This window comes from Cynocephalus volans, chromosome 6 (genome assembly GCF_027409185.1).
Source record: "Cynocephalus volans isolate mCynVol1 chromosome 6, mCynVol1.pri, whole genome shotgun sequence".
Classification (NCBI taxonomy): Eukaryota; Metazoa; Chordata; class Mammalia; order Dermoptera; family Cynocephalidae; genus Cynocephalus; species Cynocephalus volans.
The window spans coordinates 117,536,886-117,608,974 of NC_084465.1; the positions used below are offsets into that span (position 1 = coordinate 117,536,886).

At 37.0% G+C, this 72,089-nt stretch overlaps 1 protein-coding gene, 1 non-coding gene and 1 pseudogene across 5 annotated transcripts; all 3 read right to left on the bottom strand.

Annotated features, from left to right (window-relative positions):
• Positions 1-14,179: 14,179 nt before the first annotated feature.
• RBBP6 (RB binding protein 6, ubiquitin ligase) lies at positions 14,180-45,370 on the bottom strand. 4 transcript variants are annotated; one of them, XM_063099142.1, is made up of 19 exons: positions 44,158-45,370; positions 39,484-39,583; positions 36,789-36,825; positions 32,287-32,331; positions 30,145-30,233; positions 29,934-30,030; positions 29,393-29,532; positions 27,414-27,527; positions 26,307-26,479; positions 24,534-24,637; positions 24,093-24,430; positions 23,047-23,143; positions 22,873-22,951; positions 22,703-22,757; positions 21,208-21,276; positions 19,468-19,830; positions 19,074-19,175; positions 16,469-18,223; positions 14,180-16,125 (listed from the first exon to the last, which is right to left on the bottom strand). In XM_063099142.1, exons 1-19 carry the CDS (start codon positions 44,321-44,323, stop codon positions 14,553-14,555), a joined length of 5,496 nt encoding a protein of 1,831 aa, XP_062955212.1. In that variant the 5' UTR covers positions 44,324-45,370; the 3' UTR covers positions 14,180-14,552. The 4 variants fall into 4 exon arrangements, with proteins under 4 accessions (XP_062955212.1, XP_062955214.1, XP_062955213.1 ...); XM_063099144.1 differs by lacking the exon at positions 27,414-27,527; XM_063099143.1 differs by lacking the exon at positions 19,074-19,175.
• TRNAT-AGU (transfer RNA threonine (anticodon AGU)) lies at positions 37,918-37,991 on the bottom strand. Its single transcript has one exon. It is a non-coding gene; the product is annotated as a tRNA-Thr (tRNA).
• A 7-nt stretch (positions 45,371-45,377) lies between the features above and the next one.
• On the bottom strand, positions 45,378-55,338 carry LOC134381029 (tubulin alpha-1C chain-like; annotated as a pseudogene).
• Positions 55,339-72,089: the final 16,751 nt, after the last annotated feature.

Below are 72,089 nucleotides of genomic sequence, written 5' to 3' on the forward strand. Positions count from 1 at the left end.
ATTTGTGAAAAAACTACAGCTAACATCACAGATAATGGTGAAAAACTGAAAGCTTTCTCCCTAAGATTAGGAAGAAGACGAAGATGTCCACTCTTACCACTACTCTTCAATGTTGTACTGTAGATTCTAGCTAGGGGAATTAAGCAAGGATAAAGAGAGAGAGAGAGAGAGAAAAAAGAAACAAAAGTCATCCATATCAGAGAGGAAGAAATAAAATTGTCTATTTGCAGGTGACATAATCATCTATGTAGAAAGTCCTATAAAAAAAAGGTACTAGAGTTAATGAGTTTAGTGAACTTTCAGGATAAAATATTAATTTCTAAAATCTACTCTATTTCCCCATACTAGCAGCAATCAGAAATAAAAAATGTTAAGAAATATCATTCATAAGCATATGGAAAACTTGGGGATAAATCAGACAAAACATGTGATAAACTATATTTATTTAGACCTTTTGGCTATTGTGAATAATGCTGCTATGAACATTGGTGTACTCAACTTCTCAATCTTTATATAAACCCATGCATCTTTCCATTTATGTAAATATTCTTTAACTTCTTTCAACAATGTTTTGTAGTTTTCAGGTTTATCACATCTTTTTTTTGTCAAATAAGAATATATGTGTGTGTGTACATATATATCAGTGGAACAGAATTAAGAATTTGGACATAAACCCTACATCTATAGGCAATTGATTTTGGAGAAGGTGCCAAGATTCAGTGCGGAAATAGTAGTCTTTCAATACATTGTCCTAGAACAAGTGAACACACACATTGCAATGGCATTTTATATGTGACAGCAAAAGCATAAATGACAAAAGAAAAAATAAATAAGTTGGATATCATCAAAATAAAAAAACTTTTGTGCTTCAAAGGACACCACAGAGGAAGTACAAAGACCAGCCACAGAATAGGAGAAAATATTTGCAAATCATATATCTCATAAGGGACTTGAATCCAGACTATAAGAAAGTAATTCAAAAAGTACATGGAAAAATGGAGTTAAAAGAGAATACAAATCTTTCCATGAACTTTAAAGAACACTTGCAACTCAACATTAAAAAAACAAATAATGGTACACTGAGCATACGTAAAAAGAAGAAGAAAAGAAAAAGACAAATAGCCCAATTATAAAACGGGCATTTGATTTGAATAGACATTTCTCCAAAAAAAAGATATGTAAATAGTCAATAAGCACATGAAAAGATGTTCCATGTCATCATTCATTAGGGAAATGTAAATCAAAACTACAATGACATGCCACTTTACATCCACTAGGATGACTGTAATAAAAAAGATGGACAGTAACAAATGATGGAGAGAGTGTGGAGAAATTGGAACTCTCATGTACTGCTGGCAAGAATATAAAATGGCAAGAATATATATGGCTGCTTTGTAAAACAGTTTGGCATCTGACCCAGCAATCCCACTTATAGGATTGTGAATTGAAAATATACGTCCATACAAAACTTGCACACAAAATGTTCATAGCAACATTGTTCATATAGCCAAAAAAGGAGAAAACAACCAAATGCCCATCTACTGATAAACCAACAAAATGTTGTATATCCATGCAATGGACTAATATTCAGTCATAGAAAAGAATTAAATATTGATACATGCTACAACACAAATGAACCCTGAAAATATTACGCTACATGAAAGAAACTGACATAAAAGGCCACACATTATATGATCCCATTAATATGAAATATCCGGAATAGGCAAATCCATAGAGACAGAAAGAAGGTTGCCAGGAGCTGAAGTAAGGAGGGAATGGGGATTGACTGCTAATGGATATGAAGTTTTTTGGGAAGGGAGTGATGAAAGTGTTCCAAAGTTAGGTGGTAGTGATGAGTGCACAACTCTGTGAACAAACTTAAAACCACTCTGTGGTATATTTTGAGAGTAAATTTTATGTTGAACTTGTTAAATTTATTTAACAAATAAATATTAAATATATTAATAAAGCTGTATTAAAAATAGAATCATAGATCTAAGTTAGAACCCAAAGTTATAAAATTTTTAGAAAACATAGGAGCAATCTTTGTGAACTTTTGTTAGGCAGATTTCTTAGAAACAATACCAAATACACAATCTTTCTTCTTTCTTTCTTTCTTTGGTGGCTGACTGGTCTGAGGATCTGAACCCCTTGATCCTGGTGTTATAACCACACTCTAACCAACTGAGCTGACAAGCCAGCCCCAAAATACAATCTTTAAAGGCTAGAACATATAAATTGGACTTCATCAAAATAAAAAATTTCTGTCTTTTGATGTTTAGTAAGTGTGAAAACAAGACAGACTAGGAGAAAACATTTGCAAATCACATGTTTGATAAAGTACTTGTATCAAGAATATATTAAGAGCTCTCAAAGTATATTAACAATGCAAGAATGGACAAAAGATTAGAGCAGACACTTCACTAAAGAAGATATATGAATGGCAAATAGCACATGAAAAAGTGTTCAATAGGAAATGAAAATTAAAACCACAGTGAGATACTACTTATTATTAGAATGGCTAAAATTAAAAAGACTGACCATACCACACGTTGGCGAGGACATGGAGCAACTTGAACTCTAAAAAATTACTGATGAAAATGTAAAATGGTCAGCCACTTTAGAAAAGTTTAGCAGTTTCTTTCTTTTTTAAAATTAACTTATTTGCCACAGCCTCCTCTGCCCAGAAGCAGGCAAGAGAGCACTCCTAGTGTCCTAGGCCAAGAGCTAAGGGCAGCACCTCCCACCCCAAAGCAGGCAAGAGAGTACACTGAAAATACCACTTCTGCACGGGTGGACTGCCACAGCCACAGCCACCATGCAGCCAGCCCACTGGACACTCGACACAGTGATGCAAGGAGAGCCACCAGCAGAGAGTGAAGAAACAAGAGGGCATCTCTCTCCTCCAAGCCCACTCCAGAGTAATACAAGAAGCAACTTCTCTACCAGATGATGAGACATCAACGTAGATACTAGAAATATGAAAACCCAAGAAAACCCATGACACCATGAAGTGAATACAGTCATTCTCAAATACCAGACCCTATAGAGCAGGAAACTCTTGAAATGACTGAAAAGGAATTGTGAGTAACAACATCAAGGAAACTCCCTGAGATATGAAAAGACTCAGTTAGACAACATAATAAAATGAGAAAAAAATCCAGGATATGAAGGAAGAAATCTACAAAGAGATTAATATCTTAAAAAAGAATGTAGAAGAACTCATGGAATAAAAACCACAACTGATAGCTTGAGCAGCAGACTAGAGCAAGCAGACAAAAGAATTTCTAATCTTGAAGACAGTCTTTTCAAAATAGCCCAGCAGACAAAAAAGAAAGAAAGGAAAAAAGAATTTAAAAAAATGAAGAACATCTAAGAGAGCTGGCAGACAACTTTAAGCACACAAACATCAAATCATGGGTGTCCCAGAAGGGGAGGAGAAAGAAGAAGGCATGGAAAATCTATTCAACAAAATAATAACAGAAAACTTCCCAGGTATAGGGAGAGACACAGGCCTTCAGATCCAGGAGTCTCAAAGATCCCCAAACAAATTCAACCCAAAAAGATCCTCTCCAAGACACATTATAGTCAAATTGGTAAAGCTCAAAAGAGAAAAGCCTCAAGTCATCTATAAGGGAGCCCCTATCAGACTAACAGCAGACTTCTCAACAGAAACTCTACAGGCCAGAGGAAAATGGGGTGAAATATTCAAAATCCTAAAATTAAAAAAACTGCCAGCCAAGAATACTATACCCCGCAAGGATATCCTTCAGAAATGAGGGGAAAATAATATATTTTCCTGACAAACAAAAGCTGCAGGAGTTCACCACCACACGACCAGCCCTACAAGAAATCCTCAAAGAAGTCCTGCATCTGGAATCCAAAAAATGATAATCATGACCATGAATACACAAGAAAGAACAAAACGCAATGGTAGAACAAAACTGCAAATGAGAAAGAGAAAGAAACTAAATCTTACCACCACAAAAAGCCATAGTGACAATATGACAAGGACCCTACTTTATTTCTGATTTTAGTAATTTCAGTCTTCTTTTTTCCTGGTCAGTCTATATAAAGGATTGCAAATTTTGTTGATTGTTTTAAAGAATCAACTTTTGATTTTGTTGATTTTCTCTATTTTTTAAAATTCCCTATTTCATATATTTCTGTTGTAATCTTTATTTCCTACTTACACTTGCTTTTGGTTTAGTTTGCTCAACTTTTTCTATTTTCTTAAGGTAGAAGTTTACATTACTGATTTGAGATTTTTCTTATTTTTAATATAGATGTTTCAGATATAAATTTTCTTCTAAGCACTGCATGAGCCCCGAATCCTACAAATTTTGATATGTTGCACTTTGATTTTTATCTCAAAGTACTCTCTAATTTTCCTGTGATTTTTTTCTTTTTACCCATTGTTTATTTAGGAGAGTGTGTTTAATTTCCACACATTGGTGAGTTTTCTAAATTTTCTTCTGTTATCGTCAGATAACTTATTTCCTATGACGCTAGTCTTTTTTTTTTTTTAAAGGAAAAATTCAAACAATAAAGTTTATGGAAAGATTTTAATTATCTTTCAGTTCTATTTTTCCACGAACTTTTTGAAGTGCCCTTGAGTTTATATTGTTTTATTGATTTTCTTACGCAATTTATGTTGCTAAACTTAGATATTTAATTTCTGTTCTTGATTTTCATTAAGTGGACTTGATTTGCTTAGAAATTAATTTACCTTTGAAAAGCTTATTCATCTTCCTCTGTTGAAATTAATTTGATATTTGCATGCTTTTGGAAGACTTTAGAGAGCTATTTCAAATAATTGTAGAGATTATAAAATGAAATATATAAGTTTTAATGTTTTACATCTCCAGTTTTTTTGAAAATTTAAAGCCTTACATTTTACAGAGTATTTTGTTATTCATCTGTTATTCAGTTTATGTATTTGTTGTTTGAACAAATAAATGTGCATATGCTTGTTATATTAAAAAATAAAAAAATAAATTAAAAAAATATAAAATAAATACACAAAATAAATTGATGAACATTTATTTTTTGGCAACTGGCCGGTACAGGGATCTGAGCCCTTGACCTTAACAACATGCTCCAATGAACTGAGCTAACTGGCCAGCCCTGGCAGTTTTGTAAAATGTCAAACATCCACCTAACATATGATTTAGTAATTCCATTTCTAGGTATTTATCTATGAGAAACGAAAGCATCTGTGCATAAAAAGACTTGTACATTAATGTTTACAGCAGCTTTATTTGTAATATACCCAAACTGGAAACTACCCAAATGTCCACCAACAGATAAATGGATAGACAAACAAGAACAAACAAGAAATTTTACCCAGCAACAAAATGAATGATATAAGCCATAACATGAAGGAATTTCAAAATAATAATGCTGAGTGAAAAAGCCAGACAAGAAAGAGTACATACTGTGTGAGTTTATGCATATTAATGTCCAGAAAACTCAAATTAATTTATAGTGTCAGAAAGCATATCCGTGGTTATTTGGGTGTTGGAGGATGGGGAGGCAAAGGAGGAAGGGCTTACAAAGGGGCACGAGAAAAGATTTAGGGGTGACAAATATGTTCATTATCTTGATTATGCTTATGGTTGATGGTTTCGAAGATATGTCAAAATTTAGCAAATTGTACAGTTTAAATATGTGCAGTTTATTGTATGATAATTATATTTTAATAAGTGTTAAAAATAAAATAAAAATAAAAAATAGCCAGTGATGTCTGTTTCAGTGTTTGAAATAATAATTAGACCAAGAGAAAAACACTATCGAATTTAGTGTTAGTATACTTAACATGACATATAATAGCAAATAACCTGTTATCAATAATAACCTAAATTAGTAACAGGTGACCAATCAAATAAATTGTTACATCTACACACAATGGACTACTATGCAGCTATAAAAAAAGAATAGGAAATTTTTCTATATATCGATAAAGATGTCCAGGCATGTTGTTAAGTAGAAAAGGCAAAGGGCAAATCAGTGTGCTTAGCACCACACTATATAAAAGGGAAGGGTAATAGGAGTGTGTGAGTGTTTGTGAATATGTGCACCTGTGTATAAAGAATCTCTGGAAGGATATATAATAACCTAATAACAGCCTTACCTGGGGCGGGTCTGGTTACTGATGGAAGCTGTGCAAACAGGTGTGAAAGGAGACTCCTTCGTATATACATACATACATAATTTTCGAACTACATGAATGTATTGCATGTTCATAAAATAAAAATATAGTTAACAATCAAATTTTTAAAAAGAATTAGCATGATTACATATAAACTTAGAAAAACTGAAAGAAGGTAAAATATCATTGGGTTGTGGGATTAAAGTCATTTTAACTTTCTTCTTTGTACTTTTCTGCAATTCTCAAATTGACCAAAGCAAACGTGGGTTACTTTTGAAATCAGAAGAGCAACAACAGATGTTATTTAAAGTAAATAAAGGAGAAAAAGAGAAAAGGATTAGAAACCGTGAAGAGACCAAAAATTTTTTAGTTAAAAGTTAAATAGCTTTCCCTCTATGGGTGAATAAATGGGTCTATGAAAAAAAATGTAATTCAAAAACTGAAGCACAAGTGCGTGGAGACTCAGAGTTGCTTTCTCCTTCAGAAATTTATTCCTCAGAAACAACAAAAAATTAGAACGTATGTCTATTTCCTGTTCCCAGCAAGATTGAAGTGAATTCTACATCTACCTCACTTGATCAAGTCATCACAGAAAGGGAGCAGCAAAGAGACGGATACGAGAAACGTGGCTGGACTTTAAAAATCACAAAGGAGGAAGTGAATGGAAGATTGCACATGAAGATTATTGAATTAGGGAAGATAAGCTATGATTTCTCTCAACAGAAAGAAAAAGATTTTTTTTTAAAGTTTGAGGAAAAAGGTATATGAAGACAAATCCCTTAGCGACACCTTACAATCAGAGCTGCCAAAACAAAGAAAAAAAGGTGATGGAGGAAGAGAAGAGAAAAATGAAATAATGGAAGAAAACTTCCTTTATCTAAATAAAAAACTTAGGTTTAGATATAGTTGGCCAAGGAGGCGGAAGTAACAAATCTAGAATGGGCTTGAAAACATGAGCAGAACAGAAACTTGGGGAAAACTGACATTCTACAGGTCCAATTTTTGCTAAATCTGACCTGGCAAGCCCCCAGCTGACATTTTAATAATACTATTGATGACAGACACTAGGACTGAGGAATTCCAGCTAAGCATAGTAGACTGAACATTAATATTTACCTCTGGTTCCCCCCCTCACCCCGCCCAAAGTATACTATAATGATAATAAAGGACCAAAAAAGGCACAAACAAGAACAAGAAGAGTAAGAGAGGAAATAATAGCAGCAAAGTTTTGGAAGATGAAATTCATATAAAGTGGTAACTGACCTAGCAAACCAGAAAATCAGAGGTCTGAATCAGAAGACCAGAATAAGTCAGATTTTTGTAGGCAAGAGATAAGTCTGAAAGCAGAAATGCAGATGAGGCCAGGGGGTGAATACAAAGCAGCTCATCCTGGCAGAACACTGGAGGCTAAGTCTCTGGAGAGGTTGACTACAAACAGTGGTCTCAACCTTGGTTGCACATTGGAATCACCTGGAGCGATTTAAAAAGCCTGATGTTCAGGCCACGCCCCAGATGTATTAAATCAGAAGCTCTGGAGGAGGCATCCACCCAGTCTTCAGTATTTTTTGAAGCTTCCCTGATAATCCCAATACATAGTCCTTTTGAGAACCACTGAACAGGACTCCTGACTTGAGGACATCAGGCAAAGCAGTGAGCTTGGGTGCTGTACTGAAAACAGGGAGATCAAGCACAAATCTATATACATTGAATGAAGCCTACTCGGCTCCAAAAAATTCCTGGTAGCTAGGTTTGTGATTATATTGCACCTTCTCCACCCCATTCTGAAGAGAGAATTCCTCTCTGACAACATTAAGCCCAAGAAAAATGCTTCGAAGATCCCTTAAAATGATCCAACCAGATCACCCTACAATAGAAACCACTTGACAAACCTCACACACAAATTTCTAATACAAGGAGCATAAGGAAACCTTAACAAAACGTATTACATCTTCACGTGTACTATTATATCCATGAAAAAAGAACAGAATGTTATGAAGAGGGAACATTTAGAAAACAAACAAAAAATAGACTGAGAAATTATAAATATGCCAGCAGAAATAAAAAGCTGAAAATTGATGAGGAAACGTCACAACAAAAAACAAACATAGATGGAAAATAGGAGTTAAACGGGCAAGAAAATTAGAGGTTCATTCTTGGAAATCTAACATTGTAGTAATTTGTCCCAGAAGGAAAAAAAAAAAAAAAAAGGAAACAAAGGATATTACCCCACGAGTAATAAAAAATGTTTTCTAGAACGGAAAGACATGATTTTCCAGATTGAAAAGGCTCATAAGAGCACTTGGCAAAATAAATTCAAAAAGACTCACATTGGCATATCACTGGATTTCAAAAAATGTATTCAGGATGAAAAAAGTTCTCAAAAGATTCCTGGGAGGGGGAAAAAAATGTGTGTGTGTGTGTGTGAGAATTAGGAGTCAGACTGGCTTTGAAATCCTTATCAGCAACACCGGAATCTGGATTATGACAGAGAAATGCCTCCAAGTACGAGTGAAAATAATTTCCAACGTTGAATTTTTTGTCCAGCCAAACCAAGTGTGGGGGTTGAGTAAGAATATTTGTGACATTATAGGCTTTAAAAAATTAACCTCCCATGTACCCTTCCTCAGGAATTTACTAGAGGATGTATCTTCCACCCCAAATGGGGAGGAAGCCAACCTAGAAAGACACAGGATGGAAGACACCAAGATCCAGTGCAGGAGAGATGATGAGGGGACTTCCCGGGGGCATGCAGGATCACAGCTCTGTGGCAGGCCTAGAGGGCAACCAATTTTTACTGGGTAAGTAGAAAGATGGATATCCCAAGACAAAAGAGAAGACTGATTCATTATATATGAACATTTGATTCATTATATATGCTGAGAGAAGGTTTATGTTTCTGGTGATCTATAGAAAATGAAACGCTTTTCAAAATGAGTTATTAATTCCAGGAAAAACAGACAATTTTATGAGAAAAGAATCCTACTATATACCAAATCACTCGATTCTGAACAATGTACATAGACATAATAACGTACAATCATGTTTTGATTGAACCCACATGCTAAGACTTATTTGGAGTATGGCAAAGGGTAGGTGTACATGTGTGCGGGTGGAGCTAAAGTCAATAATAGACAATGCTTGAAACTAGAAAATCAAATAATGGGTATATTATTCATAACAAATATTTTTCTTTCTTAAACAAGGAACTAGCAGAATTGAAATTGATTGCCTCTGAAGAACTAGAGTCAGGGTGTAATGGGTTAGGGCAGGAGACTGAAGTTTTTTTGCTTTAAGTCTTGAAAAACTGACTTTTTAAACAATGTACAACTTTCTATAGACTTATCCAGTGGAAATGTCAAGGTGGTGGGAGGACGGAGAATCAGGTTGGTTTTGGACTTAGAGGGTAACTCGAAATGCTTGAAGGCGATGGAACATTGTTTCATTGGCATTTTTGTTTTATTGCAATCAACATTTAACTCTTTCAAATGTTTACTGGCCATTTGTATTTCTCTGCAAGTGCTGAGATTGTAATTTTAAGCAAATTTTAGAGGGGGAACAGGTTGCTATTTTAAAGAACTAACAGAAGCTTCTTCTGCCCTCTAATGGCATAATTCAGCTCTGGGAAATTGTTACTTGGTTTAGAAAAATACCTTAATGACAAATTTCAGTTTAAACGATGAAAAGCTTACAGTGTAAGCAGAAAAGAAGAGCTGACGGTGTGCATAGGAAAGTGAGAGAATGTAAAGTGTTCTGTGAAAATCGGGGGGGAAATGTCATAAAATTTATGAGGATTGAGACTCTACCATAGTGAGAAGATCAGAAAAGAAAAATCAGCACTGGGAAGACATCAGGAAACTATTTTTTAAAAAAGCAAACCAAGATAAACCAGATCTCACACAACTATCATCAGAAATATTGGGGAAGATCCTAGCTAGGTCTCCAGTTGATTGGCCAGCTTGAAAAAATAAAGACCTGAACTATTGAAGAGAAGGTGATCCTAGAAGACTGGAGGAAAACTAATCAACCCTTGTGTCATGTAATAAAATAAAATTTTAAGTAAAAAGTTAATTCATCTAGAATTTAAAGATGTGAAAATTTTTTTTCTCTAAGTGGTTATCCAATTCTCTCAAAGCTACTTACTGAAAAATCTATCCTTTTCATACTCACTTATGCTGAAACTGTTATACTTTTATATTTGGGCCAACTTCTGGTGTTTTCTTCAATTCCACTGACGTGTCTGTATATTCTAGCACCAATACCATGTTTTGAAAATCATCTATTTCCTTCCCCCCTCCCCCACACCCCCAATCTGTAACAGTCAAAAGAATAAGGCCTGTGTGGTCAATCTAGCCTCCTTCCTGGCAATGAGACCAGCCCTAACAAATCTATTTTTAGAGAGAATCTTCCTCCATCCCCATCAACGTTGTAGCCTTTGCTTTAGGTTTCCTTTGTACAATTTTCATACTAAAAGTGACTTCCGAGGGAGCATTCATTTGCTCTATATCCCACCCTCATCCCTCCAGAGTGTCAGGTACGTGATGTTCATAAGCCCAAGGTCTTCTGTTCAAGCTTCCCAAGAGGCCATCTGCTTTCTCAAGAAAGAAAGTTGTCATACAATGGGTGTCTGTCTTTATTTCTTTTTCTATTTTTTTTTTTTTTGGGGGGCAGCTGGCAGGTATGTGGATCCAAACCTGTCACCTTTGTATTACCAGCACGTTTTTATTTCTTGTTCTTTAACTTTTAAGATGTGGTACAATGGCAGAAATTCCACATTTCTAGCTGTTTGCCTTGGTTCTAGCTCTGAAAGAGTCTTCCCTATCTTCATTTTTCATTATACTTGTTCTTACTAGTTTTAGTTTTTGGGGCACGAAAAAGCAGTCTACAAGTTTTACATATCATTAAGATAGGTTAAAACATATTTAAGCAATGATCAAAATTTTATTAAGGTGCCAACATTTCTTCAAAAGAAGAAAGTTTTATTTTGAATCTTAAATGTATGCTCATTCTCATATTAGAATCTTTTACCAATAAAGACTTTAAAAATGGAAACCTAAACTGAAAAAGATTCATACTGGCCAAGCCAACTCCATATAAATTACTAAACAGCCACATTTCAAACAGTAGAAAAGCAAGATTAATGCTGATGTTGGCTTTAATATGAGATTACTGCTCAACTTCTATTAAGACTAATAAAGATGCATAAAGAAATTATCAAAAAATTTTTAAATGTCCTTTTAACGAGACCAAAAATAATATCAAAGGCTTCTAACAAAGAGAAACCTTGATAAGCTATTTATACTTTAGATTACATTACGGGAAGAATTCACTTGAAATCTTTGACTATTCCTGTTAACCCTATTTCTTCCATATAGTACACTGGAATTGTTATTCACATACAGCAGCTCCACATTACCCTTTTGCCAAGGATTTAAGTGGGTTACTTTGATTCTGTTCTCTCATGACCATTCAAATTCTTAAAATTAAAAATGTTTATGAAAATTATGTCAGAGATATTTATGATATACAAAAAGGTAAACAATTTACATATATAAACATTTTTATGTACACACATACATACACACGAGGGTACTTCATAAAGTTCACGAATTCAGTCTTTCAATTCTATTTTTCCACAAACTTTTTGAAATACTCTCAAATATGAGGCTTTTTTGTTGATGAATGTACACAGACAACCACTGAAGCTAGCTTAAGAAAATGAGCAGAAGTATAAAAAGGATGTTCAGAAAGAGGATGCTCCAAATCAGTGGTTTAGTTCTATATAGTTTTGCACAATAAGCATTCATTAAGGGAGTTGAAGACAGAAAAAAGTAGATAACACACACGGGGACACTAGTGCAAACTGGGATGAATATACCATTAAGTTGCTCTCTACCTGTCTGAAATTCCTGGTTTAAATGTTTTGGAAGTGGTTTAGCTCCCTTCATCTGACATGCTGGCAAAGGAGTTATTTTTAATCTCCTGATTTTAACACTTTGCAATACCTTTGGCACACTAAAGCACTTAGTGGAAGGATACTACATTTTTCAAATCAATAGTAGCTCAAAAATCCATTTCCTCCCTTAAAGAAAGTTGACATATGGCTGGTTGTGAAGTTTCCCTCTTACTGGCCTCTATACATATTTCTTTGGCCACTGTAGATTATTAATTTGCTTGGTAAAACCACCTCAAAGTTAAAAAAAAAAAAAAAGTTGTTTTATCTTATTATTTCAAACATTTGCTGATTACTATGTGCAAGGCTTGTTTGGCTTTTGGAATATGAACCAGATATTTTCCTTTTGAGGAGCTTACGCATAGAGACAACTAAACAGCCCACAGACAATTTGTTATGTGTCACTACAGTATGTTCAGCAATGCCACTGTACCTCACGTGTGCAGTGTTGTCAAGTAGCGTTCAGTTTCGTTAAGCAGTGTTCAGTACCCTAATCCAGGTCCGGGGGTTAGCTGTTTAGGTGCAGCAAGAGGGATAAGGAAGAGGCTTTGGGCATGTCAGCAGGTGGTTGAAATGACAGGGTATGGGCAAGTAGAGAAGAAAAAGGCAGTAGAAAGAAGTGACCCAGGGATGAGTCAAAACCTCAGGCCTAAATAAAACCGAGAGGATGGAGACCAAGTTGTGGGTGAAATACTGGAGCTTAAATCTAAGAGGGGAACGACCACAGGTGATGAGTGACTCCAGAAGATTGCCGTAGGAGTGAAGCGCAGTTAAAGTGAAGGTCAGTTGAGCTTAAATTTCAAGAACAATGAGCCTACATAAACAACGAAACTGACCTCAGAGGACGGAATTTATGATAAACAGTTCTAGGTGCCAAAATCCTCAGTGAATGTGGGAGATATAATCCAGATAAACAAGAATTAAGAGTATAATACAGCTAGATTATCTGAAAAGTGGAAGTGGAAGTATGTGTTGTGTGGGGTGCGGTAGGACTGAAGTGGTTACAACCGACATCCCACCTCTTGCAACAGGGGTGTCTGGGAATAAACAGATATGATTTAAGCCTCACAACAAAGCAGGGCCCTGTGGAGGAAAGTTGGTTTGATTAAAGCACTTCCAAAACTTCACTCAGTCCTCAACGGCTTTCATGTTCACAGGACTTGTGTGCCACCTATATCATTTTTCTTTAAATCACTTAATATTTTTCTTTAAATATTAAATGTTGCACTAAAAACACACACATTAAAAAAAAGTATGTTTCAATACAACTTAAAATTGTACCAAAAATGTTATACAGTACTGTGTACATGGCACACTCTGGAAATACTAAATCAAGGCCAGACAGGTTAATAGAAACACATTGTTGCTAATATAATTCCTTTCCTTTCCTCTTCTAATCTCAAAATCCATGCCTCCTGACACAGTACTCTAGGATCACAAACCAGAACTGGTCTCTTTTCCTTTTTCTTAATAGGAACTAAGATTACTTTCTTAATTCCTATTTACACCACCACATTTGTAAAATACCATTCTTACCCTCATTTCCCAAATCCTCAGCAGCTTTCGTCATCCACAATACATTTCCTGAACCACAGCAATGAACTAAACCCACCAGTCTCATCTAGTATTTACTGCTTGCTCTTGTCAACTGGGCAGATTGGGTAGGCCACACACACTATTTAATTCAACTCCACTTTAATCAAAGAGTTTAATACTCACTTATCAGGGTTTTAAAATACATGGCCATAAACAAATCACAATTCCTCATCAAGATTCAAATCCAAATATTTTACAAGTCCAAACATCTACTACATTCAAGACCCTCCTAGATTTATTCAACCACATCTCCAATTAATCCTGATTTATTTCTGGCCACCTACCACACCAACCCACCTGCAAAGTGGATCTTGTGTTTAGTTTTAAAATTTTGTATATTCAACTCATACTAAAGGCTCAAAGAATTTTTAAAGTAGGGAAATGGGAGGGGGAAGACGTGACTCTACTTTCTTTAAATAATGCAAATATGCAACATTTGAAAAGTTTACTGAAAACTTTTATTGTAATCAAAAAGTGACATAACGGGGTTGTAATGAATTCAGCAAATCATTCTGCTGATATTTCAGAACTGATACCAGCTTTTGCCAGGCAATTAAAAAAATCCAAATGTGAAAATTTCACAGTACAGTAAACTCCACCCCAACTAATTAAATGGTGGTTAAAAATAATAGGCCCTAGCAAAACCTCTCATGTTACATGGTCACAACTCACAATTCTGTACAAAAGTTTGTGTTATAAAGCTCTGATGTAAAAATCAAATAATCAAGCAGCAATATTTTAAGTGCAGCACAGGGTCTTCCATGTCATTATTTACAAGGCTTGAATCTCTTTACATTATAACAAAATTTAATACAGATGACTTAGTAATTAAGTCAATTTTTTAAATCTGTCCTTTTACACAGTGACAGATTTCACTTTTTGGTCATCTTTCTCCTTCTCCTTTTCTTTATCTTTGTTCTTCTTTGACTTCTTTTTCTTGTGTTTGTGTTTTTGGCTTTTTTCCAATTCTACTTCAGTACCTGCATGCTTCTTATGCTTCTTATGCTTTTTATGTTTCTTGTGCTTTTTCTTTTCTTTCTTTTTCTTCTTCTTCTTGCTGTCCTGACTTTCCGCTGAGCTGGCACTGCTACTGTGGCTTCGGGTCTGGCTTCCAGAAGGGCTATGACTTCTGCTTGGACTAACACTAGGACTGCTCTGACTCTGGCTCCTGCTTACACCCACAACCTGGCTGACCGCTGCTGGCTCCAGGCTCTCTTTTGCTTTCTCCATCATTTTATCTTTTGGGTCCTTAGAAATGTTTCCTGAAGTTTCCTCTTCTTTTATAGATACATTACTTTCACTGTCACTTTCATTATAGTCTGGTTCAAAAGCAGCTTCATCAGTTTCTCTAGTTAAGTCAGAGGAAAGTCGAGAGGAATGACTTAACTGGGGTTTAGGCTTGATAGCATTCTTGTCAATTTGACCAGTAATTTGCTCCTTCTCAATCTGTGTGTCTGGTGGGTTAAGTATATAAAGTAATTTATTGCCACCTGACTCTTTATTGTTCCTTGCTTCTAACACATGCTTCTCACGGTCTTTACAAGGATTTTTATCTACAGATTTTGACTCTTCACTTGAGCGTTTAGTATCATAAGTGGCTTTGTGATCATGAGGCTTTTTATCTCTTGAGGGACTAGAATTACCTTTTTTGGAATCTCCTGTTCCTTTTTTAGGCAAATCTCTCTCCTCCCTCGGCTTATTTTTCTGTCCAGATGCAGAATCTTTATTCCGAGAAGGAGACTCCTTTCTTCTTGTTACTTCATTCCTTTCATCTCTACGTTTGGAAGTTGAATACTCTCTGTTGTCATAGTCAGTTTTTTTGTCTCTATTGGGAGTAAAGTCTTTATTTGAGGAACCACGGACAGAATCATGCTTATCTGAAGTTCTGGTCTCTTTGGAAGACTGAGACAGACTTTTATAATTTCCTTGTTCATTCAGACGGTCCAAATTACTATCTTTCTCTGGCTGAGTGCTGTTCTTCCTCTTTTCAGGGTTTTCCTTTTCTAACACTGAATGATCTCGATCTTTGGTTTTCCCTTTTTCATTAGATGCAGAGTTTTTCGAACTTTTGACTTCATGCTGTATTATTTCGTGGCTCACTTCTTTGGGGAATTTCTGAATTTTCTCTGATGGTTCACTTTCTTTGTCAGTATACTTGACTGTATTTGATGACTTAGTACCAACATTTTTTATAACACTAGCAGGTTTTCCTACATTTGATATAGGCTGTGTGGACTTAACATCTTCTTCTTCAGATTCAAAGTCATCTTTATCCCATTTGGATTGAGGAACCTGAATCATAATAATAACATCTTCAGCAGGAGCTGTATTGTCATTATTATATTCTTCCATAGTTTTAATAACAGTTCGCTTTGTATCTGTTTTTTCTTCAGATTTCCTCACAGGACTGCCTCCAGTTGAACTTGTACTAAAAAGAATGAAAATATTTTTAATTAATGAAGAATTTATTATTAACTATAGATCATTAATAAAGATAAACACAAATGTCTTTTTAACTTTAAAAGGCAAAATTATTCTGCTCTAACAAAGATACACGTGATTTAAGAATAATTGTATAAAAACAAACATGGTTCACCCCCAAAATCTACTTACAACTTTGCCTTTCAAAATTCCTTTCTTTAAAGACAACAAAACAGTAAACCAGCCTACCCGCCGCAAGGATCAGCACGTTCTTAATTAACACAAAAAGTACAAGCATGAACAAAAAAGGAAACCAAAACATTCACACCCACCCACCCATAATCAGATACCTGGTATAATCCACAAGAGTTGAGCTGGATCCTTCAGTTCCAGTCACTTTTCGTCTGACCTTTCCTTTGACTTTTTCTTGCTTAACTTTGCTAGATGCTGACTCCATTTTTTCAGAGGGCTCTTTTGTACCAGATACATTTTCTGTACTTCCAATTTTTTTCCCAGTTTCTCTGTTGAGCTTGATTTTTTTGGCTGGGGCAGTTGCTGATGAATTTTTGTCCTTCTCTGGGGTCCTATCCATCTTTTCAATATCAGGTTCCATTTTGCGCTTTGGGGATGGTTTTACTATTTCAGTTACTTCTAGCTTAGAGATTTTCATTGAGGACTCAAAATCCTTATCTACACCTTTCTCTTCAGTTTTTCTTTTTCTTTTTTCTCCCTTGCTATCAAGTGACTTATTTTTCTCATTAGGCTTCTTGGCCTTTTCTTCCTTATTAGTTAGCTTTTCTGATTTGACATCTTTAGAATAGTCCTTCTTCACTTTTTCCTCTTTGACTGGTTTTGTCTCTTGGTGTTCTTTTGCTAATTTAGAGTGAACTTTTCTTGGGGTTCCAATGATCTTTTCATCCTTCTGAGAGGAAGATGATTTAGCATTGTCAATCTTTGGAGTCTCCTCTTTGGCTTTTTTAAGCGGAGGTTCAGATCGAGGAGATTTTTCACGCTCTCCATCTAGTTTTTCTTGGGGTCCTTTAGCAGGTTTTGTAACATTTTCTTTTTTGGACAGGGCAGACCCATCATTTTTCCGTCTGGTCTTGTCACCTTTTGCTTTTGGTTTATCTTTTTCTCTCTTGTCTTTTTCAGACACTGATTTAAAAGTGATGGATTCTGCATCCATCGGCTCATCTCTAACAGGTGTAGCATCATCTCTACTTGGGAGAACGAATAATGAATCTGTTTTATTTTCTTCAACACCTGTAGGCTCTCTTGATTTCCTAGAAGTTTCCAATAACTCTGGGTTTGGGAAACCTTCACTTTCTTCCCCTTTTCTTCTTTTTCTATGTTTCTTATGCTTATTTCCTTTACTATCTCCTGGTGCATTTTCACTCTCCTTCTCTTTTGCCTTTGCATTATCCTTCTGATTATGACTGTCTCTTACTGAAAGCTTTTCCGGATAGTTGCCACCACCTATGTTTCGACTTCTATGACCTTGTCCACCAACATAATCTTCTCTACGGCCTCTTGTGAAGGGAGAATTCCTGATGTTAAGTGGTAAAAATCTCTCTGGAGAAAAGTTCTCTCTATTTGCTGAGGGTCTAGGCTGTGCTCCAGCAGCATAACCTTTATAATATTTTTCATACCATTCTCTATATTTTCTCTCCCATTCTCGGTAATGCTCTTTTTCAAATGGGTCTCTAAAGTCTACATTTCTCCCATAATAAGCTTTCATGTCATAAGGTGGTGGAACTTCTCTGTATCTATTAAAATATTCACGTTCTGTTTCCCCTTGAGGTACATTACGTTTATTGGGAGACTGTCCCCTGAATGCCTGAGGAGATCTTGATCGTGAATGATAGCGTCTATAAGGGGGTGACCTTGACCTAGATCGATGATATCCATGAGATCTAGACCTTGAGCGGTAATTGCGGCTCTTGCCTCTGCCTCTTCTAGGGTATGGAGGTGATCGTGAATAGGAACGAGAATGTGAACGGCTGAATGATCGAGAATAAGAGCGTGAGCGTGTTGAACCAGATCTTGATTTAGAATAAGTATATGAACTTCTTGAGTATGATGAGCCACTATAGGGAGATTTAGACCTAAAAGCAAAAACAAAACAATAGTTGATAGTTGAGAAATATATACAAAATAAAATATAGACTCTCAGATAACTAGCATTTTCTCCTCACGGTTTCATCTTTCTTTACACCAAGTTTCATCTTAGATGATTAAAGAGGCACAGTGACCTCTACTGGAATGAAATAAAATACACAAATCAGAGCAATCATTTGTTATAAAATAAAAGTGAAATCTTCACAATTAGAGTGGAGTGCATTAATGTACCGTGAGTTATATGAGCTAATTAACATTAAACAAAACGCCAATTACACTTAAATTTCACTTCCTATCTGATTATTTAGATAGAAGTCCATTTATTTGTCCTAAGCTGTCCAATAGTCTAGGTTTAAAAGAAACCACATTTCAAGCTTAAGGCTAAAAAATTAAGTCTTTTAAACAAACTTCCAGGGAATTTTTATAATTCAGTTTTTCTATCAATAAAGCAATTTATATTCTACCACTACTTCACAATTACACAGGTTAATGTTCCAGCAAAAAGCTGTAGCCTTATGGTAAGTTCTCAGAAATGTCTTTGGCTATTCCCCTACTTCTTTCCTTCCATAAACATTTCCCAATTATTTCACACTATAAATAACTTCAAGGGACAAGGGTAATTTAATCCCCATAACTGCTATTTCTACATAATAGAATTTACATTGAGACATTATTTCAATAAACAGATATTGGGAAATAAGCTACATCTCCATTTTTATAAACCTAGACCGAATCAGAAAAATTCCATAAGTGCAATGTTATTTATATCCATAGCTAATCCCTGGATATTCAAAGTCCCATTTGTAATTCTGTTGTGAAGGCTTACAAAACACTAACCTGGAAAATGAGCGCCTACGCTCCTTTTGAATCTTTTTGTATTCCATCAATTCCTTAGCAAAATCATTTGTAAACTCATCTAGCTTGGACTTTTTCTTTTCCCTAGTAAAATAAAGTTAAAGAGTGAAAGTTAACAAAAACCATTTAAGAAAACTAACAAGACAAATGTAATTAGATCATGAATGAAATGAATGAAATTGTCATTAGTTTTCCACTTTAAAACTATAAATAACTAGGAATCCCTGAGGAAGTTGCTTGTATGGCTTTGGTTTAAATTTTAGGTGAATTTTCTCATACTAAGTAAAAACACTGGAAATGTTTCCAAAGATACCTACTATTTAATGTTAATATTAGAAAATGAAAAAAGTGTATAACTTCAAAATAAAATACTTACTCTTCTTTTAGTCGTCGTTGCTCTCTATAGAATTCTTCCCTGGACAAAGGTGGTGCTTGTGTTGTCGGGATGGTATTTGAATGAGCAGTCTGCACTCCTGATGATACCCAAGGTGTTGATAAATTGGCAGGAGCTGGAGGAAACCCTGGAGGAGGGACACTATACCCAGCAGGTGGTGGTTGGCCAGGAGGAAACTGAGGAGAAAACTGTGGGGGAGGAACACCTGGAGGGAGAGGAAGTGTATGGGTAGGAGGTGGATACAAAGGAGGTGGTGGAACAGGCACAAAGACTGGAGTTGCTGGTAGTGATGGGCCTTGAGTCCTCTGTGATCTTTCGCTGTGGTGTCGCCCACGGTTTATACTTCTGGAGAAATAAATTCCAAGATATTATTTCTTCAAACTAAGGTCATCTGAGACAAGTAACCTTGTCTTTTCTACCCATAATTATTTTCAAACTTATAAACAATGGAATAGAACTCACTATTCAATTAGTATAGAAACACTGCTACCATTTATTTATAAAAGTAACTCTATCACAAAACCTTAATTTTTAAGGCCACTCAGGGACTGAGATGATATACGTTTATGAGACTTTCCCTAAATGGAGACTATATTTAAAAGTTCTCTTTTGTTAAGTTCAGATTATCACTCCACTAATTATCACCTGTTATATTCACTGCTAGGCTGTCTTTTGAAGAAACTGACAGATTAATGCTGCTGTGATCTACTTCTCCCCCCAAATGCTTTCAAAGACTAAAAAGTTTAAATGAAGAAAAATCACTTCATTCAAAAAGGAGGTAGGTCTTTTTTGAGGGAGAAAGTAGATAAAGACCACACAAAGTAGCATACTAGTTTTTACATCTGTAATTAACAACCGAAAATCTCAATGTTTTCTTTCAAAGGGCTAAACAAAAATAAAAGTGCTGGCTAGTTTCTGAACTGTGCCTCAAAGAAACAGAGTAGGTTTACTTCTGTTAAGCTAATGGTTCTTTAAATTATAGGCAACTGATACACGACAGCAGCAGTAGGGGGTTAGATTTTAAGTCTCTTTTCAGAGAGCCATGAATTAGTAAATATTACCTTCTTTTAACATGTGACCCAGTAACTAAGTAGTAACTTTTATAAGCTTACCAATTCTCAGTGGAGCACTGGAAGATACCCTTAATACTCTTGTTATAATGTTTTGGAGGCCCCTTTACCCTGGTGGTGACTATGACCTAGACAGTAAGACCTATAGCTTACTTCTTAGATTAACATTGCTTATGCCTGTCTAAGGCAAGAGCCCATGGCAATCTCTTTGTCTCTTCTTTTGGAAAAGAGAAGGTGGAAGAAGATTGGACAATTAAGTCTAGAAGAGAAATAAATGATATTCTTCTTCATACTTGAGAGTTGAGCTGGTTAACCTTCATCTTAAATTAAATTTATATCTTTTAAGTATTGTCTGGGCCTTAACTTCCTTCTACTTCCAAGAAAATAAATGCAAACCAAGATTCTGCTGTGTGCTGATCGGAAGAAAGTAATCACAGGGAAGGAATATAAAAGATGAAGCCTTAGAAACAATAATTTAAAATACTAAATGTAATACATTATTTTCTAGGCCTCTTAAGGATTACTACTGAGGACTTGTGAGAAATACAAACCAAATGATCCCCCTTCCTCCTGCCACTGCTGTGCTTTAATTTCTTTGTACTATACTTTTCAGTGTGTCAATATTGTTTTCCAACATTTTTAGCAGGCCTACCTGTAGCAGCTCCTCTCCCCCCTTCTAATTTGCTGTGGTGGAGAAACCAGATATCCAAGCTTGTTGGAACTACATGGGGGAAAAAAGATAAAATAGGCTTGAGTTTTTCTTCATGGGTATAATACATGATATCTTTCAGTGGGTGGACTTTAAGACATCTATTTTAACTATTCTGAAAACATTTTCCTTCTCCCTGATTCTTAAACTAACTCCAGATAGAGGAGATCTGAGCAAATATTATATTTATTTAAAATCAACTGTTTTTCTGATTAACTATAACAGTAATTAAACCTCAATAAATAATATTTTCTGTAAAATACTTTAATTAGCACTCTGTAAATTGCTCTGTGAACTAACTTATTGTCATAGAAAAGGAAAAGAGCCCTTTAATCTGCAAGGCACTATGCAGGCATTTACATGTTAAGGTAGGTAGTATCATTCCAATTCTACAAATAAGGAAAGGGAAGCTGAGGAATAAAACCACATGCCACGGTCGTGCAGCTAATAAATGGAAGAGCAGGGATTCAAACCCAGGTCCGCCTGTCTCCAAATCCCATATTCTTTCTACTGATACATTCTGTTAGTCTCTCATTTAATATACTTTCTCTACAAGTAATTTGCTTTATCTTTCAAACAAAAAGATCAAAATTTTAGAATGTCAGTCTTAAAATTATATAAACAGAAATGATTGTACAAATAGAAAGATGTTAAACAAATCTACTGATTTTTAGTGCCATAAAACATCCCACAAAGAAGATCAAAGTTCTTTGCATTTTAGGACAAAAAATTCATATCCTTTGGATTTCGATATGCAATAAGATTTGGTTATTATTATTATTTTTTGGTGGCTGGCTGGTGTGGTGATCTGAACTCTTGACCTTGGTGTTATAAGTCTATGCTCTAACCAGCTGAGCTATCCAGACAGCCCATGATTTTACTGACATAGACTCTATTCCAAATGAAAAATCTGTGTCGGGGGGGGAGAGGGGAGAAGTAGGGGTGCCTGGCCAGTACAGGGACTGAGCCTGGACCCTGATGATAGCTCTAACCAACTGAACTAATCGGTCAGCCCGTTTGGTACACTTTAATCTTAATATGTATTTTTTTACTCAAATCAAATTATCATCATCCAAATTAAGAATAGGAAAAAGTTTAACATATTAGGAAAATAACTGATTCCATATTTAAAATAAGTTTGAGTAATTCTTATCTAGTTATTAACTGAGGTCGTATAAAAATCTCCATTTGTTACACATAAAAGTAGAAAAGAACTTATAAGGTTTGTCTTTTACTATTTTAGACAAGAATCACTCATTCTAAGGAAATAATTCTTCATATAAGCTTGAATTTGTGATGTTTTACATAAAAACTGTTAATCTGACATATGAAAGAGTTTACAATAAAAGCATTCAGCATCACACTGCCTAGTTTGTAGTTTCCATTATCTAGTTCCAAAGCAATTAATCACTGAGGATTATTTTAAACATAAACTTACTGTTCCCAGCCTGGTCGACCACCACCTGGGCGAGCAGTATTTATTCTTACTGGACCTTAGAAACAAAAAATAAACAAAAACAATAAGTAAATATGAAATTGCACATTAAACAAAATGAAAAAAAATATTTTTTTTAAAAAAAGGTCTAAATTAAAATGATTTTTACTTACCAGTTGTGGGGATCAACTGTCCATGCAATAATGACTGTCCAAGTAAAGAAGGGGTTCCAAGTACAGGCACCTGGTAACCCTGTAGGAACAACCACAAATAAACAGGAATAGTTAAAAACTAACAAAAATACTCCACGGTAAAACAACCCCTAATATAAAGCCAATAAAATTTACCTTCTCTTCCATAAGAGCAGTAATTGCAATTGAGGAGGTTCCCTTTGAGTGCTCTGACGCAAGGGCTGCAGCTGGCAGTATTTTATTATCAGAGTCCCTAGAAAATAATATCATACATTAAAAAGTCACCAGAAATGGATAGAAGCAAAAATAACAGCTTGTTGCTAACTCTGTTTATCTAATACCTAAGTCAAAGACGATGAAAACGTTTGAGAAAGAGAAAGGACAACCTTTGGAGGGAAAAGTAAAAAGAAGCACTACACGATAAAAATTGGTTGTAAGGATAGTAAAACTTTAAAAAAATGAAGAGAATCAAAGTGTAGACTACACAAGGACAAAAAGAACACAGGATTAGGAGTAAGTTTTAGTTCTAGCTATACCACTAAAGGGGTAATCCTGGGTAAGCCACTGAACTCTTCTGAGCCTTATTCCTACTATCAACCAAATAAGTGGCTAAACTAGATAAGTGGGATTTCTTAAATATACATGTAAGGTCCCACTCTAAAGATTTTGCTTCAATACATCTGAAACAGGCCCCTAACATCTATTTTTTAAAAGTTCATGTTTTTTTTTTTAAAGAATTTATGAGCCATTAGACTACATGATCAAAGGTCCCTTTCATTTCTAAAGTGGTAAGAGTTAAGTGAGCTTTCACTATTCTCCTACATAATTATGCTCCAAAACAATTATTATTCCTGACCTTCTCTACCTCTACTGGTGTTTCATCCCCTATTCTTGACCTATCTGAATTGTTCTTAGCATGCTTGAATTTACTCTTTTCTAATAACATCATTATGACGAGTGAATTCTTCTGTCTCTGAACTGCAGAGCTGTTATGGTATGTGATTCAACTTTTAATAGGATTCAACTTTTAATAGGGGTTATTGGCAACTTGTGTAATATTTAACCTTGGGATGCTCAATCATCTATTGCCAAATGAATCACCTTCGTTTGACTCTTCTTCCACTGAGACTAAGTCATTTCTTAGAAGTCATCCCACATCGTTGACTTCATTTGTTCCCTAACAGAGAAATATATAGACTTACCGGAAAGGTCCATCTGATTTTTCTGAATGCACTGATATGGATACTGTTGCAGTTATATCAGGTACAGGAGCTGGGGATGAAGATGGATTTCCAGGCACAGGAGGGGCCAAGGAAGATTGATTAGAAGTTAATGAAGACAAAGAGGGAGTTGGGTGAGTAGAGGAAGATGTCAATGGAATCATCAGAGGATCTTGTTGTCTTGATATTGGAGATCTCATCAGAGGCTGTAGATTTCGCTGAATGAGTGGTCTCGGAGGTGGTATTGGGGGTGGTGGTGGAGGTAACTGTTTTCGTAGTCTTTTTGTATAACCAGTTTCATTTTTGAAATTATTAACAGCCTACAGATATCAACAAAAAATACAGAAAAATGTAGTGTAGTATTCGTAGTTAAATCAGTGAAAATACTAAAAAAATTTTTTCATAAATGGAACACAAAGATACCTGTCTTAAGAATTTATTGGCAATTAAAGCATCAGGAGAGACATCATTCTGATGACATGTTGGACAGGTATGGTCATCTGATTCCAGCAGAGCTGTTCTTATACCTATGCATGATAAGATTTTAAATATTAATAAAAGCATAGCAAAACTAAGTTAGGATGAATTAAGAAGATGGCCTACATCTGTTCAGTATATGGCACTAATTATTTCTTAGATTAAGAAATATAAGTAAAATCTCTTGGCACTTTTCTGCTCTAATTTTTTTCTATGACCGATGCTACATTAAAAAGAGAAGTCATAAGGGGCTGGCCCGTGGCTCACTTGGGAGAGTGTGGTGCTGATAACACCAAGGCCATGAGTTCAGATCCCTATATAGGGATGGCCGGTTCGTTCACTTGGGAGAGTGTGGTGCTGACAACACCAAGTTAAGGGTTAAGATCCCCTTACTGGTCATCTTTTTTTTTAAAAAAAGAGAAGTCATAAGCACATTTAAACACATGTTTGAGAGAAAAGCATTCTTTCCCAAATACTATTCTTAGCTAGTAATTGGAATATTACAGGGGGAAAAAAAATAAGAGGAAAAAACTGTACATAGCTAACTTATGATTTTTTAAAAAAATCATAAAAAAAGGACATTTTAAAAAAACAAGATTCTCGGGCCGAGCCCGTGGCGCACTTGGTAGAGTGCGGTGCTGGGAGCGCTGCGACGCTCCCGCCGCGGGTTCGGATCCTATATAGAACTGGCCGGTGCACTCACTGGCTGAGTGCCGGTCACGAAAAGGACAAAAAATAAATAAATAAATAAATAAATAAATAAATAAATAAATAAATAAATAAAAAATAAAAAAACAAGATTCTTCAGGCAAGAAAATGAGACACCTACAGCACAGCAGATATGAGGCAACACTAAATCACTGATTCACCAGTTATGCTTCAGTGTAGTAAAAATCCAGTAATAGTAAGTCGTTTGTTGAATCTAAGAGATACTCTGAAATAAGTCTTAAATGACCTCTTCTTGACCTTGGTTTCACTGAAGAGGACCAAAAATAAAGATTTATATTCCAAAACTATCTTTAAAAATGAAAAAGGCTAGAGCATAATTGAGCAGCGCAGTTTTCAGATAACACCAATTTCTTCTAAGAAGGGATGAACTTAGGATAAGTGTCAGGGAAAAACTAAGTGCTAATAAAAGTGATTTAAAAAAAAAAATCATGACCACATGGCAAATGTTGGGTAATATGTTTACAGGAAGCAGGTCTTACTTAAACTTAGGAATTTTAGAGTAAGCTATTATTCACGATCCAAGAAAGGAATTTAGTTATCACTTAAAAATATTTCCAGGGCTGGCCAGTTAGTGCAGTTGGTTACAGTGCAGTATTAATACCAAGGTCAAGGGTTCAGATCCCTATACCAGCCAGCCACTAAAAAAAAAAAATTAAAATTCCAGAATTATCTAAGGCCCAACGGGTTTTAAAAATTCTGTAAACCATTTAAAATATACAGGAAATAAAAATCCAGTGTTTTAAAAAACCTCAGTATAGTAATCCTGATGAAGGTAAAGGAAGTGGTCAATTCTAACACTTAAAAGGACAAAGAGGCTACAAATAAAAAAGTTGTAGCAACAAAAACAGACTTCTCATTACTGAATGCTCATTGATCAACACTATCAACACTTCATATTTTATTATTAAAACACACAACGTTGGTAATAGCCTTTCCAAGTAAATATAAATATTCTAAAATACACATCTTCCAATGTTCGGCATTTCTTACATTCATCACAATAACTATTTCCACAGCAGGGAATGACAACGGCATCAGTCATAATATCTTTGCAGATGAGACATAACAATTCATCTGGGATAGGATCATCTTCTTCTGAAGAAGAAGATGGTTCCTCTGGTAAGAAGGGAGGTTTTTCTTTCTTCCCAATTGCATATGCTTCCCTGTAAAAGAAGTTTTTAGCATTTTAACATCGTTAAGAAGGCAAAGTATACATGCTACATGTTCTACTAAAACATCATGGGAACATATAAGATGTTAAATTAATTTAGACAAGCATAATATCTTCCAAAATAAGTTATATACACCTTTCCCCTAAACAACAAAAAGAAATGAAACAAAATCCTCAACAGGTATAACAAAAAGAAACAAAGAAATGCTATAAAAACAGCTAAAAGAATCATAGAATCCATAACTCTAAGAACTGAGGGCCAGAGAGGTAAAGCAACATTTTCAGTGCCATAAAGTTCTAAGTGGCACAGACAAAATTTAAACTCTAATCACAACTTTGTCTGTCCTATCAGTTTTTAAGGGGGGAAAAAAAAAAAAAAATTTCCCTCTCCATATTCAAACAGTACCCCAAACCTGTGAAGGTATTAGAGTAAATGCAACAAGATTGGAAACTAAAATTAGTACTGACATTATGCAATTAAGACAAGACAGTTCAAGGGAAATATATGCCATCACTGCACAAATAATTAATAGAATGAGACTTCAAAACTAATGATCTACTTATAATTAGTATTTTAAAAGAGATTAATCTATTTATAGTCAATTAAGAAATATTAATGACTTAAATGATCAGAATATGTTACAAAATATTAAGTAACATCTCATTAGACATTCTGGGTCCAGCTTTTCTGTACAAATGCATTCTGTAGAAATGTTGGGCATTAAATATATTAAAAAACAAGAAACAAACAAGAAAAGCTATTCTCAGACTTGTCACCACTGCTTTCATACCCCCACCTTCTCTGTATTCAGGCAAATTTGTAAAACAGGAATTCCTACAGATATCCTTTCTATTTCATTTAGGAACAGAGTGTGTTTATCTTAATGCTGAAAATGAAAGAATCTCAGCTGTACGGAGTAGGGTACCTTAGGTGTGTTATTTGTGTTGCAGTTGCTCCATAGACATCACCACGATTCCAGAAATAAGTATCAATTTGCTTATGCCCCATTGTTCCCAATTTGTGAAAGAGGAGTCTCCCACTGCCCAAAAGAGAGAAAAAAAAAAAAAAAAAAAAAAAAGAGAAGAACAGAGGATAGAAAAAGAAACAGAAGAAGAGTCTGAGTTGTTTATCAGTGGTGTTAGTGGAGAGGATGAAAGTTTCATTTAAAATATTTGGGCTCCCATCTTTCCCCAGTATTTGCTGTGTGTTTGGCACATATGGGCTTTTGTATTTCAGCATTCAAAAGCAATGAAGTTAATTATTAGTTAGGATTCACAGGTGATGTTAATTTTTCCAACACAAATTTCTATTCTCTAAAAACTTTGACATAACATAGACGAAGCGGTCTGCTCTTAAACTGTGTCTGTAAAAATCATACATTTCAACCTAAAGTTGTTTAGAATCATCTACGAAACGTCTCTGAATTAGAAACAGCATAACAACAGACTGCTCTAAGATGAACCACAAAAACACAGGATGGCGACTGATAAAAAATAGATGGGGGTGAAGTTGAGGAAGTGAGCAGGGTAGGGATTTTAGGAAAACAATTCTTATCTGTGAACTAAAACAATGTATTTACTAAAGAACATATTCAAAACCACTGAATCTTTCAATTTCATTCCACAGCACAGCTGTTTTCATCTTCCCCACCTGCTCACTACATTATACTTCAGCAATATTTATAGCATTAAGCTGAGGAGAACTGTGTTCTTATATAGTCTTTAATTTTTTTTGTCATTGAGAACATGGACACCTAATTTCTAAATTGATGTTTCTCAAAGTTATGTCCTGAGAATCCTCTAACTTTATAATCTCCTGGAAGACTTGTTAAAAATGCAAAATCAGGGGCTTATCACACAATCTCTAAATCAAAAACTGGGGGTAAAGGGCACAGCACCCAGGATCTTTTAAGATACTTCTGTAGATCGTTATGCACAATAAAGTAAGAGAACCACAGTCCAATGGAATAGTTAACATTGTGTTGTATATTATGCAAGTTCACAATGGCTGAAGGTCATCAAAATGGTAATTAATTATACTAATAAGAGCAGATAAAATAGGAAGTTATCTAGTTGAATCATGCCACTAGATTTTCATGTCTGTACATTTTATTAAATATTGGCTCATAAAATAAAATCTGAAAACACATTAAAAATAAGCATTAAGCTGTTTTATAGGGCTGCAGTTGATCTGAACTAATGGCTTATAAAATAAATCCTACTTTAGAATCTTAAGACTCGGGCCGGCCTGTGGCTCACTCGGGAGAGTGTGGTGCTGATAACACCAAGGCCACGGGTTTGGATCCCATATAGGGATGGCCGGTTAGCTCACTGGGTGAGTATGGTGCTGACAACACCAAGTCAAGGGTTAAGATCCCCTCACCGGTCATCTTTAAAAAAAAAAAAAAAAAAAAAAAGAATCTTAAGACTCACACAGTATACCTGAGCTTATTCAAGATACCTTGGTATTTCATTTATGCATAGCATTTAAATTTGCCTCAATATCTTGCAGCAGTTTTATTATTAAGCCTCTTTTCTCTCAAAATGACTATATCTGTTTTGTTTACTCAAAAAATGCAAAGAGTATATATAATAAGATTATGTAGGAGTATGTATGTGAATGAGGAAGAAAGCAGGGAATGACAGAAAAAGAAAAAATTAGAGGACTACAAAGGAAGTGGCACTCACTGATAACAAAAATCCCCAAATCCATTTTAAATTTGCTTTAAATGGAGCAGACTGCAGCTTCTCATTCTTAACATGGAAATGCAACATGTGGAGACTAACAATCTCAGCAAACAAAGTTCTTAGGAATCTAAGTTGCTTAACTACAAGCCCAACATTAAAACACTATAACCCGGGATTGAAGGTAGTCACCACAGGCCACACCTATTTGCGTACTTACGCATCTATAGTTGGTATCGCATATTTTCCAGTGTTGGTAAGCATTGCACCTTTCATGTTAGGATCTTTCACTTCCATCATAAAACTTCTAGGAATTCCAGTGCTCTTTTTAATCCTAGGACCAGATTCAAAGTTCTTATCCTATTGAGAAGGAAAAGGGAGAGGAGACAGGAGGAAGAGAAAAAAGAGCAGTTATCTTTATTTAATAATACTAGCTAACATTATGCAGTGCTTACTAATTACTTATTTGAGGTACTTCACATATATAATCTCATTTAATTCTCACAGCTGCCATGTGAGGTAACTACTATTTCCATTCAGAGAAGAAAAAAACAGGCCTGGGGAGATCGAGTAACTTGCCCAAGCTCACTCAGCTATTAAGTGGCAGAACCAAAGACTTGAAGCATGACAAATTAGGATCCAGAGGCTGTACTCATTTGCCATAGTAATAGAGAAGACAATATTTACCAAGAAAGAACAGGATGGCTAAGAAATAATTCTAAGAAAAATAAGGTGCACCATAGTTTCTGTTTTGTACTTACCCCATTTGTTGGGCAATTCTTTATATAATGTCCAGGTTTACCACAACGGAAACAGGTATAAGATGGAGGTGGTGGACCTAGAGGTTTCTTCATGTAACTGAAAGGAAAAAAAAATTACATGTATACAAGGACTTTTAAAAAATAATGCTTTTTATTGGGGGCAAAGCCCACACCCAAACTTCCTATTAGTATAAAGAATATATGAACTTACTTGATTGGGTCGTATTCATGGCCAGATTGCGACATCATTGCTTTAATTTTATCTTCTTCAGAAGCATTGGCTTCAGCCAGATTGGCAGTCTGTTTAACAGGTAATTATTTGACACACACATTAGAAACACATTTAAGACCACACAGCCAAAGACAACACCACTCATCCTGTAAAGAGCAGTATCTAACTAACCTTGCACAAAAACAGCTATTTACATGTATAACCTGAAAGAAGCACTGGGAATTCCTTAGGTCATTACATGATGTTTGGGTGTCTGCAAGGCTGAAGAAAGTCTTTCTGGGGGCACTCAAACCTTAGACCCTGTTTGTACCTTATGTTAAGATTTGCATACTACTCCTTTAAGAGGTGAAGACTGAAATTGAGTTAGAAGAGAAACACTTGATGTTTTCAAACATTAAAAATAATTCAAGTGTCACAGCATTAAGATTATAATTTATACTTAAAACTTGGAGGTAGGGGTGAGGGTAGAATAACCAAATATTTTATGCTGCACGTATCAGAAGTCAGAAGGTGCTTTAGGTAGTGGTGTCAGTTTCAAATTAAGTGTAAAGGATGTGCATTGAGCATTCATAATTTTAAATTTAACTCTCCAGATAAATTTTATGAACTTTATCTTTAAGGCATTATATACAATAATCTAGATATAAGCAGGGTCTAAGGGAGTGATTTCTCATAACTTGAATCTTCAGACATCTAGCACTCATATCAGCCACTCGGGTTTTATCTTTACATTCATCCACAAAACAAGCAACCAGTTTTAACATTTTATTGTAATTTTATATACAAAAAATGCTTAACATTAACAGAGCTTAAAACAATAGCAACATTTACAGAAAACTGAATTACAGATGTTTAACAACTAATTTGTTTGAACCCAAACGTTATTTTACAAATAGTTAAAAGTAAAAAAATAAAAATAAAAAAAATTCCCCAAACCTCCCCAACTCCTCCCCTCAAAGAAACAATGTTAGGAATAGACCAAAACTCAAATATGGTCCTTACAGTACATAAGAATAAAAACAAACTGCTAAAGATGTTAACTCTATGCTAAATCACTTTGCATTAGAAAATTATAAAATAGGATGGTTTTAGTCCACTTTACGTTTTAAGAATCAATTTTAATGCTTAGTTTTCCCAGAACAGGAGTTAAAAAAGCAATTATTTGTGACTAGGACATTTTGGGGGGATACATTCTAGGGGAAAAGGACACAACCTATAACAAAGTCATGGACAAGATAGGGACAGCACTAATGGAAAATCCATCTTTTCATTAATCTTGGTTGCTAAATTTGGTTTCACATTTCTGATGGCAGGGAAAAGATTTTTGGAAAACTGGACAATTTCCCTCTTGGCCCTCAAAAGTCTGCCTATTCTTTTTTTGTTTTTTAAAGGCACAATTTGTAAGTTAAATGTATTGTTTTAAAAAGTAATACATCACTAGTGCTTTCCCAAACAAAAGATACACATTATTGAGCAGAAAATGCAAGCAATCTTATCGCAAAACATGGCATATACAATGATTTCAGGAGGTAACAATCTGCCCCTCTGCCAAACATACACATTGGTATATTCCTGCAAACAGCTTTATACACAATTCATGTAGTCTGTGTTCAAACAAATTAGGTTGTTTAATACTTTTCCTAATGCAGACAGACTACAAGTCTATAGCATAAAGAAACAATTGTATCACATTTAAAATATTGACCTTTGTGGGATAAATTCAAATATTCAAGAAATAACCGCATAATCGTCCATGTAAAGGAAATCTTCCATTTTGGCTGCTTAAAGAAAGTCCACATAATTTACAGCCAAAACCGGGTAATTCCTCCGGAACTTTGTTAGTTTCCAATGCATAATTAAAATGTATGAGAGAAAAAAATGATTAAGTGTAGCTTCATGTGTTTCTTCTGTCTTGAAGATGAACAATACGCCACCATTATGCTGAAGCTGACAAAGTACTCCCCTATCTTCTCAAAATGGCCACTACTCTTTACAGGATAGTAAATAATATGTACAATGCTTCTGTAAAATAATTCCTCCCCAACCCCTCTTAAAAAATTGTTCCACATAAAAAAATATGATGTTAGAAAAAGACATATTTTCAAGAATATATATATATACCTTTGTAAGCTGGGCCAGAGAAATAGACGCAGAAGAGTCATCAATCTGTTCACAAAAAATTAAACACACATTCAAGTTCCACACTGAAAACATCTGAAAGTGATCATTTAGCCCCTACTGACACTTAATGTTCAAATATCGGGCATTTTCTAAAGAATGTTATTTTGTTTTAAGCCTGAAAGTGTAGCTCAACCTCCTTCATCCTTCTCTACGTATTTCACACACAGTTATAAAGGTTATCAGTTGAGGGGAGACTCAATTACAATGAAAAAACGGGGTAAAGAAAAGTACATCACACAGAAAATCTGTTCAGAGTGGTGACTGAATACTAAATTAAGAGTCCCATGTTTCTCAATGGTCTCTAAATGTGATAATGCTCAAGAAAATGTACACTGGGAGAGAGAATAAGAAATCTTTCTAATTTTCCCACAATGCCATTATACAACACTGTAAAAACACGCAGCTCTTTAATGGTTCGGATAATTGCTTTTAATAAATAACAGCCCCACATAATTGCCACTTTTTTTTCTTTTTTGAGCATGTAGTGCTCAGTCTGAGTAAGTTTGTTTATTCTCCCATACAAAGAGTAACAAATAGCTTCTGCCAAACAAACCACAGCTTTATCAGGGCAAAGATATTCAGCGAAAAAAAGGAAAACAAAGGCACCCTGGGAAAAGGGCAAACAGAGCTGTCACATATGATTATGGATTCTAATATCTGGAGAAAGGAAAGTTAATTTAATCAAACAGAGGATATAAAGGCTATAAGAGGGCTTTTAAAAATGTATTTTAAAATGTAACATTTAAACAAATTTTTTCATTCTTTGATCCCCTGAAATTTTATTTTATTTATTTTTTTTTTTTAAACCCTTTAGCAAAGTAACTCTGAAGATATGATTTCCCTACAGCTTCCTACGTAGTAAGTGGATTGCTTATTCAACATGAAATAAATTTCTCATGCATTATTGGTCAGAACTCTTGTTTAAAATGTAGAGAATGTAGTAAGATGTCTGGATCAAAGAAAAAAGTTTTCGTGGGGTATTTTTCAAGTATTCCAGAGAACTAAGAGTACTAAAATAGAAGCAGCATGACTTAAGAGCCGCAAATAGAAATGTAACCAGTTTCAATAGAAGTTCTTAGCCAGTGCCCACTACAGTACGGATTCGATAAATGTAAATAAAAATAATGTTGGCTAAATTTAAAATATACCTTACAAATATCTTGGGTTTTAAAAGTTAATTTAGTAGATATTATTACATATTTTTACTGGGATGTTTATTTAGACAAAAATTTCTTTGCTCCACGTTGAGGGACTGTAAAGAGTTTACAACGCACTAATCCCACACTTCTAATGCATAACCACATAATCCACCAACGGGTTCCCACTCCTGCCCAGCTTTGAGGTATTTTTTCCTTAAAGAACTAATCTCAAGGGGTAAGTAGAAAAAGAAATGAAAAAGTACATAAATATCCTATTCTTATCCAAAATAAATTCTGACCTGCTCAACCTATTTTAAAGAGGGTTATATTTTACATCAAGCTGGAATTATGTGAATTTAAGTAACAAGGACTGAACAAATTTGCTGTCAGCTATCATCTATACTGTGTTTCTCATCAATGAAACTAAGAGCCTTTAAAAATAGCTCATTACTTTCTAGAATATAAATACTAATGATTTCCTTAAAAAGAAAACAGTCAGTTATATTAACTTTCTTACCACTGAAACTGAAAAACTAACATTAAAAAAAATCTTCCTACTCCTAATGCTTATTATATAGCTGTTTTTTTGTTCTTATTCTGGGCTTTCTTGTCTTTTTAGTATTCTGCAAACATATTATTAGTATCATATATTTATTGAGTTGAAAGTGGTTTCAGATGTGCAACTGCATCTAAATCACTTTTTTCCCCACCAAATAATCATTATATTACCTAAATACCTCACAACTCACAAAAAAGAATTTACCACAAATTTAGAAAGGCGGCCAGTTTTGTTTTCTACATATAGCAAGGTGTTAAGAAATGAGTAAAAATGTTGACAAAGAGTGGTTTAAAAATGATTAGGAATTTATATGTACTAAACATCAATAAAAATAGTGACTGTCAATAAGATACTACGAGAGGAAACTAATGGAAAAAACAAAAACAAAAACCAAACCAAAAAATCCTGCCTTTTTAATGTAAAAGAAAGTCTTCACAGAACTGAGCAAAGCACAATGTAGATGTTAAAATTAACCCATCTCCCTGCATCTAATTAGGGTCTTGTTTCTGGGAGTGACCTACAATTTTTTATGCCAATTTTACTTGCTTGAAATTAAAAGATCCTACAAAATGTAATTCTGATGTTTAGTTAGCAAGAACATCCAGCTTTGGAGTACTAACATGGAAGAATGACTAAATAAAACAAGGCTGGGGATCATGGACAGAGTCATCCTTGAATAGAATTGGCTTAAATTACCAAAAATGTACATATATTTACTTTTACTTATCAGAATAAAAAATTGGGTTTAGTGCCTCTATTTACTTTCTTTTTGTGAATGTGTACAATCCACGTGATTCTTAAGTCTTCTAAGATGGGCAATAACTACACTTGATGAATATATTCTTTCTCATCCTAAATTTCAGTAAACGTACCCCAAGCAAATAAGTGATGGGGATAACAAGTTATCTAACGTCTCCATTTCAGATAATTCTACCTAAAAATTAAAACCACTTTTAAAGTATTAAAAAAAAGAAAAGAAAAAGAGAAACCTGTATAGGCTTAGAATAAACAGCTTCTTATAAAGGTAATACAGACATGCCAGGGAACACACAAGGCTAAAAGAATGTTAACTTTATTTATGAACATGTGATTTGTGTTTATACACATGCTAATAAACAAAAAGGAAATAATTGTTTTCAAGAAATAAAACTTCATCTGAATTAGTTTAAATACTATATAAAATGTATTTTATACAAAACGTATTACATTAACTACTACAGTCACCAGGATAGTCAATCTAATTAGTGCTAGCATTTGGATACATAAAAATCAGTTTTAAACCAATCACCAGCAAAACAGAAACTTGGACAGTTTTTACAGCATTACGCTTTAAAAAAAAAAAAAAAAAAAAAAAAGCCCCCAAAAACAAACAAAAAACCCCCCAGAAACCGGTTATATCCAAAAAAAGGGGGAAAAAAACCCCAAACACTAAGACTTTTGATCTTTGAATCACTATATTTAGTTTCACAAGAACTAAAGGCCATATATTCTAGAGAACAAGTCCAAAGTTCAGATATTCTACGTTATCATGTTTAAGATTCAATAATCCAAGGTTAGTGAAATGCCTCATACACAAAGATCAGTAGTATTTTTAAAAGTATAAAGTGAAATAGCAAGTGATACCCTTGAATTTTAAATGAAGATATCAGACATCTTGCACTGTGTACAATATCAAGCCTGAGCAGTAAAATGTTTAGAGAACCATCAACTTTACAGAATCCAACCTCAGACCTGTGTTCTGAAACAGACGTTTCACCTCACAATTCAGGAATGCTGCTACCTTTTTACTTAAGAACTCAAAGTCAAAATGGTGTTACATTTAAGGTTAATCTGTTGTTACAAAAATGAAGATGTTATCCTGGTTAAGGGGAGTGACCTTTGATAAGCTGCAGCTCTCAGTCTACAATTAATGCAGCATTTTAGTATTTAATGAGAAGAGGGAAATATTTTAATTTGGACCTTTGAGCAGACTAGATAGAAATGGAAGACCTCCTATTAAATTCTGAAAACAATATGCTTAATTTGTAAAATCACTGAGACATTTATATACCCATGCAGGAACCAATTTCAGGTTTCACTTTATAGTATATATATAAACAAATGATAGGAGCTCAAAATTGCCAAATAAAGCAAGACTAAATAATAAAGTTGCATCAGTGGTCTCTGGAAAGCTCTTTTCTATGATGTGTTTGAAATTGGAGAAAACATCAAACTTTAATACAAACTTTGCATGTTGCTAATGCATTTTTGAAAGCCATCAATCAGGCAGAAAAGAAAAAAAACTAACAAAAACTAAGTGATACAACGTGAAAATGGCAAAATATACACTCCAAACATCTTTTTATTGCAAGAAAACAAAAAGCACACAACAGCCTGTACATACATACAAAATACTAACTATAGACAGACAGATGTAGAACATGTTATCATGTTCATTAGTGTAAAACCTACACGATCTAAAAAGGATCATACATTAACTGTACAACACAGTGTCATACAGGGAGAATGCTATCATATTTAATATGAAACAGTGTTATGGGCACAAATTACCCATTTCTACAAAATAAGTGTGCAAATTATGCCACATTTATCCATATTCAACTAAGCTGTCATCAAAATACATTTTATTTACAATACGTACTATGATCAGTTGGATATTAAGTTCTAAAATGATTTACTTCACAGCTACATTATAAACGTAAAAGTAATGTGTAGAAAAAGTGTGAGATTGTGTTTTTACATACTGCTTTTGTAGTTCCCATCATCGGTTCAGTTCGACTTCTAAAAAAACAAAAGAAAAACAAAACATTAGCTATTTATAAATTTTTGTGCTAAATCTTAATATATATCTGCAATCATACATTTTTAGGAACACAATTTTCCTTTGGTACAAAAATCTAAAAACAGCCAATTTCTGAAGTAAGGAATAAACTACTTTGATTAACTTTTACCACCTTTGAATAGTTCAAAGTACATTTGTGGTTTAATAAAAGAATGCCATACTGGGGAATTCTAAAATAAGTGTATCTTAGCACTTAAATGTTTTCTGAAAGGTAGTATGGGGATTGTGTTATGTTTAGAAACTTTGTGTTTTATTCTTAATAGACTAAAAAATTAAATCGTATCATTCCCCAGCTTGTGAAGAGGTACAGATATAAATTTCCACATATCAGGTTTTCTTAAAGCAAGACTACTAGTGTTAACATTTAAGATTTAGATCCCCGAGAAATTGCTGTGCTCCAAAAACTAATTTTCGAATCCAAAAAGACAGGCTAACAGGTATTTTCATTTTTAAAATGTCTCAAAACAGGGCCGGCCTGTGGCTCACTCGGGAGAGTGCGGTGCTGATAACACCAAGGCCACGGGTTCGGATCCTATATAGGGATGGCTGGTTTGCTCACTGGCTGAGCGTGGTGCTGACAACACCAAGCCAAGGGTTGAGATCCCCTTACCGGTCATCTTTTAAAAAAAAAAAAAAAAAAAAAAAAAATGTCTCAAAACAATGACCAAGGACTGAAGAAAGTTTAACTCACAGGAAAACGCAACATAATCTGAAGAGAAATTTAGCTAAAAACAGCAACACCAAAAAAATCTACATTAAATGGTTATGTAGAATTAAACAATTTGATGCTTAAAAAAACATACAGGTTGGCTCAGTTGGTTAGAGTGCAGCCTTATAACCTAAGGTCACGGGTGGGTTTGGATCCCCATACCAGCCAGCTGCAAAATATATATATATAAAAATAAAAACCTGAAGAACATACAAACAAATCCAAAAAGAAATATCTTTAGTCCACACAGGAAAGAAGATAGGGGTCGAGTTGCTAAATATAGCCTTTAAATGCTTAGTTTTAGTGTGGTTTTTTTGGCAGCTGGCTGGTACAGGGATCGAACCTTGGACCTTGGTGTTACTGGCACCATGCTCTAACCAACTGAGCTAACCAGCCAGTCCTTAGTTTTAAGTTTATGGTATCTTGACTATAGAGAATTGTTAGATAGCATCATGATTTGGAAGTCTTTAGATTAAAAAATTGAGCTTTCATTTTCTAGTATCTGCTCAACAAATTCAGGAATTTTATGAGGCAAATTTATTACAAACAAAATCCTAAGTATCGTAAATTGACATGAAATTCTGTGTAAGAGGCAACTTATTTTACCATGTACTTCAAACAATTCTTTTCCCAAAAGTTTCTGAATATCAAAAAATACAAAGAAACTAAATGTTTGCTATCAAAAAAAGCAGTTGATAGAGTATAATTTCTCACTAGACTGTAGGAATTAATACTCCTTGTAATTTATAATTCTTAAAACCATTTAAAGCTAAAACCTCATACCACTATGTATGACAACAACAAAAGAAGTATTCGGTTTTTTAAAGTTGTTGCTATACAAAAGATATTACACAAAAGGACCTCTAAATGTTAAGATATAGGATGTAACTTTACAACAAATTAATGAAAAAAAATTTTGAATGAATACTTGCCCACATAAGGTAAGCTCCAAGAAATGACTTTACCTCAATTCCAAGAACACATTCCAAGACTGGCAAATTCAACAATTTTTCACTGACCCAAAGAAGGATTTGCCGAAATTTCAAACAAACCTACCTAACTTCTAAGTCCAAGTTGCTGCCCTTTTCACAAATTATAGTTATCACTATTAAAATTGTAAGAAAGCAGAGAAAGCTAAGGATAAAAAGTTTTAATCCTGCCCTTTTATTGAATATAAGTTCTAGACTAGTCTTGAGAGACTGCTGTGTTCTTACTCCAATAATGTGCCATGTGCCAGGTACTCTTTATTTATTCTTATACCCCTCTGTGAGTTATGTACTCACATCCCTATTTTATTTTTGAGGAATGTGAGGCACAGAGATTTTAAGTCACACAACTGGTATGAAAGAGTGAACGGAGTCAAACCTAAGCCTGATTCCAGTGTTAATACTTATAAATCCTACATACTCAATGGCCTCCCCACCAAAGCCTCTTACTGATAAGCAGCAAATGTTAGCAATCCTGAGTACTCCCGATCCTGTCAAAATATTTAGCACAGTTCTCTATAACATGTTCGTTTTTGCAGTAAACGCCCCCCCAAAACCAGAAGGACCCTCCCCCCAAAGTAGGCAAATAAAAAACAAAAGAAATACAGAAATATTTATTCAATGATTTGATATCACTTTCATATCTTTGTAAATACTACCCATATGGAGCAAAAATTTTTCCTTATAATAGCTCTTACTTCTAACTCTATAGGCTAAGCCAGTTTAAGTGGGGGAAGAAATCAGAGAAAACAAAAAGAACCCCATCCTCAGTTTTGAGGATTGAGAAAACATACTTATTAAGGTTTACATAATGAGTTTAGTTCTAAAATACACTTTTTTCTTACAAAATAAAAAAAATAAAGCCTATTTTGAGAAATACATGAGATTTTATAAATACTTACATAACATATGTCTTGCTTGTAGATTTAACACCTCCAATAGGAATTCTTCTAACAATTACAGATGAATTCTTAGGAATTAGAGCATTATCATCAGTATATTCTGTAAATAAAAATATAAAGAGTTGAATTTCTATTTGGGGATTTGGGTAAATATCCAAAAATTAGAAAACTTCAAATATAAATTTTATGGGAAATGAACCTAAACATAAAAGAGCATAATCACATGCTCCTTGCATCTAGATTGCTGATATTGTCAAAAAACATATCCAAAGCCATAAGGAGACTTCTCTTTAAAGGACACCAAATAGTGTCAACCACGTCTTCTTTTTTGGAACGCCAAATCTTAGTAATACTAAATCATTCTCTACTTTAGTGAGAAATGCCGAACATGTGAACTATGGGAAAAAGCTGTTGTTTAGGATGAAGATATTCTGTCTCTTCTAGCCCCTAAACATGAGTTGAGTGTTATGATCCCTGCCTTCAGAGAGCTTTATTACTGGAGAAGACAGACTAAAAATTAAATTATGATCTATTATGAATAAAAAGGGTTTCCTAATAAGGAATAAATAGTGGAATGTAACTCTGCATAGAATGATTAAAAAATAGCCCCTCTGAGAAACTTACATTTGAGACTTAAAGACTAAGAGGCCAGACAGATATGCAAAAAAGCTGGAGGAAGAGTATTTTCAGGAAGAGGGAAAAAGCATGTGAAAAATGACACAAAAAAGTATGAACAGCTGAAGAAAAGAAAAGAATGACATGAACTATAGGTAGAAAGGTACAGTCTGTCATACACTGACTTATGTTTTGTTTCTAAGTACAATAGGAAGTCATTGAAAGATTTTAAACAAAGTAATAATGACTTATGTTAAAAAAAGAAAAGATTACTCTGGCATCTATGTAAAGAATAAACTATAGGGGAACAAGAGTAGAAACAGGGTGACCAATAAGGAGGCTGCTACCTGTAGTCCAGGTAGAGAAAATGATGGCCTGTGTTAGGATGTGGCAGATAGAGAAATAGAACCAGAATGTTTTGAGGTAGATCTCACAAGCTTGCTGGTGGACTGAATATTGGGGAGATTAAGAAGAAAGAGGAATCAGGCATGAATTCCTGGGCTTCAGCATCTGGATGAACAGTAATGTCACTTTCTGAGAAGACCAAGAGGGAGAGTGAATAGGTCCTATTTTTCTACTATTTGGACTATTATTTACAACATTTATAAGAATGAAATTAAGAAATTGGACCTTAACTATGGTAAAAAGATTTGCAAAGCAAGAACCTGTAAAATTACCAAAAAGAAACATAACTCACTACTGGGAGATGCAAAAATGTATCCATCTCCCTTAATCACAAAACCAGACATTAGGGTTCAGTCTTTTAATGTTACTAAGTTTACCTGTTTCACTTAAGATACTCAGCACTAAGTGGCCGACTACCTCAGTTCTTCCAATTATTTTAAGCTTATCACATATGTAGGCATTTTAGACTTTCAATGTATATCATCTTTTACTATTTTTAGTCATAATACTCTTAAGAGTTCCCTGTTATAAACTAAATTGTTTGGGTAAGGGTTCTTTTCGGTGTATTTCAGGTAGAAGGCTATATCTCAAAGGTATCCAATTAGAGTGATGCAATTTCCTAGATTTAGGCATGCCAATGTAAGACTATCATCACCTTGGATAGTTCATGTTAGTCCCAAATTCCAATCAAGCTGAGTCGGAAAAATCAGGAGAAGTGGGAATGTGGGATTTTTAAAAAAGTTAATTCTAGAACAAAACAGTGTCAAACACCTGACAGGAAGTTTCTTAATATGTAAGAACTCTCAAGTGCATTCACAATAGCTTTTAAAGACAACTTATTAATTTGATTAGCACAGCACTATGTCAAACTAAAAGTCAGGTGCCCCAAAGCCCCTCAAACAGATGTTCTAACTGACCATTTAAGTACCTGAACTACAATGATGACTTCCTGCCCCCCGAAGTATTTCACACTTAAAATACTCCTTAACAAGTAGTCTGTTAGCTTCAAAAGTCCCTTTTTCTCCTCACCAGTGTAATTTCATCCAAAAACATGAAAGGAATGGAGAGAATGAAAAACAAGACAAACCTGAGAAATGGAGTCAGAAAGACAATAAAGGTCTTTTAAAAATACTTTACAGCTTCCAAATCTCTCACCCTAAATTCAGAACGAAGGTTGTTTTGTTGTTTCTTGGGGGTCAGTTTGCAAAAAAGCACAGTAGAGAAGTTTTTCAAAAATAACAAAGATCATTTGGGATTCATTTTGAAATTTAGTCTACAAATAAACAAGTACAATTCTTAAGTCTAAAACACACGGAATTCAGATCCAAGCACTTTAGTCTTATCAAAATTTAAGGGTACTAAACATGAACAGATTTCCAAAACTGCAAGGAATGTTTTATAGAAACATGGTAGATTAGATGACTTAAACATTAATATAAAACAAACCAAAATGATCCAGTTCAACCTTCTCTCCTAAGCAGTATCCCATGAAGCTATAAACATTCATTTTACAACCTTTAATTCCCCGGATAATGCTAAGACCAAGTACTCAACTGCCTTGTGACACTGGATACTACTTCCCATAAAACTCATTAAGTTGCTACCCTCTGCGCTATTATCAATGATACCTTTTTCTCCTTTGAGGACTGCATAAAATGCACATTTTCTGACCCACAGCTCCCCTTTCTTAACAAGTCAAAGCTTTCTCCAATAATAGGCAGTTCACACAAGTTTATAAAAGAAAATATGCTTCTGGGCAAAGCACTTCCCTGGCTTTCAGGGTGTGGATTATGCATCACATATTTATATTTCCTGGACTAGAAAAAAAACACAAAGTCACAAAACTCTTAAATCTGTGGACAAGATTTTTTCAACTGTAACATACTCAAGTCTAACAACGCTGTATTCAGTTCTTAGGTGGAAAAGATGAATTAAGCCTAGCCTCGAATGATTCAACGGTGTAATACTCCAGCAAAATACGAAACCTGCACAGTATATGATGATTAAAATTACCTTAATATCCTCTAATTTCATTTATATTGTCTTTCCTCTCATTCGTAAATAATGTATCAAGATGGCTTAAAATTCTTATAAATCCATCTGTTCTGATAAATGTGAATGATACTTAAGAGATGCTTTTGGTGGACTTTAAAAAGTTACTTCTCAACTGTTCATGACCACCAACAATTTTCTCCTTAAGGAGAGGAATATTACACAAAATTACAATTACCAAAGGGTATGACACTTGTTTTTAAAAGGGGGAAGGGAGAGCAGACTATATTTTTTCACATATTATCAGGTGAATAAAGTTCTTCCTATTTCTGAGTCATTAACGGGTACAAAACTATGCTACCTTAAGTGAATCATTGTGCAGTATATGCATGTATCAAAACAACACACTGTACCCTACAAAAAATAAATATAAATAAAATTGGAAAAAAAAATTTTTTGTCATGATATGCCACTACAGTATGCTGTTCCTTAACCTATACAATTATACTTAAATCTGCATTGTAAATGGAAACTGATCTACATGAAAAGATTTACTCTACCTACCAAACTACAGGCAAGAGGTGAGAGACCTCCCATTTCAACTAAAAGAACCCATGTCACACCTTAAGCCAAATTTAGTGATCAAAAAATACCATAACCTAATTAGAACTTCACTTTATTTCTTCTCATCCCACCAATAAGTCTCAGAAGACTCATCTACTGAAAACTATACATCGGCACTACTGTACAGAGAAAAAGAAATCAAAACAAGTTGTCAGAAAGATTGCTGGTCACATTTACCTACTGTTAAATTCTCAATATTATAAAATACTTTTTAAAAGGAGAAAAACAAAATATTCAAATCAGTGGCCTATTTGTATTCCTATGATAGCAGCCTGCTATTTTTCAGTATCCTAGTATCAAGTCACATATAATCTAGCAATTACTACCTTAAGAGAGAAAAACCAGTACTTTTGATCTCTACCGAATTGCTAAATTTTAAGAGTAATGTGATGAACTAAGAGTTCCACTACTTAATTGCTTTATTACTAATTGTGGAATTTACACACGAGATAAAAGTGGTCACATCAGAACATTTCAAGTTCCAAAAACAATTACAACATTGATTAAATCCTCACAAATAATAAAGTGAGGATCCCTTCTCCACAACACAGGCAACTCCAAATTTAAAAAAAAAAAAAAACGCGAGAGGGAAAAAGGGAGGACATAAAATATGCCATTACACTCCAAAACGTTAAACTAGGAAATTAGAAAAGTATCTCTATCGCTGCATTAACAAAAAAGAAACCTTGCATATGGTCTACTCCCTTCCTTCTGATGAAAAGCAGTTAGAAAACGTCACAAGGCAAGCACCCAGAGAACCTGAATAACAACAACCTCCTTTCCCTCCCCGCCCCCACCTCATTTTTAAAAACTTCGAGAAGAGTAATCAGACATCTACGTTTTGGGATTAGCCTGTTAGATGACCCAAGTATGCAGAAATCAAATAAGGCCGGCCGCCTAACCCTATCAATGAAAGTTGTATCAAAAGTATTAGAAAGAACAGACCCACAAGGTATATAATGGCGGTTAATCTGCCAAGCACCTTACAACTAGTATCTCCCTTCAACCAGCAGTATCTGGAACCCCTGTGGCCCTTACCTTCTTTCGTCTGCGCGTTAGTGATCTGCAAGTCGCAGTCAGCAGCTTTCAGCTTCTCTCTCCCCATAATCTGCTTCTTTAAGTCGCAGAGGGAGATGTGGAGCCCATCAAAGGTGACAGTATCATAGTTGAGTTTAGAGGAAAATTTATAATGCACACAGGACATGGTGCCAAAGGATTCCTAAGGTTCAGCGAGGAGACGTGGACACTCTCAATATATGTATATTTATAAACTTAAGAGCAAAATATGTACACACACAGAACACTCAAAGACACCGAAGGACCCTGAGGCCTCAGATTAAATATCCCCCAACCACAAGCAGGGGTTCGTAACAACAATCATCCAGAACCCCCCACCCCGGTACTCAGAATCACTTCATGTGGGAGGAGAAGGGCGAGGACGGGGAAAGGGGAAATCGAGAATCCGCCAACGGGCACAATGTCACCCGGCCGGGTCCCCCTCGCTCATGCTAAGGGCCGGCAGGAGACGGGGACAGGCGGTGCAGTCAGTAGTGGTCAGTCCACACGTCAGAGTCCGAGCGACCCGGGGGGTCAGGGGTCCATAGCGCGGCCGCACCTCCCGGCTGGTCTCTCTCCGTGGATGGGGGTGACCCAGGCCCCGGGAGCGGGTTGAGGGGACAGGGCCTAGGCCCGGAGTCCACGAACGGCCTCTCGCCTCCTCCTGGCTTCCGGACGACCGGCGTCGGCTTCCCCAGGCCCAGGCCCCACCACACGCGAGCCCTCTCCGCCTGCTCCCCGGAGGCCGCAGAGGCCCCGCGGCCTAGGCCGAAAACGCGCGGCGGGCGGAGAGGCCTCCCCAGGCCGCCTGGCTGGGCGCGCCGCCCCCCGCCGCCGCCGCCGCCTCAGACACAAAGCCGGAACCAGGCCTCGAGCTGGCCTCGGAGCACTTCCTCACCAGCCCGGGCCCCAGCCAGCGGCCGGGTGGCTCTGCGGGCCCCAGGGACGCCGCCGAGGCTCCGGGACGTTTCCTCTCGCCGGCTCCTCTGCGCTTCTCTCGCCTCTCGCTTCCGTCGCCTTTCGGCCCAGAACCGCGAGAACACGCCCGGGGACCGCCGGGCCGCGGCCAGGGCTTCGTGGCTCCCTTTTCGTTTCGCCCCCCCGCCGTTCCAGGGCCCTCACCGGGCGTCGGCGACAGCTCCGCGCCAGGCACTATGGCGGACGCGGCCTGGCTCCGGGACAGCGCCGCGCTCCGGGGTCTCTTAAGCACGGACTGCACGGGCGGCGCGCGCGGGGCGGGGCTGACGTGCGCGGATAGGCGGGCCGAGGGGCGGGGCCGTGATGTCACAAAGCCACCGGCTCGCCCACGTGATCCCGCGCTTTGTGACTCGCGAGCGCGGAACTAGGGCTACCCGGCGGAACCGGAGGCGCGGTCGGCCTCGATGGGCAGGGGAGGCTGCGGTGCAGAGAGGAGTGGCTCCTTGGGCGCTTCCGGGAGGGCGCTCCCATTGCAGCCGCTGTGCTAGTTTCTGCTGCAAAGTGGCGTGCCAAGGGGTGGCCGGCTATCTCCCCCTCCCCCACAGTCCCCATCAACTTCCCCTAAATCCCCAATCTAAGTAAACATCGTGGTTGCTATACAGTAAACTGTGGTTGCTATGCAAGCACTTCCCGGCTTCCCCTTCCAACAAACTGTCTACCCTAAACTTAAAATTCTGAAGCAGCTGCTGCCTAGAGTTGATCACAACCACCACCGTATAGATTTACTGAGCTCTTACTATGTGCCAGGCATAATGCTAACCACTTAATGACACTGGCAGGCTCTGGAGACAAGTTGTCTGGGTTGGAACTCTAGCTGTGGGGCTCTAGCATGAACGCCTCTGTGCCTGGGTTTCCCTAGGCTGTAAAATGTCATTAAAAATAGTACTTGGTTGGGCCGGCCAGTGGCTCACTCGGGAGAGTGCGGTGCTGATAACACCAAGGCCGTGGGTTCGGATCCCATATAGGGATGGCCGGTTGGCTCATTGGGTGAGCATGGTGCTGACATCACCAAATCAAGGGTTAAGATCCCCTTACCGGTCATCCTTAAAAAAAAAAAAAAAAAAAATAGTACTTGGTTTACTCGGTTGTTATGGATTAAATGAATGAATTTCGAACCATGACTGACACGTGGCTCAATAAATGTCCGTTGAACGACAACAAACCCTAAGTGTTCCACTTTATTGTTATCTCCAGTTTATAGATGAAAGAACTGAAGCTAGCAATCATGCCCTTTCTGAATTTGCAGAGGAAAATATCTGTTCAGTTGGCAGGTCCCAATCCCATTCCTAATTTCAAATGCCAGAAACTGTGCCAAGCGTTGGCCGGTCAGCTCACTTGGTTAGAGCGTGGTGCTGGTAAACACCAACGTCAAGGATTCAGATCCTCGAAATTGCCAACCGCCACACACACACACAAAAAAAAACCCAGGAACTGTCCCAAGAACCCCTTCAGTGGTTGGAATATTTTTTCTTGGAACATGGGGAAGTTATTATTATTATCATATCCATAAAACTTACAATAAAGTTACATTCATAAACTGTAATAATTACTATTGTTTACTAATAAGCACTAATCCATGTTCCTTGTTTTCTCTGAATTTTACAGGGTAGCTCAGAGAACTTAGGCAATGGAGAACAAGATCATACAGCCAAGAAGTAGCAGAGTTTCCCAAGGACTTCCTGAATGCATACCCCAAATTCCTACTGAACTTGATTTAACTCAATCATGATGTTCTTCGAAAAGCCTTCCTAAAGCCACCTTATTTAAATTAGCCATTAAAAATTTTTTTAGTTGTTTTTGTTTTTGGCAGCTGGGCATCCAAACCTTTGACCTTGGATAACACTGCATTCTAACCAACTGAGCTATCTGGCCAGCTTCACCTTATTTAAATAGGTCAGCCATTGTTCTCTATCCCTTTATTCTTTATTTTCTTCCTAGCACTCATCAATAGCTGGCGTGGTATGTGTTTACTTTTTAATTGTCTCTCTACCTATCCACTCCTGAATGAGAAAAGGGACTTTTATCTGCCTCTTTGCTTTTGCTATATCCCCATCTCTTACAACAGTGCCTGGACATAATAGGTACTCAGTAAAAATGTATTGAATACCTAAATACCTTTTTATGTGATCTATAGAAAATACAATGGGCAATAAGATTTTGGCAACAGTCCAGAGCAGCCCTAGAGATGCAAATACAATTTAACTCAACCAGGCACAGCAGTACTTTTCATATGTAACAAGTTTCTTCTACCTTTATCTTCTTTAGTAACTCACCAAAATGTTCTTGCTGTCAGGACCACTTCAGGGTGGTTGCTTTTCTTAAAAACCTCTGTGTGGATGACAGTGGGAGAGTTATTTAATGAAAGGAAAACTGGACGAGAAAATAAGTCATCTTGGTATTCACACTGCTGAAGTGGTGAATCCAAATGCTCTCACTAGTCTTTGGCTAATCTCTTTGAATCTAAATGCCTAATTTAATCAGCCAGATGGGTCCAAGTGGGCCACACCCTTAGGATAAGGTAGGGTGGATCAGAGTCAGAACCAGTAAGAGGAGGAGGATATGTTCTTGAAAAGAATGTACAGTGTCAATGTTATAATTTGGTACGACAGTTCTCCTCAGTCAAGGGCCCTGTACCAGGCTTTGTTCACCCTGAATGTTCTTACTTACAGAGATATCATATCACATCAGACAGGTCAAAATGTACTCCCAGCCCTCAATAAGTACACTTATGATGAGATTTAAGTCAAATTGCTTGACTAAATGACACAATGCTACATCTGGTGCATTTCATCAAATTCTTTCACTAATGTCAATTGAGTCGTTTTCTTTTGGTACTGTGGAGCTATTGTTCCTGTCACTTCTCCCCACCAATCTTTTTATAAGGCCTCAAAAAGCCTTTTGTGGGCTGTCCAGTTAGCTCAGTTGGTTAGGGTATGGTGCTGATAACATCAAGGTCCGGGGTTTGATCCATGTACTGGCCAGCCGCCAAAAAAAAAAAAAAAAAAAAAAAAAGGAAAAACCCCCACCAAAACCCAAAAACAAACCCTTTCATATTATACCTACAATGAATGAAACATCCTGCCTAAACTCCTCATAATGTAGCAATTCTGGAGCTCCCATGTCCCAGAATTTCAAATCTTTGGCATTCTTAAACCCACGGTACTCTCACACCACCGACAACAGACATTTAGCAAACCCCTCCCCCCCGACCGTATTTCCTTGTGCCAAAACTTGAGTTCCAGAGAACAGAATTGGAAGATCTAAGCTCTGCCTGCCCACTGTCCACTAATGCACTCCCCAGATTTGGGATGTTAGCCTACCCCGCATAGGCTGTTGTATATACACTTAATTTAATCTTAAAGTGCACCAGCAGCAGTGACAGACACCGGATTTAATCCCCAGATGTCCGTGCTCTTAGCCCAAATTCGCAAAAGGTAGATACGTTCCTTACATCATCAATGTATATTCCCCAGACGGTTGACTGCCTTTATATATATTTCCTATATTATTGATTTAATATTTTGGCCTACAAATATTTTTGCATTTTTATTTAATAAAATCAATCAAAATTTTTGCCTTTACTTGTAAGCTTAGAAAAGTAGTTCCGAGCCACTCAGCACCCCCTTAGGTATTTATTTGCTTGAATTTTCTTCCAGTTTTTGTATGGCTTCAGGACTTTAAATTTAAACTCTAATGTATTTGCATTTTTTGGTGTACAGGGGATAACATAGAACAAAGATCATTTTATCCCCTTCTTAATTGTGAAATATATTGTTAAAGAAAAAAAGCACAAAATACAAGGGTACTTCAAAATTAAAAGATAATATGAATGTTTCCATGAACTCTTTGAAGTACCCTCCTATATATTATGGATTAATGCAAACTATACATATATTTTATAAAGTGTTTATATGTACTTGTTACCTGGGTTAATTCATCAGATACTATGAGCACCCCCTCCTCCCCAAACTTGTGAGTCCTTTCACCTCTCTTATCTCTAGAAATAAACACCATCCTGCCATTTGTAACAATCATCGACTAGGTTTTCTTTTTAATTTTTCCTTGTGTGTATGCATCCCCAAAGATATTTCTTTGTTTTGGCTGCTTTTGAACTTTATACAGATGGATGAATTCCTACTGTGTCTTCTCTTATGTCTTACCAGGGGTCTTCAAAAATTCATGGAAGGATGTGTACTATCTTTTAATTCCATTTTTCCATGAACTTTTAAAAGTACCCCTATATTGCTTTCACTTAACATTATGTTTGTGAGATTTATCCATGTCGTGAGTAGTTGTAGTTTGCTCATTTTCTTTCTTTCTCATTTTATTTTTGGTGGCTGGCTTATATGGGCATCCGAATCCTTGACCTTGGTGTTCTAACACTATGTTCTAACCAGCCAAGCCAACTGGCCAGCCCAATTTGTTAATTTTCATCATTGTGAAATATTTCATTGTGGGGCTATATCAATTTATTTATCAGTTCTATTGTAAATAGACATTTGAGTTCATCCTGGTTTTTGACTCTTCAAACCTTGCTGTTGTTATGAACAATGCTCTCATGTATATTTTGTACATGTTCCTGTACACAAGATCATGCTTTCTGCTGGGAATTTACCTAGAAGTACAATGACAGGCTATTTTCCAAAGCAATTGTACCCATTGGTACTTCTGCTAGCTGTGTCCATTTCTGTGGCTCCACATCCTTGTTGATACTTGGGGTTGTCAGACTTTTTAGTTTTTGCCAATCTAATGTGTATGTATGTAATGGTTTCTCATTGATTTAATTTGAATTTCCCTTTTAAAAAATTTGCTTGAATTTCCTTGATGATGAAAAGGTCGAGCACGTTTTTATATATTTATTGGTCACTTTTTTTTTTTTAATGCTGGCCTGCAGAGCAATCAAATCCTGGACCTTGGTGTTATCAGCACCATGCTCTAACCAGCTGAGCTAACCAGCCAGCCCTAGTTTTTGTCTTATGTAAAACATCTATTCACACCCTTTGCCCATTGTTCTATTGAGATGTTACGGGAAGTATATGTGTATTCTGGAAATTAGTCCTTTGGCAATTGTATGTATTGCAAATATCTTTTCCAATACTCTGGATTCTCTTTTACTCTATAGTGTCCATTTTTAAAAATTAACAGGCTTTATTTTTTATAGCAGTTTCAGGTTTACAGAAAAATTAAGTGGAAAGTACAGAGTTCCCGTATACCCTCCCCACCATAAAATTTCCACTATTATTAACATTTTGAATAGTGTGGTATATTTGTTACAATTGATGAGCCAATATTGATACATTATTATTAAATAAAGTCCATAGTTTACATCAGGGTTCACTACTGTGTTGTACGTTCTATGACTTTTGACAAATGCGTGGCAACATATATCCATCATTACAGCCCTTAAAGTCCCCTGCAGTCTATCTATTCATCCTGCCCTCCTTCCCCACCCACAAACTCCTGGCAACTACTGATCTTTTTACTGTCTCCATAGCTTCACCTTTTCCAGAATGTCATACAGTTGGAATCATACAGTATATAGCCTTTTCAGAGTGGAATATTGTGTTTTAAAAATTTTTATTTTGATGTAATTTCACGCTTACAGATAAGTTGCAAGGATAGATGCAAGAACACAAGGAACTCCTGTTTACGTTTTACTCAGATTTAGTTGTTTACTTTCTTGTCCCATTCCCTTCATAATTTGTTCACTCTTCTTTCTCCCTCTCTCTTAGTCTCTCTCTGTCCATATATGGAGGTACTTCAAAAAGTTCCTGTAAAAAATAGCATTAGAAGATAATACAGGGCTGTCCGGTTAGCTTAGTTGGCTAGAGCGTGCTGTCAGAACACCAAGGGCAAGGGTTCAGATCCCTGCACTAGCCAGCCATCAAAAAAATAATAAAAAAGATAATGTGAATCCTTCCATGAACTTTTTGAAGACCATGTGAGAGGATTTTGCAGACATTATGCCTCTCTGTCCTTAAAAACATCCATGTATACTTCCTGAGAACAAAGATTTTCTCTTTTGAAACCACATTACATTAATCAAAATCAGGAAATGCAACACTGATACAGCTCTATTATCTAACCCACAGCTCAGATTCAAATTTTGCCACCCACCGATGTAATTCATCTCTCTCTCTCTCTCTTTTTTCCTGGTCTTTGTTCCAGTCCTGGATTACACATTGCAATTAGTTGCCATGGCTCTTAAATCTCCTTTAATCTGATACATTTTCCTAGCCTTTTTTTGTCTTTTGACATTTTTGAAGAGTGCAGGATTGTTTTGTTTATATTTTATGTCTCTCAATTTGGGTTTGTTTAATGTTTCATCATAGCTAGATTCAGGTTACGCATTTTGGGGAGAAAAAAACACAAAACTGAGGTGTCCTTCTCAGGGCACCATTCTAGCAGGAAGCACATCATGGTTGTCCATTGCTGGGGATGATAGTGATCAAAAGAAAACCACTTTTCCAATTTAGCAAGAGCACAGCCATCTTGAAAGCAGAGCCATTTTGATTCTTTGTTTTTCACTAACTCCCTGGAGCTTTTGTGAAACTGCTGAGAAAAACAAAACTATTAATCACAAGTAAATCAGTAACTTGGACTGGCAGGTTAGCCCAGCTGGTTAGAGCATGGTGTTATAACACCAAGGTCAAGGGTTCGGATCTCAGTACTGGCCAGCTGCAAAAAGAAAAAAAAGAAAAATCAGTAACTTGTGCAATGCTACAGTTCCTTTTTGAAACTTCTGAAGTTCCAGGTAAGAATAACATCAGCACTGTGACGGTCAAGCCTGAGGCGTCACAAGACCAACCACCAAGGACAGAACAATCTGAAGAATTTGCAGTTCTGCAGAGACACAGCACCCTCCCCCTTTCCCACACTTTTCCCTACTATAACTATATAAATCCTGTGAAAGACCTGGACTTGGAGACAGTTTTTACCCAGCTGTCTCCAAGGTTGCTGCTTCCTGAGTAAAGCCTCCTACCCTCGCACCAGCCTCTGGGACTCTCGAGTCATTTATTCCCTAAGCGGAGAGCAACCGAACTTGGGTTACTGGTGACAGGGATATTATATTTGATTTTTAATAAGGTTGTATTGGTTAGTTTTATTCACTATACAGATACTTTTCCCCTTTGTAATTAATAAGTAATTTGTGAAGAGATACTTTGAGGCTGTTTAAATAACTCGTTCCTCATCAAATTTTCACCCACTGGTTTTAGCATCTATTGCAGATTCCTAACTGAACCAATGATTACCATGACGGTTGCAAAATGGTGATTTTCTAAGTCCATCATTCCTTCTTGTTTTTTTGTTGTTAGTCTAGATATACGTTGATGAATAGAAACATAAATGTCGTCTCAAATTTAATAGACTTTCCTTTATGGTTAGTGCATTTTATGTCAGGTTTAAAAAAATCTTTCCCCAAACTGATGCCATATGATAGTCTACTATCTTTCAAAAGCTTTTTAGTTTGCCTTTTATATTTAATTTTTTTTTCCAGCTACATTGCTGGAATTGTTTTTTGTGTATGGTGCAAACTATAGATTCTATTTCATTTTATTTTCCACGTATGGATACCCAAATGTCTCAGCACCTGTGATTTGATAAGTCTGCTATTTTCTCATGGGTCATTAACTTTTTTTTCTCCAACTAGCTAATTGTTTTTTAAAATTGAAACCATAATAGCCCACTGGAAATCAGTTTCCCAGAAGCTAACCCATTCTACCAAATACACCAATTTTGGAATTTCATGTTGACTTTGTTGTTCTAGATCAGGAGTCTGTAAACTATGACTCATGGTCCAAATCCAGCCTACCAACTGTTTTTTAGGGGGTGGCTGGATAGTATAGGGATCACACCCTGCACCTTGGTGTTATCAGCACCACACTCTAACAAACTGAGCTAACCGGCCAGCCTCCCACTACCTGTTTTTGTATGGCCCAAGACCTAAGAATAATTCTTACATTTTTAAAAGGTTAAAGAAAAATCAAAGAATAATATTTCATGGCATGTGAAATATTTACTATCTAGCGCTTTACAGAAAATACTTACATTCCTTTTATCTAGATCATTCGTCAGTAATTTTATGTTGACAAATGGCTAACTGAATTTATAACATTTACCAAACAAATTTTTTTTAAATGGAAACATCATTTTTATTGATAGTTTAGGGCCACAGTGCACAGTGTCACAGAACAGAAATAAGATAGTCTCAAGACACTGGAGTGTAAAATTGCCGCAGACAGGTGAATACTCCTTGCCTTCGTCCTCTCCCTCAGCACAATCTGCTTCAACCTCCTCATAATCCTTCTTAAGGGCAGCTACATCCTCATGGGCCTCAGAAAACTCTCCTTCCTCCATCCCATACCCACGTGCCAGTGAACAAAGGCACGCTTGGCATACATCAGGTAAAACTTGTGGTCAAGGTGAGCCCAGGCCTCAGCAAAGGCTGTGGGGTTGCTCAGTATACATCCAGCTCATTGTACCTTGGCCAGGTCTCCACCAGGAACTACGGTGGGATGCTGGTAATCAATGCCAACCTTGAAGCAAGTACGGCACTGCTGTGGACTGACTGAATTGTGTCCCCAGAATGAATATATTAGAAGCTTAATTTTTTTAAAAACTTTTTATTATTTATTTTTTATTTATTAAGAATATTCATGAGATACAAAGCTAATTGTCACCCCCCTTGCCCATGATATGAGGGCCAGATTCATACTGGGGGCATACCCGTTACCAGAAATTAATTTTGTACCCTGCGTCCCCACCCAATTATCCCCCAACCTCCCTCCCCCTCCCACTGTAACTGTTGAGGGTGGGAAATCCTATTATGGTAATTGAAGCATGGGGCCTTGAAGAGGTGATCAGATTCTGATGACCACGCCCTAATGAATGGATTAATAATGGTGGTCAGGGGCGTGGTTCTGGGGGCTTTAAAAGATGAGCACGTGAGAATCTCTCTCTTTATCTCTCTTTCTCTCTCTCTGCTCTGCCATTTTCTGCCATGTGAGACCCCTGCATTGCTGTAAATCCACCACCAAAGACCGCCACCAGATGTGTTCCCTGGACTTTGGACTTCCCAGCCTCCAGAACTGTAAGAAGTAAATTTCATTTTCTTACAAATTGCCCAGATCCATGTATTTTGTTATAAGCAACAGCAACGGACTAATACAGGCACGTTTGGTGTTGATGGTGACAGTGGCAGCACTGACATCTTTGGGGACCACATCACCACAGTACGACAGACAGGCAGCAAGCTGTGTACTTACCATGGTGAGGGTCACATTTCACTCAGTTGGCTGGTTCAAAGCAAGCTTGATGATCTCTGCTACAGTAAGCTGTTCATGGTGGCTTTCTCAGCAGAGATGACTGGGGCATACATGGCCAGAGGGAAGTGGATGTGGGGACAGGGCACCAGGTTGGTCTGGAATCATGTCAGATCAACACACAGGGCTCCATTGAATCTGAGGGAAGCAGTGATGGAAGGCACACACTGGCTAATAAGGCAACTAAGAGTAGTGTAGGTTGGGGGCTCAATGTCGAGGTTTCTATGACAGATGTCATAGTTAGCCTCATTGTCCATATGACGGCACAATCAGAGTGCTCCAGGCTGGTGTGGGTGGTGCAGATGGAGTTGTAGGTCTCAACTACAGCTCTGGAAACCTTTGGGGCTGGGTAAATGGAGAACTCCACCTTGGACTTTTTGCCATAATGGACAGAGAGATGTTCCATCAGCAGAGAGGTGAACCCAGAATCACTTCTCCCACCAAAGCTGTGGAAAACCAAGAAGGCCTGAAGACCTGCGTACTGGTCAGCCAGCTTGCAAATTCTGTCCAAGATAAGGTCAATGATCTCCTTGCCAATGGTGCAGTGGACACAGGCATAGTTATTGGTAGCTTCTTCCTTGCCTGTGATGAGCTGCTCAGGGTGGAAGAGCTGGCGGTAGGTGCCAGTGTGAACTTCATCAATGACCATGGCTTCCAGGTCTACAAATGCTGACCTCAGTACATGCTTGCCAGTGCCTGCCTCACTGAAGAAGGTGTTGAAGGAGTCATCTCTGAAAGTGGGCTTGTCACTTGGCATGTGGTCATTGGGCTGGATACTGTACTCCAAGCAGCAGAGCTCCCAGCAGGCACTGCTAATCTGGACACCAGCCTGGTCAATGTGGATGGAAATGCACTCATGCATGACGGGGACTTGTAGGGCTCTGCAGCGCTGGAGGAGGTGGGGGAGGGGACAGCGACAAGGATCTCCCTCTAGCAGACTACCAAGGAGACCAGGGGAGAAGTAGTGCTTGTTTTTAACTATTTACGTTTTATGGTGATTTATACCAGATAAGATGATTTTAGTTTTTAGAAGATTTTCACAGCATTGCAGTTAACTGCTTTTGGTTGTGCTTTCTTAGCAGCATTTTATTTTATTTTTTATTGAAACATATTGATTATACATATTTGTGGGGCACAGAGTTGTATTTCAATACATATATACAGTGTGTGATAATCAAATCAGGGTAATTAGCATATTCATCATTACAAAACATAATCATTTCTTTGTGATGAGGACATTCGATCTCCTCTCTTCTAGCCATTTGATAACATGCAGTAAATCATTGTTAATTATAGATGCCTAGCTCGACTGTACACCAATAGAACTTATCTTTCCTAGCTAGCAGTTTTGTTTCCATTGACCAACCTCTCACTTCCCTCCTCCCCCTCCCCCTTTCCTGCCTCTTGTAACCACAGTTACTTAGCAGCTAAAGAATGTTCAATTTGCTGAAAGCTAAAGCCATAATCAAGTCATCATATGAACAGATATTTTGAAAATTGATGTGAACAATCCATTGTTTTCCCACTATTTACTCATTTATTAATTCAACACTCATTCAGTTAGCAAAATTGACAATACCATGTGTGAGAGATCTGGATTGGAGGAATCTTTTATGCATTATTGGTGAGGTATACATTGGAACAATCACTTTGGGAAACAATTTGTCATTCTCTAGCCAATTTGAACATTCCTGTGCCCTGTGAATCAGCAATTCCACTCTTGGTTATATACCCAAGATAAAATTTAACTCATTTACTTGCACAAGGATTTCATGAAAGCTTTCTTTTTAATTGCAAAAAGCTGGAAACAACCCAAGTGCCCATCAAAAGGAGAATGGATAAATATGTTCTTGTCTATCCAGATAGTGGAGTATTATACAGCAGTGAAAATAAATAAAATATAACTACATGCAACATTTTTTTAAAGCTTATTTTGAGTCAAAAAAGAAGATATGAAAAGATGATGTATGACTTTTTTTTTCTTTTTTTTTCACAAATCAGCCTACCACTGAAGTCTGATAACTTTTTAATGAATGTCAAAGACATGTAAAACTAAGCAATACATTATTTAGCTAGGTGCTGTGGATTGACTGTCCCCCAAACTCATTGAAGCTTGACCCCCATTGTAACACTGCTAAGAGGGTGGGAAACCGGATTATGGTATTTGAAAGCCGGGGCCCTTAAGCGGTGAGTAGATTGTGAGAACTGTTCCCCGATGAATGACTGATCCATTCATGGAGTAATGGGCATGGTTCTGATGGTTTTAAAAGGAGGGCAAGTGATAAGGTTAGCTCCTTTGCTCGGCCCATTCTTGCCATGTGACACCTTCGTCACTCCAGGACCCTGTAGAGAGTTCCTACCCAGGAAAAGGTCCTCACCAGATGCACTCCCTGAACCGTGAACTTCAAAACTGTAAGAAATAAATTTCATTTCTATATAAATTACCCAGTTTCAGGTATTCTGTTATAAGCAAGAGAAAACAGACTAATGCACGAGGCATACATATTTAATACATCTTTAAAAAGATGACCAGAAAACACAAAATCCAGGATAGTGATTACTTCTGAGATGGAAGGATGAGATAGGAGAAGGCCTTTGGACACATTAGTAATCGGTGATGATCTTGATCTTGGGTGGGTGAGTGCATGCGCAAGTATTCCTTATTTTACTGAAAATAAACAAATAAAGAATACATAGACTAAAAGGAAGCCATGCACAGAACAATGGTGACAGGATGTCATGACATCAGGATTCTGATTAATCCATTTATGTGGCCCTGAGCTTTCATCTCTACCGTCCCCTGACTGCCAGCATAGAATCTCACAAACATTAGTTCCTGTCAAAGAAACAGGAATTAGGCTAGCTAATTCTAAATTAAATCTAAGCCTAATTAAGATTAGATTAGTCTAATTCAATTAGTCTAGATTAATTTAAACTAATCTAGTAATTTAAGGTTATGGCGTTAAGTGTAAAAACAGCACCTAATGCCACAATCATAAGTAAAACTCATGTGTTGCTTATACTTTAATAAGTTGATTCTAGTTTTCTTGTGTTCGGATCAGAGAGGAAACTTGGCCATCAGACTCTGAGTGACCTGGGGGCCTGGAGCCAGAACATGCTACCCATGACCTCACATTAATCAGTGTCCACCCTATAAAAGTGGGACTCACAGACTAGGAATGCTCTGGAGAGGTGGGGCCTCATAAAAGTGTCTGGCATGTGGGCATTATACGCAGACAGACACACGCACACTTGATTGCCTTTCCTAGAAATCCCAGGGCTCTAGGCAAACATAAAGAAGGAGCAGGAGTGGGAATGTTACTTGTGCCACAGCCAAGGCGAAGCAAAGAACCTTGGAGAAGCCTCTTTTCTCTTAATTTTCTCAAAATAAATGTGACCTATTTATTCGTTCCCCCAAATATGAAATATGTAGTGAGTGCCAATGTGTGCTGGGAGCTGGGCAATCAGTGGTGATCAGATCAAAGCCCCTGCCTGCCAGGAGTTTACAACAAGTAAGAGAAGTCATGTGGTTTCAGAAGCTGGGCTTGAGTCCTGGCTCTAACATTTGCTGTGTGACCTTGGGTAAGCTACTTATCTTCTCTGTTCCTCAGTTTTCTCCAGGGCCTGCTTTATGGGCTCTGTGAGACTGTACTCAGAAGAGCCATGTGCTTGGCTTAATGCTTGATCATCTTCACACGCTTCATAGATTTTGAACACGGGGCTCCACGTTTTCATTTTGTTGTGGGTCCCTCAAAGTATGCAGCTAGTCTTGGTTTCTTGATTTGCAAATCAGGGTTAAAATAGTACCTTCCTAGAAACAGAATAGAATGGTGGTTACCAAGGGGTTGGGCAGGGAGGAGGAAATGGGGAGATAGTGTTCGATGGGTAGAGTTTCAGTTTTGTAAGACAAAGAAGTGCTAGAGATCTGTCATGCAATAATGTGAACATACTTAATACTTCTGAGCCATGCACTTACAAATGGTGAAGATGAGAGATTTTATGTTATGTGTAAAAAATGATATTAGGAAAAGACCAAAAAAAGTACCTTCCTCATAGGGTGTTTAAGGCAATTTAATGACCATGCCTGGTGCACAAGTATCACATATGTGTTTTTTGGGAAATAAATTCAGGTGGTAAATGCTAAAGATTTTGTGAAGTGCTTCCAACTTGCACAGACATAACAACCACAAAACAACACAAGTTTGCATGTACTGTGTTCTATCCACCACACCTTGCACCAAGCACATTTATGGCATTTGCTCCTAGAATCCTCCCAACAACCCTGTGAAAATGTCCCCATATTAGCCCCATTTTATAAATGATGCAATGAGATTCAGAGAGGTAGGTCACATGCTTGAGGTCACACAGGAGCCATGATTTAAAATGGGGTGTGTGTGGCCAGAAGAGCAGTCTCTTAACAACTGACTCTTATTTTACAGCCTCCCATTGGAGGCGTGTGGCCACACTTGTCCTATAGGGGGCCTGTGGGAAGGGACTCCCCCATCCACGGGTACCAGGATCAAGGCTGTCCCACAGCCAACAGACCGCCTCCTGCCAGCTTATCCTCTGTTATCTTTGGTCTTGTGTTTTTATCTTGTCTCTGTTTCCAGATTAATTTCCCAGAGGGCATAGAACTTGTCTACCTCATCTACATCTTCCCTGGGGCACCTGGCAGAGGTTGGGTAATTATTTGTGGAGCCCCAAAATGACTCTTGATAAGTGGTTCTGTCTGGCTTCTCCAGCGGTGATGAGCTTGGTAGATTAAAGCAGCGCAGCAGCGGCCTTGATTCTTCCCTCGTTCTCCCAAGCCTCCCTCAAGGAAGTGCAAACAGGGAAGCCTTTGCTTAAAGAAGCATCTCTCAGGCTTGGTGCCCCATGCACCCACAAACATCTGCTGTCCCCTCCCGCGCACTGCATCCGGATTGCCTAATGTGCTACGTGCTTACCTGTATTATCTCATTCATCCTTATGATGAGCCTGCTAGGGAGGTCTGATCCCCCCTATCTCACAGAGAAGGAAAACTAAGGCTCTGTTAGGGAACCCTCAGGTTATATACACCAGAGATGAGTCCCAGGTCCCAGCTAGTAGTGATGGAGCTGGGGTTGGAACCCAGAGGGTGAGTTGACTCTCTCTGCCAGGTGCTGCTTGGGGTGTCTGCCACACCTGTGCCCATCTCAGGTACAAACCTTGCCTTCATTTCGCTGGCTTTGCTCCTGGAGAACACTGGACAAGAGGGGTGCAGAACAGGAGGAAGTGCTGGTAGCTAAGGCATTCATTCATCTTGCAGATACTCATGGAGTGACAGCCATCTTCCTGGCAGGGTTCACAGCAGTGAACACAGCAGGCAAGGTTTTTGCTCTCCTGGAGTTTCCCTTCTAGTGTGGGAGGGACACAGTAGGCAACTAGACAGGCCAAGAAGACACTAAGTCTAGAACGTGATAGGCGCTAGGGAGAAAGTAACATGGGGTAGCAAGATGGAGAGTGATGGGGCAGTGGGCCAGGGCGACCTAACACTGGGTGGTCAGGAAGGGCCTCTTGAGTTGACACTTGAATGACAAGAAAGAGTCAGCCATGTGAAGTTCTTGGGGAAAAACTTTCTAGGTAGGGTGAATGGCAAGTGCAAAGGCCCTGAGGTAGGATCAAGGGAAAGTCGCAAGGCTGGTGGCTGAGGTGGGGACAATGGGTGGGGGATGGGGGGAGTGATAGGGCTTAGGCCTGAGATATAAGCAGGGGCCAGATCATGTAGGACCATAAAAGCCATGTGAACAAATTTAGATTTGAGAGGGGAATGTTCCACAGGGTTATAAGAACTCAGGACAATGCTATGTTAATGCTCAGGGCACTCTGAGTATGGCTGGCACCATGGGTTTCTAAGACCTTCAAAGTTACAATTGAGCCGTAATTACCCTCAGGAGCATCCTGAGAAGTTCCAGAAACTTCTAGGGGCCCAGGATAGCATGTGGTTACCAAGGGGTTGGGCAGGGAGGATTAATGGAGTGTGGTTAGAAGGCAGAGGCTGGGTGACACGTACCCTATGGCTCATAGCATCTTTGCCAGTTGGTCACATGACCAGGGTTATAGCCTCAGCCAGAGAAGGATGATCCATACGAAAGCTGTTTCTTCCTGTGGCTCCTGGAGCCTGTTCTACCTGCCAGGCAGGCTGGTGACATAGATCTGTCAGGAATGGGTCAGATAATAACATAGGCCTGCGACTTGATCAAGGGCCCAGAGAGGCCGGAAGTAGCAATTCTCCCCAGTGAGTCAGGAAAAAGGAGGAGGGAGTGTTCATGTTTCAGCACTGACTCTGCATCAAGGCCTGGAGATTTTTCCAACTACAGAGGCTGAAGATTCTGATTTGGCAGATCTTTGCAGGATGCCCAGGTGATCCTGATGCACAGCTGTATTCTAGGTTGCACATCATCAAGTGCACAGATGCAGGCACCACGCAGCCTCTGTTCAAATCTCAGCTCTGCCAAGTACTCCATGAGGGCTACTGAGCAAGTCATGTAAATTCACTGGGTCCCAGTGTCCTCACTGCTAAATGGAGTGGACAATAACAGTACCTCGTTCGTAGACTGTCGCAAGGAATAAAGCACTTGAGCAGTGGTACCTGTACAGCATAGGTGCCACGCAAACATCACCCATCACTGTGCTATGTTACTGAACTTCAGGACAACCCTGAAAGGAAAGTATCATTGTTACTCAGATTTACCAACGAGAACAGAGGCTAAGTGACTTTCTCAAGGTCACACTGAAAGTATTTAATTTGCCAATGCACACAAAAAGATCAAAAACACACTCCATCCCAGAATGCTCAAATGATCTGGGGTCCAATGAGCCCATCTTACTCCTTGCTCTGAAGATAGGAGGTGATAATCACACCTTTGTTGTAGGGTCATTCTGAAGGTGAAATGCAGCAATTAAAAAGAGTTGGGCAAAACTCCGCTCCCTGCCATGCTGAGTAACTCCTCTCAGGTCAACCCTGAGCAGATAACAAGTATAAACTTTGGACAAAATGTAAAAACAAACCACCTAGAGACACTGGGGAATAACCACAGGAGGCATGTGCTAGAGGGGTGTTATCACTTGGAAGAGAGGGACAGTATTGGGTGAGTGTCCCGTTTTTGAGAGCGGGGCAAGTCAGTGCCAAGGGTTGGGGGTGGCTTAAACTTTGTTAGAAAACCTGGTGTTACTGGCCCAAAGAACCAGAGGACGAGGTATGCACACACACACACAGTCTCTGGAAATTGAGGGAGCTGGGGGGAATCAGGGAAAGGGGAGATCCAGAGAAGGGGAGCCCCAAATTCTGTATATGAACCCTGCCCAAATCTCTAGCAGAACACTTGTGGGCAGGGCAACTCCAGCTAAGGCAAAACAAAATGAACTGGTATTTCTGCTGCGTCAGCTCTAGGGGAGGCCGTCTGCAGCTCGACTTCAGCCAAGTTAAGTGCCTAAAAAAGTTAACTGCTTAAAAAAAAAAACAAAAGGAATGAGACAGCCTGCTATTTACTGTTATGGAAGGGTGTCTAAAATATATAGTTAAGTGAAAAACACAGTAAAAACCAGTGCATAACACCCCACCAAAATTATATATATCCTAAATTATATGTATACACATTCACATACACGCATGCATACTTGTGTATATCTAGAATATTTGCGAAAGGCTGAAAGGATACCCAAGAAACTGGTAGCAGTGGTTACCTTTTGGGAAGAGAAAATGGAACTGGGTGGTTTGTTGAACAATGTAAGAGAAAGAACCACTTTTTATTCCCCTTTGGTTTTCTTCTTTCTTTCTTTCTTTTTAAAGTCAGATTCACTGAGGTATAATTTTCCTTCACCACTTCTAGTATATAGTTTTCTGAGTTTTGGCAAACACATACAATCATGTAACCACAGTCAGGATTAGAGCATTTCCATCACCCTCCAAGATTCCTGTGTGTTTTTGTCGTCAACCCCTCCTCCGTCCCCAGCCCTTGACACCATTCACCTGTTTCTTGTTCCTACAATTTTGCCTTTTCCAGCTTATCATGTAAATGGAATTATATGCTACGTAGCTGTTGGAGTCTGGTTTCTTTCACCTTGTATATGTTTGAAATTCACCCATGCTTTTGTACCCGTAGTTCATTCCTTTTTGTTTCTGAGTGATCTTCCATTGTATGGGTGCACACAGTTCAATTTTCATTGCTTGAGGACATTTGGGTTGTTGCTTATTCTGACAGTTCCGAATAATGCTGCTATAAAATTCATGTGTGGGTTATTGTATGAACGTAAGTTTTCATTTCTCTTTGGCAAATACCTACAGATATGTTATTGGACCATATGGTAAGTATATGTTTAGTTTTACAAAAAAAATTGCCAAACTCTTGTCCAAAGTGGCTCCAATTTGCATTCCCACCATCAACATGTGAGATTTCCAGTCAGTCCACATCCTTGTCAATACTTGGTATTGTTGGTTATTATTCTAATAGATATATAAGGATTTCTCAATGTGCTTTTGATATACATTTCTCTAATAGTTAATAATGTTGAACATCTTTTCATGTGTTTATTTCCCACGATATATCTTTTTTCTTTTCTTCATTACTGCCTTATTGAGATATAATTCACATACCATAAAAACTCACCTTTTAAACATACAATTCAGTGGTTTTAGGAACTTTCACAAAGTTATGTCACCATCACCAGTATTTAATTTCAGAACACTTTCATCACTCCCAAAAGAAACCTTGTATCCATAAGCAGTCACTCCGCATTCATGTACATTCACCCGCTACCCTCACCACAACCCCAGGCAACCAATAATCTGTCTGTATGGATTTGCCTATTCTGGACATTTCATATAAGTGGCATCATATAATATGTAGTCTTTGGTGTCTAGCATCTTTCACTTAGCATAATGTTTTTAAGTTTCATCCGTATTGCAGCATGTATTAGTTCTTTATGCTGAATAATATTCCATTGCATGGAATTTTGTTTATCCATTCATCAATTGATGAATGTTTGGGTTGTTTCCACTTTTTGGCCATTATGAATAATGCTTCTATGAAGATCCATGTACAAGTGTTTGTATGGATATATCTTTCAGTTTTCTTGGATGTATATCTAAGAGTAGAATTACATAGTCATATGGTAATTCTATGTTTATCTTCTTAAGGGACCACCAAAATGTTTTCCACAGCAGCTGGACCATTAGACATCCCCATCAGTGGTGTGTGAAGTTTCCAGTGTCTCCACATCCTTGCCAACACTTGTTACTGTCCTTTCTGATTATAGCCATCCTAGTGGGTATGAAGTGCTATCTCATGGTGCTTTTGATTTGCATTTGCCTAATGACTAATGATGTTGAGTATCTTGTGCTTATTGGCCATTTGCATATTTTCTTTGGAGAAATATCTATTCAAATCTTTTGAACATTTAAAAACTGGGTTGTCTTTTGTTGTTGAGTTATGACTTCTTTATATAGTCCGCATACAAGTCCCTTATTAGTTATATAATTTGAAAATATTTTCTTCCATCCTGTGATTTGTCTTTTCACTTTCTTGAGAGTGTCCTTCAAAGCACAAAACTTTTTAATTTTGATGGGGTTCAGTATATCTATTTTTCCTTTTAGTGTCATAACTAAGGAACCGTAGCTTGATTTATAATCACAATTATACATTCCTATGTTTTCTTCTAACAGTTTTAGCTTTTATATTTATATCTATGATTGATTTTCAGTGAAGTTTTATACATAGTGTTAGGTAAAGGTCCGACTTCGCTCTTTTGCCTGTGGCTTATTTAGTTGTTCCAGGCCCATTTGTTAAGAAGATTCTTCTTTCCCCATTGGATAGCCTGGGCTTGTAAAAAATCAGTTAGCCATAATATAGGGTTTATTTCTGAACTCTCAAATCTATTCCATTAATCTATGTCTACCCTTAAGCCAGTATGACAGTGTCTTGATTACTGTAGCTTTATAGTAAGTTTTTAAATCAGCGAGCATTCCTCTTTTCAAAATTGTTTTGGCTATTTTGGGCCCCTTGTATTTCAATATGAATTTTAGGATCAGCTTATCAATTTTTGCAAAAAAGCCAGATGGAATTTTGACAGAGATTGTGTTGAATTTGTCAGTCTGTTTGGGGCGTATTGCCATTTTAACAAATAGTAAGGCTTCTGATCCATGAATATAGAATGTCTTCCCATTTATTTAGGCCTTTAAAACTTATTTTTAACAGTACTTTGTAGTATTCACTGTACAAATTTTGCTCTTGTATTGTTCAATTTTTTCGTAAAAATTTTATTCTTGTTGATGCTATTGAAAACGGAATTGTTTTCTTCATTTCAATTTCAGGTTGTTGTTGATAGTCTATATATCTTCTTTGGAGAGGTGTCTTCAAATATTTTGTCCATTTTTAAGCTGGATTGTTCGTTTTCTTATTATTGAGTTTATAGAGTTTTTGATATTTTTCTTGTACGTATGAAATGTGCTTTGTAAATATTCTCTCCACATCTGTGGTTTGTCTTTTCATTACTTTAACCATGTCTTTCAAAAGGCAAACAGTTAAAATTTTGATGAAGTTCAATACATCAAATTTTTCATTTATGGATTGTGCTTTTTCTCTTATCTAAGAAATTTTTGCCTAACTAACTCAAGGTAACAAAGGTTTTCCCCTGTGTTTTCTTCTAGAAGTTTTATAGTTTGAGGTTTTACATTTAGGCCCATTCTCTGTTTTGAGTTAGTTTTTGATTATGGGTTGAGGTTTATTTTATTTTATTTTATTTTATTTGCAGCTGGCAGGTACAGAAATTGAGCCCTGGACCTTGGTGTTACCAGCACCACACTCTAACCAACTAAAGCTAACTGGCCAGCCTTTTTTTTTTTCTTCTTTTTTGAGGCTTATTTTTATTTTTTCACATGTGGCTTTGCATTTGTTCCAGCACCATTTGCTGAGTAAGCTGTCCCTTTTCCCTTTAATGTCTATTCATGTTTGTGAGCAATCGATTGTATACGTGTACTTTCCTTTGTTTTTATTTTGAAATGTATGTGTGTGTGTGCACTAAATATATATGTTTAGTTTAAAGAAAAACTACAAAGACTACCATCAAGGTCAATCTCCAATCACAACCCTATTCTTCTCTCCTAGAGCACCCACCATCTTGATTTTGAGTATGTAAAATATATTTTTAAAATTTACTGATATTTTTTTGTGGCTAGCCAGTACAGGGATCTGCATCCTTGACCTTGGTGTTATAACACCATGCTCTAACCAACTGAGCTAACCAACTAGCTCCCCCCACCCAGCCTTGCTCTTACTTAAAGATTTACCATGTATGTATGTATCCTTAGTTTAGTTTTGACTGTTTTTGAACACTGTATGAATGAAATCATACTGCATGTATTCTTTTTAAATTTTTAATTGTGGTCAAATACACACAACATGAAATTGACTATCTTAACCGTTTCTGAGTATATAGTTCAGTGGTATTAAGTACATTCACAATGTAGAAACATCATTACCACCCATATCCACAACTCTTTTCATCTTGCAAACCTAAACTCTGTACCCATTAAACAATAATTCCCCATTCCCCTCCTCCTGAGTGTGTTCTTTTACATCTTGCCTCTTTTGTTCAATGTGGTGCTTGTGAGAGTTCTCTATGATGTCGTATATAATAATGCACCTCAATCATTTTCATTGTTGTATAGTGGTGTTTCTGAAAAATCACAGCATCCAAGAGCTCAGAACTACTTTCATAGTACTAAGTATATATACAGAGTACTTAATGCTAAGAAGTTATTTACCTTTTTAATCTTCATTCTCTCATGAGTGTACTGTGGAGCTTTCCAGAAACTCCGTGATATGTGATATTGCAACAGACCAGAGGCAGAAGAAGATATGAAAGTAAAGTTGTCTTCTATTAAGACACACATTAAAAAGATTAGAAAAATTGTAAAGTAATGCCATTCTCCTCACTATTTTTGTCATGGAAAATAAGTTATTTATGTTAACATGTTACAGATTTATTGTTTTTTAGATGAGTGAATAAATAAATATTTTAAAGCTTTCTCAGTTTAAATTTTCCATATGGTACGTACATACAGACATAACCTACATAAACAAAAGCTCTTTGGGGTATTCAATTGTTTTTAAGAATGTATGGGAGTTCTGAGATCAAAAAGGTTAAGACTACTCAACTACTGTATCGTATCTATTGAATGGATATACCATGACTTATTTATGATTCTGCTGTAGATGGGCTTATGGGTGTTTCCAACAGCATTACGAATGATGCTCCTATGAATATTCTTGAGTGTGTCTCCTGGTGCACATGAGCATGGTGAGAGGAATTGGAGATCTATCTTCAAATTTAAAAATGTCATAGTGTTTTTCATAGTGCTTGTACCAATTCATATCCCCACCAGCAGTAAATAAGTTCCTATATTTTCTGAGATTCTATAATTTTTGCCAACACATAGAATTACAAGACTGTTTATTTTTGCCAATTTTGTGCATGTATGACAGAAACCCACTTTCCATTATGTATTCTTTTGTATATATTTCCAACTTTGTTTCATGCGCATGTTTAATTATAAAAATTACACTATATACTTTTAAAAAGAAATTTTCTCTTTGTAAAACACTTGGAATAAATTCCCATACAAATACTTTGGAAGTGCTTACATATTTTTTGCCCTGAAAAATTTCCTGGTGAAAATAGGATGTGCTATCCATCTGCTTGTCTTTTTTTTTTTTTTTTTTTTTTTGGCAAATATGGGTAATTGGCAGAGCTAAAATTCTAATCCATGTGTCTCTCTTACTCGAGGCTCTTCCACTTTCCTTTAGAAGAGTATGAGGACAGGCAGTGGATCTTTGCTTGTTTTGTTTTGCTTTTCTTAAAATGTTTACTCATTTTTAGGGATACACTAGATACAAAATATTTGGAAAAAATAGATACATTCATTATTAATGTTGAAAATAAATTTACTTGAGAAAAGCAAAATTGTTTACTTATTTTTCTTTTAAAAAGTTTTATTTTATTTTATTTATGTGTTTATTATTATTATTATTATTTTTTGCAGCTGGCCGGTAGGGGGATTATTTTATTTTTAATCAACAAATAATGATTGTATGTATTTGTGGGATACGTATATATTCGTGGAGTACAATGATGTGTTGCCTTACATGTATACATTGTGGAATGAGCAAATCAGGCTAATTAACATATTCATTACCTCAAATATTTGTCATTTATTTGTGGTGAGAACATTTCAAATCCTCTCTTTTAGGGGCTGGCCGGTTAGCTTGGTTGTTTAGAGCATGGTGTTGATAACACCAAGGTCCAGAGTTTGATCCCTGAAACGGCCAGCTGTCAAAAATAAAATAATAACATAAATTTTTAAAATGGAAAAAAATCCTCTCTTTTAGCTATTTTGAAATATAGAATACACTGTTATTGTCTATAGTCAGTCACCCTGCTGTGCAATAGAGCACTCAAACACCTTCCTCCTGTCCAACTGAAACTTCGTAGCCTTTGACCAACATCTCCCCTTTCCCCGTCCCTCCCCTTCCACCCCCCAGCCTCTGGTAACCACCATTGTACTCTCTGATTCGATCTTTAACTTTTTTAGATTTCATGTATAAGTAAGATCATGTGGTATTTGTCTCTCTGTGCCTGGTTTATTTCACTTAACATAATGTCCTCTCGGTTCATCCATGTTGTCACCAGTGACAGGATTTCCAGCTTTTTAAAGGCTGAATAGTATTCCACTATGTAACATATACCACATTTTCTTTATCCATTCATCTGTTGATGGACACTTTGGTTGTTTCCATATTTTGGCTATTTTGAATAGTGCTGCAGTAAACATGGGAGTACAGACATCTTTTCAACATACTGATTTTAATTCCTTTGGCTATACATCTAGAGGTGGAATTGCTGGATCATACAGTAATTCTATTTTTAGTTTTTTGAGGGACCTCAGACTGTTTTCCAAAGTGACTGTACTAATTTACATTCCCACCAACAGTGTGTAAGGGCTCCCTTTTCTCCACATCCTCACCAACACTTGTTATCTTTTGTCTTTTTGATAATAGCCAATCTAACAGGTGTGAGGTGGTATCTCTTTGTAGTTTTAATTTGTATTTCTTTGATAATTAGAGATGTTTAACATTTTTATTTATTTATTTATTTATTTATTTATTTATTTTTAAATTTTATTTTGTCGATATACATTGTGGCTGATTATTGCTCCCCATCACCAAAACCTCCCTCCCTTCTCCCTCCCTCCCTCCCCCCCTTAACATTGTTTTTCATATGTCTGTTGGCCATTTATGTATCTTCTTTTGGGAAATGTCTATTCAGGTCCTTTGTCTATTTTTTAATAGGGTTATTTGTTTTCTTACTATTGAGTAGCTCCAGATTTTTGTATATTTTGCCTATTAGCCTCTTACCCAAGGTATGATTTGCAAATATTTTCTGTGGGTTGTCTGTTCACTCTGCTGATTGTTTCCTTTGCTGCACAGAAGCTTTTTCTTTTGATGTAATTCCAGTTGCCTATTTTTGCTTTTGTTCCCTGTGTTTTGGGGGTCTTATCCAAGAAATCTCTGCCCAAACCAATGTCGTGGAACTTTCCCTCTATGTTTTCTTCTAGCACTTTAACAGTTTCAGGTCTTATGTTTAAGTATTTAATCTAATTTGAGTTGATTCCTATATAAGGGGTGAGATTAGGGTCTATTTTCATTCTTCTGCATCTGGATATCCATTTTTATTTTTATTTGATTTTAAGCATCTTTTGCAAGTGAATGCTACTGATAGCTGCCCCTAGTGGACTCCTGTGAGACTGATCCCAGTAGTTTTTTTTTTGTTTGTTTTGTTTTGTTTTTTGAGGCTGGCCAGTATGGGGATCTGAACCCTTGACATTGATGTTGGTCCCACTGATTTTAAGAAATCCCCTCTCTGGGCCCCTCTGCTCTTTCTTGCTGGAGGGCGAGGCCTCTGCTCTATACTAGCATCCTTTCTACAGCAGAGAGTAAACAAATGCATAATAATCAGTGTGGTGAGGTGTAGAGAAATGACATTCTCATCCCTGCAGCACCGATGTACTCTTGGGGACAAGGCATCAAGATCTGCCTTCAGAACTCTCCTATGCTGTTGGTGGGAATGTAAATTGGTACAGCCATTGTGGAAAAATGTATGGAGGTTCCTCAGAGAACTAAAAATTGAACTACCCTATGACCCAGCTGTCCCACTACTACTGGGTATATACACAAAGGAAACTAAATCAATACATCGAAGAGACACCTGCACTCCCATGTTCATCTCAATACTATTTGCAATAGCCAAGAGATAGAATCAACCTAAATGCCCAATCAATGGATGAATGTGTGTGTGTGTGTGTATATATATATATATACACACACATATACATACAACGGAGTACTATTCAGCTATATATAAAAAAGAAATCCTATCATTTGCAGCAATGTGGATGGAACTGGAGACCATCATGTTAAGTAAGCCAGGCACAGAAAGACAAATACCACATGATCTTACTCATATGTGGAATCTAAAAAAAAAAGTTCTCATAGAACTAGAGTAGATTAATGGTTACCAAAGCCTGGGAGGGGAGGGTGACAGGGGAAAGGAGAGGTGAGAGGAGAAATGGTGGATTCACGGGTACCAAGCCATGTTACCTACTCTAAGTGGATCGGGGTACAGTATGCGCATGTATTGAAACAACACACTGTCTGCCTCAAATATGTACAATTAAATGGTAAAAGACAAAAAAAAGATCTGCTCTCAGCATCACAGCTATGGTTACAAGTTTGGGTTGGCCACCAGAGTCAAGAAGCACAACAGACTTTAATCTAACACAGTTTCTCACCCTCAGCACTACTGACATTTTAGGCTGGATAATCTTTTGTTGCGGGGGCCTGTCCTGTGCACAGTAGGATGTTTAACCGCATTTTTGGTCTCTACCTACTAGATGCCAGTAGCATCCCTTCCCCAGATGTGACAATGAAAAATGTCTCTAGACATTGCCTAATGTTCCGCTGCTGAGAAGCCAGGTTATAGGGGGGTACAAAGCAGAGTTGGCTCGCACAGCTTCTTCATGTCATCAGGAGGACCAGCAGTACCCACGTATCATCTTCTCTCTCTCTTTTTTTTTAAGATTTAAAAAAATTACTTATATTTTTAATTAGCACATAATAATTGTACATATTTATGGGGTACAGTGTGATATTTCGATACATGCATATAATAGGTAATGATTAAATCTGGGTAGTTAGCATATTCATCCCCTCACATCTTTATCATTTCTTTGTGTTGGTAACATTCAAAAATCTTTTCTACTTGCTATTTGAAAAAACAGAATAAATTATTGTTTAGTATAGTTACCCTACAGTGCTGTGGAACACTAGAATTTATTCCTCCTATCTAGCTGTACTTTTGTATCCCTTAACCACCCTCTCCTACTCCCCAACCTCCTCCCTTTCCCAACTTCTAGTAACCACTATTCTACTCTCTACTTCTATGAGACCAACTTATTCAGTTTCACATATGAGTGAGAACATACAGTATTTATCTTTCTGTGCCTGACTTATTTTACTTAACCTAATGCTCCCCAGGCTCATCCATGTTGCTGCAAATGACAGGATTTCATTTGGTATTTTTGTGGCTAGATAGTATTCCATTGTATATATATATATACTACATTGTCTTTATGTATTCATCTGTTGATGGACACTTGGGTTAATTCCATATCTTGGCTATTGTGAATTGTGCTGCAATAAACACGGAAGTGTAGGTGTCTCTTTAACATACTGATTTCCTTTCCTTTGGCTGTATAGCCAGTAGTGGAATTGCTGGATCATGTGGTAGTTCTATTTTTAGCTTCTTGAGGAACCTGCAGACTGTTTTCCATAATGGCTGTCCTAATTTGCATTCCCACCAGCAGTGTATATGCCTCCTCTTGCCCCTCACCCACACAGGGCAAGTACTGCTACCCTGATGAGAGTCCGGGTGTGAGTAAATCGCGTTTATACAGAGGAGACTCAGCCTTGATTTATCATCAGTCTTTTATGTCATATTAGTCATGTGGGCCCAAGGGTTTGCATGTGGATTCAGAGAGCCTCCAATGCAGGTGCATTCCCACACAGCAGAAGAGATTGTCACAGCATCTTAATAATATTAGGTCTTCTAATCCATGAACCTGGGATGTCTTTTCATTTATTTAGGCTTTATTTCGTTTCTTTCAGCTATATTCTGTAATTTTCAGTGTATGGGTCTTGTGCCTCCTCGATTAAATATATACCTAAGTATTTCATTTTATTATTTATTTATTTATTTGTTTATTTATTTTGGCAGCTGGCCGGTCAGGGAGCTGAGCCCCCAACCTTGGTGTTACTAACACCATACTCCCCCAAGTGAGCTAACTGGCCAGCCCTATTTTATTTTATTATTTTTTCTGATGTTATTGTAAATGAAATTGTTTTCTTAATTTCATTTTTGGATTGTCCATTGCTAGTGTATGGAAATACAACTGATTATTTTTGTGTGTTGAGCTGGTATCCTGCAACATTGCTGAATTTGTTTAATATTACCTCTATTAGGTTTTTCTGTGTGGGTTTG

What these genes read in the sequence shown, in the direction of transcription:
- RBBP6 (XM_063099142.1), bottom strand. Translation starts at nt 44,323, where the DNA reads ATGTCCTGTGTGCATTATAAATTTTCCTCTAAACTCAACTATGATACT. An exon ending in AGAATTGCCCAACAAATGGG is followed by an intron (nt 29,533 to 29,933) that starts GTAAGTACAAAA and finishes CCTTCTCAATAG; the next exon opens with GATAAGAACTTTGAATCTGG. An exon ending in AAATCAGATGGACCTTTCCG is followed by an intron (nt 23,144 to 24,092) that starts GTAAGTCTATAT and finishes ATTATTTTCTAG; the next exon opens with GGACTCTGATAATAAAATAC.